Source organism: Silene latifolia, chromosome 7 (assembly GCF_048544455.1).
Source record: "Silene latifolia isolate original U9 population chromosome 7, ASM4854445v1, whole genome shotgun sequence".
Classification (NCBI taxonomy): Eukaryota; Viridiplantae; Streptophyta; class Magnoliopsida; order Caryophyllales; family Caryophyllaceae; genus Silene; species Silene latifolia.
The window spans coordinates 65,206,602-65,278,690 of NC_133532.1; the positions used below are offsets into that span (position 1 = coordinate 65,206,602).

The 72,089-nt window shown below is 39.3% G+C and overlaps 1 protein-coding gene across 2 annotated transcripts; it reads right to left on the bottom strand.

Annotated features, from left to right (window-relative positions):
- Positions 1–25,709: 25,709 nt before the first annotated feature.
- On the bottom strand, positions 25,710–41,895 carry LOC141592280 (dolichyl-diphosphooligosaccharide--protein glycosyltransferase subunit STT3A-like). 2 transcript variants are annotated; one of them, XM_074412879.1, is made up of 23 exons: positions 41,596–41,895; positions 41,247–41,309; positions 37,220–37,275; positions 37,053–37,124; positions 36,762–36,867; positions 36,615–36,665; positions 35,573–35,668; positions 35,333–35,392; positions 35,137–35,250; positions 34,127–34,213; positions 33,851–33,954; positions 32,982–33,077; positions 30,819–30,939; positions 30,619–30,699; positions 30,375–30,506; positions 30,060–30,290; positions 29,388–29,531; positions 27,746–27,932; positions 27,573–27,670; positions 26,882–26,961; positions 26,685–26,772; positions 26,016–26,105; positions 25,710–25,917 (listed from the first exon to the last, which is right to left on the bottom strand). In XM_074412879.1, the coding sequence occupies exons 1-23, from the start codon at positions 41,716–41,718 to the stop codon at positions 25,858–25,860; spliced, it is 2,340 nt and encodes a 779-aa protein (XP_074268980.1). In that variant the 5' UTR covers positions 41,719–41,895; the 3' UTR covers positions 25,710–25,857. The 2 variants fall into 2 exon arrangements, with proteins under 2 accessions (XP_074268980.1, XP_074268981.1); XM_074412880.1 differs by lacking the exon at positions 32,982–33,077 and having other exon boundaries at positions 41,596–41,837.
- Positions 41,896–72,089: the final 30,194 nt, after the last annotated feature.

The following is a 72,089-nucleotide window of genomic DNA, read 5'->3' on the forward strand; positions in this document are numbered from 1 at the left end:
ATGTGGATTTGTACGACAAATTTTGAACACCACAAAGTGAACTGAACGAACATTATATTTTTCAGTCCTTAATTGCTCACATGAGCTGATAACTCTGGCAATTATTTTGTGACGTTGGTTGATGGTGCGTTCAACGAGCCATAAGTCAACCGGTTGACTGACCAATCACAGAGGCGATTTATACGGATATTTCGTAGGACACAATTGTGACATCGACGTGGAGTCCTAAATGTTTTATAACATTCGGTGCCCGGTCGTGGATAGGACTTCCATGGTGATCCTAAGAGTCGATTCTTTTGACTATCGACTGTCTCTTGAGACTAAAGCAGATTTTGGGTGACTTTGGTTTCTTTCTCACGGTCATCCGTAAAAGGGGCCAAGTAGATTTTTTCTGGGTCATTTCATGTTGTGCTTAGATCGGAAGGAGTCGAGTTGAAGGAAATATTCAGCCTTTATCGTTTACTCGATATTTCTCGGGGCCACTCGAGGAGTCAGAATCGAAATGCATGGCCATGCTCGGATACGGATTCGTTTTATCGGTTAAGTTACTCTCTAGTCGGGGAAACCACTCTAGATACGGATCGATTGTAAAATACGACCTTTGTGGATCCAGATCTGCAAATTGTTTTACATTGAGTGGGAGAAATTTTAAATGAATATGAGAATCGGTTATCGCACATACACTTGTACGGACAAGTGGGAGTTTGTTGGAGCTTGTGTCCTCCATTTAGTGCGGATAACGTCATTGCACATACACTTGTACGGACAAGTGGGAGCTTGTTAAGCTGGTGTCCTTAACATTAGTGCAAGGACTTATAAATCTCTAAAAGGATCAAAGGGCATACTTTTGGTATTATTATCGGTTGATCCACGTTTATCAATAACGGTTGGCTTGCTAGATAAGTTTGACGTTATTGTCATACGGATGGCGGTGATCAACTGGTCCCTAAAAGTCACACCTATAGGATACGTTTGAGAGATGTGACGGTATGAAAATACAGTCATATAGATGCAAATTTGACTAACCGGTTAGTCGAGTTATTTGACTAATAATTAGTCAAAATGTGATGTTGAGATATTTTATTTAATACGGATTAAATAATAATGGCTAAGACAAATTAAGCGGTTAATTCGTAAAATTGAATATAAGCGTTTTATATTTAATTAAATGTATATTGAATATAATTATACAATACTGTTTTTGTCGGACATGTATTAATAATCCAACTAACCCGTACTATTAGTTGATGCCTTAATTTCCGATAACCGATAACAGTTTATAATAAACACCGCGTCGTATACATTTTAGCCTCGGACCACGAGTTAAACATAAGGAGAAAATGGAAGCCCATTTCCCCCTTGATCCACTCGGCCAAACCGAGATTAGGAGAACAAAAGGAGAGTTTCTCCTCCCTTCGACCTAATCATTTTCATTGGTAAAAATTCTAGGGTTTTTGAGAAAGTGCCTCTCAGAAATTCGGATCTCTCATCCAACACAAACTCACAAAACAATCCCCTCAATATTGCAAGGCAATTAGGGGATTCACTCTAGCACAAGGGCATTTCTCGGACTATCTTGGGTGCAACAATTAGGAGGAGATCTACCTTGATCTCTCATTGCCATTTTGCACTAGGACCGAAGGTTATTTCTATTGCTTAATCGTTTCATCATGTTATTCGTTTTATGACCATAATCACATGTAAATTTTGCGTTATAATCCTATAATTAAAGGGTATTATACGGATATTACCCCACACAACAAACCTTGACCAACTGAAACGGTACTATGCCTAGAATAGGAACAAAAACGCGCCTCGCGTGACCCCACGTGTCGCTCTTGTGGCACTAAATAAACGGCCCCTGGCCAAGCTGAAATAAGCTAATGTCACTGTGCTCTTGCATTTTGACAAATTCGTCATCCTCGTATCATCAAATAAACTATATTCGCACCTCCAGAGTAAGCAAAAGCTCATGCTTATTTTCTAAAGTTCATTACAAGCTCTTGCTTAGAACAATTATTCTTTTACATTTACTCGAACTACGCGCAAGGGTTTGATTTCATTTTTCTAAGTGAATACGTAGGCAATCCTTCACGGGATTCAACCCGCCATATCTAAAATGTAAATAGAAGGACATTTGCATTGCATTTGAAATTCGACAAGAATAATAAATAGAAAATCACAACGGTTTCATAACCATTTAACCTTTTTTATTTCATTCATTTGCTAATAATAATAGTAAGCTACATAATAAAAATAGAATAGGCTAGGATTCTAAAAACCCCACCTTTTTATTACAACAATAATAATAATCATAATAATCAAATAATAAATAAAGACTCGGGCTATTCCTCCATCTTCCCCTTGCCCTTGTCATTCTTATCATATTTCTTGTCACGACCTCGAGCCGGACGCTCTTGCGCCACTTCAGACCTAATCACCAACGGTCTTTCTCGAGGCCTAGCCTTTCCATTCTTGCCAATCACCATTTCCGCGACAGGAGTAGTCTTTGGTTTCTTTGAAGGATGAACAACTTGAAACCCGGCTTCTTCTTCTCCCTCTGTCAGATGCTTCTCTTTCTCTTTCTCTCCCTCGCGCACCTTGTAGTCAACAGGCTCGCGTTTCCTCAGTCTCTCGCGCTCTTCCGGAGTAGTAGCCTTTCTCCATCTCAGATAAGAATCTGACACCCACAAGGCATTGGCGGAGAAACTCAAGAACCACATATTTCTTTGAGCCCATTTAATGGCCCACTCTCTTCGGCTCTCTATAGTAAGCGCCACAGCAGTCTGCGGGACGGTGTCAAGCCTCGAGATCGTCTGTTTCAGCCCGACTTGTCTCATCAGCCTTTCCGGAAAGATGCACACCATAAACTCCAATCCAGGAATGCGCACGGACCTAGTGGGATCCAAAGAAGACACTCCAGTGACGGACTTGAGGTGCCACCACGGTATGACCCACCTAATCAACGGGCCATCGTCGCTCTTCAGCTTGTTCTTCCAGTAATCACAGACCCGAGTGAAGTCCACCATATACAATCTCGTCCTCATCGCAATCGAGCGGGCATGATAGAAAAGCGCATGAACTGGGGGCTCGATCAATCGGAGCCGTTCCATAAGCCAAACCTACCAAAAGCGGGTATTAGAAAAAAAAAAAACGAAAAAAAAAACGAAAAAAAAAAAACAAAAAAAAAGAAAGAGAAAAGATGTCTTTTACCTGCAAAATGACGGGACTCCCCAAATACGGTAGATCGCGGTTGGATTTCCTACTATCCAAGCCCAGAATAATCTCTCCTAAGCATAAGCAAGCTGGGCTCCTGCGCAGCTCCATCTGCTCAACAAGGCCCAAAAGACGGGGATCACCTCTCAAGTCTTCATCAACATGCCCTTGGAAGACATACACGTGCAACAAGCAAAAGCCAAATGCCCTCCGCCTAGCAACATGAGAAACGGTGGGGTCGGCCCTGTTGATGAATCGATCTATGAAGTCCAACATTCTCACACCCTTCGAGGTAACTAGCCGGTCCACCTCAAGTCTAGTCAATCCAAGCAAATCTCTAAATTTGCTCTTATACCCTTGCGAAGTAGAAGGAATGGCGGGCAGGTGTTCGGGACCCCATCCACCAATAGCAGCAATTTCTTCAGGAAGTGGGCAGATATCACCTCCAGGGAACGCAAAAACATGGAAATTCGGATCCCAATAGTCAAGGCAATCATCCAAGAAAGGTTTAACAACCTTGATGAGTTTTAAACTCAACAAAGACCCAAAATTATAAGCACCCATATCATGCTTCTCCATATTCGAAAATTCGTTGGTCCATTCCTTCAAGCGGATCTCCAAAGTATTCATGATGAAAATTTCTTTTGAGAATTTTATGTAAATAGACGAAGAAGAGACGGAAGAATTATGTGAATAAAAGCTACATCCGCGCTTCTATTTATACTAATTTCTGTTTCCAAAAATCCGTCGAACAGAGACTTGGGAACAGCGCAAAGACTGGGCCGCACCTCTTCAAAGGGACGCAGCTCATGCTGCGCCTCTTCCTCAGCTTCACTTCTGTGATTTTCCGCGTTGGATCTTTCCTAATTCCATGACGAATAATTTCCTATTCCTACGGGTTATTATTTTCGTAAATACGTGAGAATTACCACGTTTCAAGTTTCCTAATTACGCGAGCACGCATTTCGAGGCGACATGGACATTTTCGCCATTTTACCACACGTGCACATTTTTCATTTTAGGAAATAAATTTCATTTTTTTTTTAGGAAATAATTCCAATTCATCATTTTAGGAAATAATTTTTAATCTCAACATGTATATATTAATTTTTAATTTCTTAATTCCATTTCTACATTTCTAACTTATAGATTTCCTTTTTTTCCTTTTTTTAGGGGGTAACCCTCCCTACCGTCCGGTCATTTCCGGCAAAAATTTTGCATTTTTGCATTCTTTTGAGTCACTCATTTTGTGCTAATTAAGGCCATATGTATATATAAATGTATGCTTTGCGTGTTTTCTATGTAAATTTCGGCAGCATGACGGCGTAAACCGTCATCTACCAAACATGTTCGAAACTAACCTGCATATACAAGCAACACAACCCAGCAGCAAAGGCACTCAGGCCGTCGTATATACACCAAACGAAGGAAATGTACAAACTAGGGGCTCGAGCCTCAAACAAAGTCCAAAAATGTTCAAAATCAATGTCCAAATGTACAAAATACGACAAAAAAAAAACACAAAACTACTGCTGGGCGCCCTCCAACTCCGCAACTCTCGCCGCAAGAACGGCGATCTCGGCGTCCCGAACCTCGAGCTTCCTCAACAAGCGAGTTGTCTCCTCTCGAGACTAGGTCAACTCTCGCTCCAGCTCGCGGTCACCCTGTAAACAATAAATTGGCTCATGTCAATCGATTCAAGCAAAATCGGAAAATCAAAAATCAAAAAGGAACTAGGCGTAAGGTTCATACCTGACGACCTCAACCGCCGACAAGTGCCTCGACGGTAGTAGCTCGCAGCTGGTTGGCCACCCTCCACAACGCCACGAACCGAGACGGCGCAACCTGCATTTCCAAAGAGAAATTCTCAACAATTGAAACAAACTCAATCAAATGTGTTCTTACACAAAAGTTATACAAGTTAGAAGGCTCATCCTCCGAATCAGATGCTGCCAGTCGTCCAGGCCACCATCCGTCACAGCTACGTCAAAGTCACGCAGCTCGGAGATCGTCGTCCTCCCGGTCGCGTCAGTGTAATCAAGGGTCTCGGGGTCCTCTAGGGGCTCGATGCCCGCCGCCTCGACCTCCTGCAAAGACAAATGGTTCTCATTAATCGATGATCTTTCATCACGAATCTCAAAATCAAATCAAGAGGAAGAATAAAAGATGCTCACCACTACCGGCCAGTACGCCAATCTCCCGTAAAGGAACGCCGAGTAGTCCTCGCCAGAAAGAAGAAGGGCGTCACCACTGGCACCAGCCAAGTCCGCCTCACTCTCAGCCTCGGAAGGCTCCCTAAACATCGTCCTGGGAGGATCGACGGGAACCGTCAACACGTCCCGAGAGCACTGACGACCCAAGCGCTCGCCCAAGTACCACACCGGACCCATCGACGCCCTCAACAGCAGTCGGCTCGGGCTCCTGGGCCGAAGGACCTCAGCCACGAAAGGAGGCGCTCCAGCGTACTCCGCCCAAGGTCGGGGCACCCACTTTGACAAGATAAAACAAGGATCATTCCTACGATCAATTAAAAGCAAATATAAGAAGCACGAGTGAATATAAGTGAGATGCTCACGCTGTCCAGCTGAAGGGCGTTCACGTCCCGCCGGTAGACGTTGTGAGAAGAACGCTTGCTCTTCGTCCGGCACATCACCCAATCCCTCACCACGGGATATGCCCTCTCCAGCGGCTCCGTCCTCTTGGGCGCGAGGCCCGGGAAGTAGGAGTACACCCACGCCTGTAAAGCAAAATAATCAATGACGATCTTTCGTGATTTGATAAAGAAAGGAATTAACTTTGGTCTAAAGGAAGGTTCATACCTCTAGCAGTAGTCCAGGCCCGACAGCACCAGGAGAAGTCCCCTTCTCCATCAACTCCGGACGAACCATGGCCCTCATGAAGCGGATGAGGACCGCAAAACCAGCAGTGACCCAGTCCCAACGCCCTAGGGAACTCAGGTCATAAAGGAAGGGAAGAAGCTTCGTCGACAGCCTCTCGCCCTTGTCTCCGAGGTAAATCGAAGACGAAACCACGAGCCACAAACGAGCCCTCGCTCGGTTGTACGGGGAGGAGGAGCCGTCTCCCTCCCGTCAATCGTCACTAGCGCCGGGTCTTCCCGCAAAGTAGTCTCGAACGTAGGAACGGGTATCAAACCCAAGATCGAACCTTCGGCGACAAGTTCCAGCCGATTAATCTCCTCGCCTCGGCCTAATCCGCCCTCATGGCAGTCTCCGACCACTCCACCTCCTCGGTCCCGCACGGCAGACCAGAAATCATGCCATAGTCCTCCAGAGTGACTCCCACCTCACCGAAAGGCATGTGAAACGTGGAAGTCGTATCCCAGAATCGGTCCAAGAAAGCGCGGACCAGGCTAAGGTTAGCCCGCAACTTCCTCTTCGCGATATCCCTCCAGACCTGCACCAAAGGACCGAACGTTCCACGCTCGATCATGGCCCTCTCCTCCGCCGACAGCCGCTCGTAGTGCTCCATTGCTGTCGTGTAACCCGAGAACGACCTGATGTTCCCGGCCTCCTATTGTGATTTGAAACAAAAAGCTATCCTTAGTTTTGAATGAAATTTGAAAGAATTTGAACAAATGAATGAAAGAGGATGGTTAATGAGTAGTGAATTCCTATTTACCAAGCTCTTCACCGTCCTGTAGGACAGGTGACCCTCTGCAGCCCACACCAGGTGCCTGCTCTCCCAAGTCTCGGCCACGCAGAGCTCCTCTCGACGGCCTCCGCCCGACGTTGGCCCGTCTCGGGGCCTCCTACTCCTCGACAGCCTCCTCCTCATGGACCCCGTCCCCAGCAGCCATCACCGCAGCGGTGAAGGCCTGCTCTAAAGCCTCCTCGACAGTAGCAGCGTCTATCTCCATGGGAGCTCTCCCAGAAGTAGAACCCTCATCACCTGCAACGTTAAAGAAAGTTTAGGCCGCGCCACGTGACGACAAGCCTTGGTTAAGGGATTTTCGAGCCTTTGGAAGCCCTGAAACCGCTCTTTTCTTGCCATTCTTGGCCATATTCCCACCTACCCGACCACTCATGTGGTAATTTGGATCAAGTCAAGCCTAATTTGGAGCCTAGTTCCGGGTTCGAGTCAAAATTTCGGCAGCATTTCGTTATAACGGTGATTATGCCCTAGAAAAGTGTCTTGAAAAAGCTGTCACAAACCAAAATTCCGAGATGGTGGAAAGTTTACCCATCATTCAAGGATCCCAAATATCAACTTTCATCGCAAATGGGCAATCCTAAGGCTATTTTCGAAGCAATTTACGGTTTAGCTGTAAAACCGTCTCAAATTTCACTCAAAGGCTCAAAACTCAACAAAAATCCAAGACAGATACATGGTTATGTTCCTAATACTACCTATTATCCATTTCTAAATTCAATTTCACAAGGCAAATGCGTTTGGGAGAAAAGCCCCAAAATTTCGATCAAATGGGTCATAAACCCTAGTTTTTTTGGCTCAAAATTGGACAAATATGGATGATTAATGAAAGATTGAGACACATACCTCGATTAGTCATGATTAATGCAAACTTTTGGATCAAACCTTGGCGGAAATGGTGAAGATTTGAAGAAAGAAATTGTGTGATTTGTGTTTCGAGCAAATGAATATAAACCTCTGATTCATCGCGTTTTTACGCAGAAAAATCACTTTGGGAATAGAGCGGCGCGCCTCTTCCAAGAGACGCAGCTCTTGCTGCGCCTCTTCCTTGTGTTCCCTCCATACGGATTTTCAAAAATTCGTTATGAATTCGTTATTTATGGGCCCATCTTTGGTGCGCCTCTTCCCCGATGCTATTTTATTCTTTTGGTCCGTTTGACGATTTTCTTTCGTTCCGGCCCGCATTTCCAAGCCAGCAGCAGACTGTCGCACGTTATTTATTCCTTCCAAGACCTTTTGCTTATCGCAACGAGCATTTATTCCTTCACAGAATTCGACACACCTTCATTATGTCTCCAGCGAGAGTAAGCGGATATACTTCCCTCTCATGACAAGAAGAATAATTCCCGACCATGTCTCCAGCGAGAGTAAGCGGACGTACTGTCCCTCTCAAGACGTGAGGATTAACATCTACCCAAGCAGATTTCCCCTCAGCAGTTCCCGCCTGTGTCCTGCTACTCGCCATTATTTCTCGAAGACTACCTAAGCAGTTTTCTCTCAGCAGCTCCCGCCTGTGTCCTGCTACTCACAATATTTCGTGTTTCCCCGCGGAGTTCGACAAGGAGTCGTTCTCCAGAAGTTCCCAAACCAATAGAGTTCCTATACCCAAACTTTAGCTATCCCTTAAAGTTGAACTTATATTTGGCCTCCTTCCCGTTGATGCTTTCCTTTAGGGCCCCACACCCTAGCACCAATCCTTATGTATCTTTTAGGTCTCACCCTTAGCTCCTACGCTTAACCTTAGCTCCTACGCACCTCCGGAAGCATCTCGAAAGAAGTCTCGGGTATGATCTCTTCTTATGGCTGGCGAGCCTCCTTACGTAGTCTAATGGACTTTAAACGACCCTCCCCGATAGTCGACAGACTCTAAAATGTTCCCGACGACAGGTCCTTGGTTCAGACCCCTTGAGCCGCCTCGCGTCGCCATAGTCATCAGGTTGTAATCTTCGATTGACCTGATGGCTATACTTTGACTTTCACCTTGTCCAAGCCTCAGTCAAAGTGGGGGCTCTGTAGATACCTCATTTCTGCACCTCCCGCAAACCACCCGGTGATGATTGGGCCGCATGTTTGGTACGCGGAACGATTTTTGACAATTCGTAAGATTATCGTCAAGTGATTGCTCAAATATTAATGTCTACCTCTTAGTTGTTATCTACGTCCCGATACGGTCGTTTTGACAGTAATTAGGGTACATTCGGAGTCCGGGCCTAAAACCGTCTCCATTTTCCGATAACCGATTAAATCCGAGTCGAATGTTCTGGAATGTTCCGGATATTTCTATTCCATATTTCATAAATTTTATCTTTTAGTAAACAATTTCCCGTAATATCCACATAAGATATTAAGGAAAGCGGAATTATTTCCGTCCTACCATAACTCAAACACGGAAATCTTTCTTCCGCAGGAGGAAACCTCTTGGGAATAGACGCAGCAGGTGCTACGCCTCTTCCAAGAGACGCAGTGGCTGCTGCGCCTCTTCCCAGGCCTTTTTCTGCGTATTTATCGTATCTTTTTCATATCTTTCCGAGATTCACTTCCAAAGAGTCTCCGAAACCCTAATTCCTCCACGTGATTAGTATAAATAGGAGCCTTCGCTCCTCATATTTCTCACGCGAGTGTCCGCCCTTCTCTTCTCCCTTTGCATTCTAGACTTTGTTCTTACTTTTTGGCGTCTACGTGCTTGAACTTTCGACCACGTAAGCTCGGATCCTTCTGAGTACCAGCCTCCCCGTTTGCATGACCGACCAATTTGACCAACTCCACATCAATCAACTTAATTAACTAATCGTTTTCCTCTTACGAGGGCACTTTCTTTGCATTCGCGTCGAGCATCACTAATCGATATCTTAGTCCTTCTCGTTTCGTCAAACATGTAAGTCTGAGGGTGTAAATCTCTCTTTTATTTATTGTTGTTTATTTTTTTTGTATCATCAATTGTAAGATTTATGTCGAAAACACCTTGTTAAAACCGATTTCTAAAACCATGCTTTAAAACCTCCTTTTACGGATTTCCAGTAGATAACCGTCGAGAATGGACGCAGCAACTGCTGCGCCTCTTCGAAGGAGCGCAGTTCCTGCTGCGCCTCTTCGTGAGGCTGCCGCAGTTCCTGCTTCCTTTCTTCTTCGTTCGTCCTCTATTGTTCGTCAAAATTCCTTTATTGGTTTCGTTTGTTCTTTAATTCTTCGCCATGATAGCATATAATTCACATGTATATTATAATCATCATCTTTAATATGTTTTAATCATCACAAATCCGACTTAAATCCCTTATAATCTCATATTTGCGGGTTTTCGTCATTAAATTCAATTCCGGGTTATAGAGATTCAATTTGTTCATATTGAGTTTCTGGAATTCGATCGTTGATATATTTTCATCTGTTATTTGTCATATTCATCATATATTCGTCATTAATCCATCGTATCTAACCTACTTAGTTGACTTAATTTGTATGGTTTGTTAATATTTTTCACTCCTGTAATTAATCCATCTTATGTTAATTCGTTTAATTCCGTCTTATTCATGTTTTGCTGTTTTCATGACCCATTCATATGTTAAATAACCTATTAATCACTTTCATCCGAGTAAATATCACCAATTGATCATTAAATTCACCAATTAACATTAACGGCTTGCGATTATGGATTCACAGCCAGAACTGAGCCAAGGAACAGACGCAGCGTCTGCTGCGCCTATTCCAAAGGACGCAGCTCTGCTGCGCCTGTTCCTGGCTGAGTTCTTTCTCTGAACTCCGTTTATGCCTTGACATAGTTTAATTAGTTTATGTAATTAACTATTATTCGTATTATCGCCTACTGACTTGTTCGTAATTTATTCTCTTATTCTTTTTCTCAAATTATCCGTTTTAAAGGTATTTTCGACATAAATCGCCTATTCCGTTGTAATTAATGTAATTTTCATTATTGTAATTTTCTTTATTGTGTTTCTTTTATTGTTTGAATGTTTTCACATTTAATTGAGCATTAAATCCCTAATTCGACCCAATTGTATGCTAATTAATTGTTCACCGACTTAGTATTAATTTTCACATGCTAGGATTAAAACTTGGATGTTGCATTGCATGCATATAGCCGACGATATATCGAGTACGAATAACTTCCCTAATCATTAGTAGAGGCCGCTATCGAGGCGGGCGGGATTAGGTGTTCGATCAAAAGAGCTTCCTAATACGTACCCTCACCCCTTACTCTAGATCTCTGTGAACACCCGTGTTCATTGGCATCCACGAGAGTCATTCTAGACATAGAATGCTAAGGGTAACGATTGCTTAGTGTTCATGTCTTTACTTTGTGTCTTGACATGGCACGAGGTATTCGAACGGTTCCAATTTCCCATAAAAATTGGTGGCGACTCCATACAAAAATGCAAACACTTGTTTCTCTTTTCCTCCCAAGCGCCCCCGTGGGCGGCCCGCTGTCCACAAGTTTAAGATTTAGCACTACTATTCTAAATTGTTTTAGTTGAAGTAACTTTCAATTTTTGATATTTTGAGTGTTAGTTTAATCAATAAATTTTCAATTGTTAATTTTTGAGTTTCAACGACTGTATCTATATATTTCAAGTAATAATTTTTGAGTTTCACATATAGTTAAGTTTTTGAATTTCACTAACGGCTATTTTTTTGTAATTCGAACAATCTTTAACGGCTATATTCTATAGCTCTTTAAATATTCTGATCTTCAAATGTCACAACTAAAATCATGTCTTCATCCTCCTCTTCAAATTCCTCCTCCTCTTCCTCTTCCTCTTCATCTTCCTCTGATTCTACCTCAAAACTAACATGGCTTGTACTCAAACTAATGTGTAATCGTTTGAAAAATAAACGAAAAGCTAAGAGAAGGTGTGGGTATAAGAGAAGGTATATTGAAAGAAACCAAGAGAAGGGTGACGAGCAACTTTACAATGATTATTTTTCTCCACAATCAACATACCATGATAATTTATTTCGCCGAAGATTTCACATTCGAAAACAGCTTTTTCTTCGATTGGTGGATGGTGCAAAGGCACATAATAACTATTTTAGCCCAGATAAAGATGCAACAGGAAGGAAGGGCGTCTCCGGTTTGCTTAAATGTACAGCCGCAATTCGTTACTTGGCATATGGAGAAGCGTTTGATAGAGTTGACGAATACTTAAGAGTCGGTGAGTCAACAGCAAGAAAGTCGATTAGAAAATTCGCCAATGCAGTCATAGACCAGTTTGGTAATGAATATTTGAGGAGCCCAACTGTTGAAGATTTACAAAGGATTTTACAAATCAATGAAGAAAGAGGGTTTCCAGGAATGATTGGTTCAATCGATTGTATGCATTGGGAATGGAAAAATTGTCCAGCAGCTTGGAGGGGTCAATATCAAGGAAGAAGTGGGAAAGCTACTGTCATTTTGGAAGCGGTTGCGTCGAAGGACCTATGGATATGGCACTCATTCATTGGCATTCCAGGTTCGTGTAACGATTTAACCGTTCTCCATCGATCTCATATATTTGATGATGTATTAAATGGACGAACTCCTCGTGTTAAGTACACTGTTAACAGTCATCTCTATGAAACCTCTTATTATCTAACTGACGGTATCTATCCGAGCTGGTCCACATTTATCAAATCCTTCCCTCTTCCGCAAACACCAAAGGAAAGGGTGTTTGCAGCAAAACAAGAGTCCACGAGAAAAGATGTAGAACGTGCCTTTGGGGTATTGCAAGCTAGATTTGCGATCCTTCGTAAACCGGCTCTATCATAGAATTTGAGTATGCTACAGAAAATAATGAAAACTTGTATCATCTTGCATAATATGATTGTCGAAGACGAACGAGATTCGTACGAAAATTATGAAGATCCGAACCAGTACAATATTAACGAAGTTGAAGAAGGTCAGACTAGTGTCCTACCTCCAACGCACTTAACTGGACATATTGTTCCAATTGAATTATATGTCGCTAATCAAGATCGTTTGGAAAATAGAGTCTCTAATCAGTGTCTTACAACAGACTTGATAGAACATAATTGGCAAATCCATCAAAATCGTGTAAATGAGGAGTGATCTCTTTAGTTTTATGTAATATTTCAATTTAATAAATGAAGTGGGGATAGGGACCCACTTAAAATTATTTGTTATTGTGGATTTGATTTTTGTTAATTAATCTTAAAGATGGAGAAGTGAGATTTATGGGTAGGGACCCACTTAAGATTAATCTTACGATTTATGGATGGGGATGCTCTAAAGATGAAGTATTTGTTACCATTTACATAAACTATTGGATTAAAGGATAATGGTAAAGTAAGATATTAAACTGAAGTGGTGACATATTAATCTGAATTGTCTACATATTCACATATTATCCAATATGTTGTGTAAAATATGTAACTAAAGTGGTGACATATTGTTGAAGTCTCTTTCCATATGTGTGTGAGGGGCATTGTCCCACATCGGTAGAATAATAGTGAAAGGACTAGCTTATAAGTAAGTGGGCTACTCCTCCTATCACTAATTGGTTTTAGGATGGAACCTCACTTGCTTGTGGGCCGGCCTCATGCACCTAACTCTATAAGCCCGCTGTGGAGAACTCAACAAGTGGTATCAGAGCCGACGGTTCGGCTTGGGACCGCATGGTACGATGTGGTGACAGTGTTCGATATGGCGCGGAGTAGCGCCGTGGTTGCGGAGTAGCACCACCGTTGGACTCTCTCCCTTGGTTGACCAGAGATGCGGAGTAGCATCGTGCGGAGTATCCTGGTCAACCCGACGCGGGGTTGTGTCGTGTGCGGAGTAGCGCCAAGTGAGGTGGAGTTTCAGCACACACACATGTGAAAGGGGGAGATTGTTGAGGTCTCTTCCCATATGTGTGTGAGGGGCATTATTCCACATCGGTAGAATAATAGTGAAGGGACTATCTTATAAGTAAGTGGGCTACTCCTCCTATCACCAATTGGTTTTAGGATGGAACCTCACTTGCTTGTGGGCCGGCCTCATGCACCTAATTCTATAAGCCCGCTGCGGAGAACTCAACACATATTATTCTGAAATGGTTATATCTTAAGCAAATAAGTTGACATATTGATTCTGGGTATATGTTTGCAGTCGATGAGTGTTGAAGAAGAGGCAGCGGCTTTAAAAAGGCAAATTCACCAAACGTTACACTCGAGCTGCGGTGAGAAAGAGTGTCACATGCGATGGTCCGGGCCGCAAAAGGTAGATGGTGAAGGCAAAAATCACATAAGAAGTCTGGGTGGGGAAATGGAATGGTAGTGGTTTGTATTGAACAATGTAGTTTCCGATTGTTATAAATGGTGTTGTAGACATTTTAGGAAGATATTTTTTTTTTTTGAAATAAACCCCAAAGCGGGATTATAAACTTTCATTCAAATCAATCTTAGCAATGTTATCAATACAAATCGGAAAGCTCGCATTGTTAAAGAACTCGCTGCAACCTATTGGGCATAGATGTGACAATTCATGTGCTACTCTATTACTATTTCTACGAACTAAAGACCAAGAGATACGAACTAAAGACCAAGAGATAGAGCTAAAATGATTACAACTCGAAAGAATCTCGCTAATCACCCTATGAAAATCACTGCGGCCGTTGTCCTTCCGGTTAAGAGCATCCACAACCTCTTGACAATCACCCTCCATGTTCACCTCTCGGACCCCCTCACGTCTTTCCAGTTGCACTCCCACCAACATTGCCTCCGCCTCCGCAAGTCTAGGTTCATACACCTCCCTTCGTCGCTCCGCCCAGCCCCACTGTAACTGTCCCGCACTATCCCTATAGACCACTCCCACTCACAGCCCCGTTCCTCCACCTTCCTTCAGCCCCGTTCCTCCACCCTACAGGCCGATATTTTGGATCATTTTATTAACAATAGTTCTTTGATGAATACCAATATCAGTGGCTTGTTGTGGATGGTGATTTTCAAATAAAATCTAGTTAATAATACTAAGGTATGGATGTTTGGTGACTATGACAATGTATATCTTTAAAATGTCACTGTGTTAAGTGTTTATGTAACTTTTTTGTAGTTAAAATAGTTGTTGATAGTAACCAGATTCTTTGAAATATTATATAATAGAAGTAGTTCAATATTAAGATGCATATTATGTTAACTATGTAATCAACCAGGGGCAATTCTAGGATTCGATAGAAGGGGGTGCATAAGAGAAATTTATAATGAAAAAACGAGTTATATATAAAAAAAAATCTTATTTAAATCGGAAAAATGTATGGTAAATGAACATTACAACAAATTTGCTCAAATGAAGGATTGAACCCATGACCTTTTAGTAAGAAAAAGTATCACCAACCACTAGACCAACATAAATTAATGTGCTCACTTCCTCATCAAATTTGTATTAATTTTTGGAAAATGGGGTGCAGATGCATCCCCTGCGCCCCCAAGAGAACCGCCTCTGTAATCAACTAATCACCATCCCGTAAAAATGGTACCAAATTGGGTTAAAAGAGTAACAAAGAATATGTTGCCTTTATCATGTAGATATGTTGCCATTGTAAGGGGCTATTTTACCATTTGATACTGTGTAGCTCAATCACTTGTACAGACACTCAATATGTTACCATGTTTTTGAAACGTTTTAACCATTTTTAAAAAAATGTAACCATTTAATATATTATGTAGCTACTTAAGTTATAAGGACGTAACCATCTTAAAATAGCTTAGTGATATTGCAAAGCTAATGTAACCATTTTCACCAATTGACTTAGAAATAGTTTGTAAGTGGTAGTGTACTGTGTTTTGCAATATGTTTACAAGACTGTCCAATATGTTACCAATTTCAGCATACATATTATTAAATCTAAACATTCAAAGGGACACCATAAAAACAAATTTACTTTAATCTCGTCTTCTTTCTTATATCTTGCTTACTTCTTTTATGAAGATGATATATTTCTGGTTTTTTATTAAGTTTTGAATGTAGTGTGTTTTTTTAGTTTGTTGGATGAAGATGAACATGCCAATGTTTACCTTAATTTCGTCCGTTTTCTCAGATCTTGCTTATGTAGATGATATGTTTATGGTTTTTTTGTTAGGGTTTGAATGTAGTGTTTTTTTTGGTGAAGATGAACATAGAAAGTTTTTTTACATAAAGATGAAATGGTGTGTGAATGTGTGATGGTAGAAAAGCATGAGGAGACTTACAATCTCACATTTAATGCTAGTAAATCACTAGAATTAAATATTAGTGTAACACCCCCACATACCAAGGTGTCTTACCAAGTACCACCCTAGCATGTGAAGCTGCTACCATCTCGGTTTCCCGAGGTTAGTATATCAAAAGTAACCATTCAGAAACATTTATTAAAGTATAATGTTTAGTGATTACAATGTCTCAAAGAATACCAAAATGAAAGTGTATAAATCTCAATACATTAAAATCCAAAACATCTAAACTTGCAACAGCGGAAGCTAGATTCAAAGTGATGACATCCCATCCTCGTCTCCGCAGCTAAAGATAACCATCACCTGTCACAATCTACTCACCGTCACCGAATGGATCACCACAGTTTTACAAAACAACGGGGTCAGTTCACTAAATAATCAAGATAAGCAATATACAAGAAACAACCACTATACAATTATCCTCTAATTCCAGATTATCTGCCGCAACAGATAACCCACACCGCCAGTGGGGGACCGCAGCATTGCCCACCTAAACCCCGCTCATCGCAACGAGTAACAACCCATGTCCATTAATGTGCACACCCCCCTTTGTGACGGGAACCAGAAGGGGCGAATCAAGGGCGTGAAGCCATTCCCGAAAATGACTCCACTCAGCCGAGGACGCACCTCACCAATATAGCCAATCCACCACAATTCCAACAATCAAGAAAGACAAGCCAATAACAATACTAATCATGCCAAAAACAATCATAATCATCTTAAATCAATTAAATAGACAACTGAGTAGGGAAACCCAACCTTAGCACTGATCCGAATACGAGTCTACAGCAGAAGTTAGAAATGCTCTTCTACAAATCCTTCACCTAACAATAACCACAACAATCCAATCACAAACATGCAATCACCCCTAGGGGTGGGCATAATCCGGTCCGGACCGGAAAAATGGACCGGTCCGGACCGGAATCTAGTGGACCGGAACCGGAATTAAAAATTCCGGTCCGGTCTCCGGTCCACCATTTTCCAAGATTCCGGTTTCCGGTCCGGACCGGTTTGGACCGGAATGCCCGGAATTATTGTTATTTGCATTTTTTCGTAAAATTGTATTTTTATTCCGGTCCAAACCGGTCTGATCCGGTCCAATGGAGTGGAATTGTTGGACCGGAATTTAAAAAAGTGGGTAATTCCGGTCCGGTCTTGGACCGGAATTTTTCCGGTCCGGTCCGGAATTTTTGTAATCCGGTCCGGTCCCGGTCCATGAATTTTGTCGATTCCGGTTCCTGTCCAAACTGGTTCCGGTCCGTTTTTGGACCGGTGCCCACCCCTAATCACCCCTTTCCCCAATTTCAACACTAGGGTAAAACCCTAAAAGACAACTCAAAACAAAAGAAATGGAACTAGTGACTTACCTACGCAACTGACGCAAGAGAGATGAACGAAAGATGTACTCACGACCGATCAATTGCCTTAAGAGTGATTAAGGAGTGTGGAATGTAATTAGGTTTTGGTAAAAATGAAAATATGTAACACCCTAGCCCAAACCAGGTCGGGAGGGGTTACTTATGATAGCTCACCAGGCTGTGTACATGGCCCACAGATCAACACGGTTCTTTTATAGCGCATTTTGTCCTCACTCATGCCCATCCCGGGAACCTTCCCTAGAGGTCACCCATCCTAAGACTACTCCCAGCCAAGCACGCTTAACTGTGGAGTTCTTTTGCATGGATGACCATAAAGGAAAGTGCACTTTGTTGATATGAGCAGTACTTCAAATCCCTTTAAGCACTAGTCATTTTAAGCCTATCACTGGACCTTTGCATTTAACGTGGGGTGTTACAAATTAAACTGTAAAACACGATTTATATAACCTTTAATCATCCTTAATCAAACAGCGGAAATAAATCCCGTCAGACTGGTTACTCGGTCGAGTACTGAGAGTACTCGGCCGAGTATTACACTACTCGGCCGAGTGTTCCTGGACAGTAGCCTGACCAGAAAACACACAACATTTTACTCGGCCGAGTTAGCCCCCTATTCGGCCGAGTAACAAGACCCAGAAAACTGTGGTATTACAATCTATGTTACTCGGACATGGGAATGAAGTATCGTATCCGATACGTATCGGAGTATTCGACACGTGATTTTAAATTTTAATAGATACGGGAATATGGTCAAAGGATTATCTTGACTATTTTATAGACACGGATACGATACGTCTTATATATTTTTTTTTATCATATTTGAGAAATAAATAAAAAATTTGCTTTGAATTGGCATCTTTTCTATTTTGTATAAGTGATAGTCCTACACTACTCCGTATATAATAATTGTATTAAAGGTGACTGAGAGAATAAAACATAATAAAATATTATAGTATATCTTTCTAGCTGTCAGCCTGTCGTCCACCCACCTTTTTACCCCCACTCATTTCTTAAAAAATACAAACCCTAACTTACTACCCTACCCGCCGCACTACCACTTTCTTTTTCTCTTTCTCTCTCTTCCTTTTTTTTCTATCTCCTGCTACAAAACCTCCTCACACCCATCACTCCATCAGGCTTCAACTCCTTGAGATCTTCTCCTTTTCCCAACACTGATAACATACTCCAATGTAACCAGATCTGGGTGAAGGTCAAGATCTTTCCTTTTCCTCTTCCATTGTAGGCTGATCGCTTCCTTCGTCTTCCATGTAAGTTTTCCTTGCCGTGTCAGTATCGTGTCTGTAATCGGCGTATCTGATACGTATTACGTATCGTATCGATACGGAATATGTCATCCAAGTGCCGTGTCCGAGTATCGTAGATTACAATTGGCCCAAAAGTACAACTGTACAATACTAGCTGTCTACTCTCTTTCATATAACACAACCCATTTGCAGAATAATCCGCCCCACTTCCTTCTCATTTGATATGTATCCGACCCGTCGTAAGCTTGCAACGGTTAATGTCGTCACAAATGAGAATTTGTGCTCGGTATGGGTCTCTTTGGATGGAAATAATAGGTTGATTCAAGACAATACATTTTCGAATCGAATAAATGAGACTCTCATAAATGAAACTAATTTATTTTGAAACTAAGTGAATAAATGCCCGGACGGAGAGCGTACATGGCATTTGTAATTGAAACTTGCAAGAACCGGAACTCCTCCATCAAGACCTCATAACCAGGTAACGCCACCAGTTGTACATTTGTACTTTACAACTAGAGTGCAACTGGTAGTGTAAAATCTGAGCTTTATGATAAAATTTACGAGTTTTGTTTTAAGGAATCTGTGTTATATCATAAAGTTTCTAAACTCACCTACCTAAACATTAAACAAAAAAAAAAAACTTTTAAGAAAACTCGGAAAAATTACACATAAGCTCATATAGATGTAGGCGAAAGGCGATTGTATGATTCTCTATTGTACTACCAGAGGTATAATGTTATTTATGCTCACAACCCGTAGGAAGTTGGGATTTCTTTTTCTTCAGGAAATCGAATATAGGCAAGAACATGTGTGAAGCTTTCTAATTGCAAATTAGATTATTTCGACTGATAAAAATCGATGGCAGATGAAGTAAAGAAAGTACAATTCTTATTAGAAAAAACTGAAAAGACAATATTTGGCATATGTAAAAGTCTCTCTTATCTACCTAGTATAAAAGCTGAGTTCTTTCTTGGATTTCTATTGGTTGCTTAAATTCAGCAGTGGTGGGCCCCAACAAAATTTTGGGGAATTAATTACTCTCTCTCCACATTTGCTGATATTTTCGTGTTTAATTTCCGTCTTGAACAATAGTTGTTATTTATTCCGTGTAAATATTCTACCGACTAAAAAAAATCTACATACAAAATCTATTTACAAAACAAAATTACAATAAATTTCTATGATAGCTTGACAAAAGATTAGAAATTACAAGTTATGTCGACCCCTACCAAAATTTCATGAATTAATCGCTCTCAGAAATAGAGAAATTCATATATTTGGTGTTAATCGGTCTAAATAACGTCTAATGATTCTGGCTGCTAATATAAAAACGATATTTAAAATCTAAAATCGAAAAATTAAATAAAATTACATTATTACGAAATAAAATATTACAAATTACATAAATAAAATCTAAAAATCATAAAGTAAATTAGAGACAGATGAATACAAATTATAATCCGTTATATCATCAAATGTTGGACGACCTTTGCTTCCATTTTGTTTTGCTTGACATCAAGACGAGAAAAAAAAATACAATAATGTAAAAAATAATTAAAAAAAACCAAATAATTTAAACAAAAATGAAAAAATATAAAATATCTCTGAGATCGGTATCATACCACTCATCATCGAGATTTAATAAAAACTCGGTAACAATAACTAAATGCCGCCATACCACTTTTTGTGGGGTGGCATTTTAGTTAGCTGCCAATAGTAATCATACCTACCTCAAGGCTAAAAAAACCGAGTTCATTCACCCCCATTCATCATCGATATCGAACCTTTATAAAATCTCAGAATGTCCACAACTGTAACACAATAAGAATCAGAATATTAATATTAATACTGTAGTTCATTGAAAATACATACACAATAATGATCGATATTAATTATTAACATTAATTATTAATTATATTTTAAGTAAATTAATTAATTAAATTAAAATTACAGATTATCAAATAACTTCCCACACATCATACCACATTACCACGACTACATCCACAATCCACAATCTGCCATTATCAATTAACTCCCCCACACTACCCAAAACCCATATTTAACTCCCTCCATATAATCATCAAACCTTTCCAGCCACTTATTTCCAAACAAACAACATATTAACAAAATACATTCAACAATGGAACAACCGACCCAAAAGACGATTGCTGAAATTCAAGAAGGAGACTTCAATGTATACATAAAAGCAAGGGTGATAAGGAAATGGAAAAAATACGATTGGAACAATCAAGGAAAATGGTATTTTCATAAAGTTGAATTCTTATTGGTTGATGAAGAGAAAAATTTTATTCAAGGATTAATCACAAAATCACTTGTTAAGAAATACGATGGAAGAATTCAAGAAGGGAAGACATACAAAATTGGTAGATTCCAAACAATTCGTAAAATAACAACTAATTAAAATTATAGTCAACATCAGCCACAACTAAATTTATTAACGTAATCGTCTCAGATTACTTAGTAAGAACATTCATACTGGTTTCAAAATAGAATTTATTAAAATAATGGTCTCAAATTAATTATGGTCTCAAATTAATTACAAGAGTAGAACTGATTCCGTAATTTAAACCCAGGAAAAATTCTAAATAATGCGCTGAAAGAATTTTTCATTAAAATTTCAAAAAAATGCGCCAAAAGAAGTCTGTTTGCAGGTGGTAAACAAAGAAACTAACTGCAAAAATTAACATGTTCCCCATTAACAACAACTTTAACCCATTATATATTCCAAAAATACAAGTTCACAAACATTCATTCATTTACTAAGGCCCTTAAAAAAATTACTTCAGAGAAAAGCTTTTTTAAAGTCAGTTAATTTTCGGCTTACAAAGCATAATAAACCAGGAAACAAACAAGAACAAATAAGAAAAGAGACAAGGAATCAGCAAGTAACAGCCTTAGATGTGCTAAAGTTTCAGCAATGGAACAAGGCAACAACTCAAACTCAAAACAAAAGTGGAAAAACTACAAAGGAAAAGACACAAGTAAGCATCTCATAAGATCAAGTTTTAGATACTTATCTTTCTATGCCTCAAAAATTATGTCAGAAGTAGATCTTTTTAGAATACTTGAGTCAATATCCCATAATATCATTATCATTATATATATTTATAGGACAACCTGAAAAATCATCAATAAAAATAGTAATTAGATTGGCAAATTCCTTCAATTAAATTAGAGGGAACAAATTAAAAAAAAAGATATGAAAATTAGTGTGACTTAACTTTTGTGAAAATATCCCAAATAAATCATCATTACTCCCTTTCCTCTTTATGCTGTAGATGAGGCATTGAAATAAAAATACTTAGTATTGGTGAATCAGAATATTACATCAAATTTAAAAAAAATGAAATTCAACAATTGTTCAATGTAAATGACAGTAATTGTACTTATCTCAATAAGTGTAGGCATACTATGATTGCTTACCATTTGAAACAACCTAAGAGAAATCAAAACATAATCGTTAGAACAGAATATTTAAAAATAACTAGTTTTAAACCCGTGCAAAATTGCACGGGTATGTATTTGGGCCGATATTAATATTTTTGGATGCATTTTTTTTTTCATTTCTATTGTAATTATCTAGTTGGTCTAAATCAGTGATTAAATTGCACGGGTATGTATTTGAGCCGGTATTAATGTTTTTGGATGACATTTTTTTTTTGCATTTCTATTGTAATCATTTAGTTGGTCTAAATTAATTTCATTTATTCCGAATGTAAAATTATTTCATAGTATTTTTGCTAAGACGGAAATTGTCGCATGTTTGTATTGGCGGACGATTTGAAGAAATTAATTCTTTGCACACTAACGGGTCCCACCATAACTTGATTTTAAAAAAAAAAAAAACACTGTACAAATGACGTGGCGCGTCCTGCATTCAGCATTGTCTTCTGAATTAATAAAGATAAGATTAGACAGAATTGAGTCTGTTTTCAGATTCTTTAGGATTATGGTTTGGGTCAGTTTAAGTTTGAGTTCGCATATCTAGGTATTAAGTCGCTTGACTCGGGCATGGACTCGGGCATAGACTCGGTTGACTCGGGCATAGACTCGGTTGACTCGGGCTCAGACTCGGGTTCAGACTTGAGTTTAGACTCGGGTTTAGACTCCGGCTTCTTAGTCGGGTTGGTGATTTCAACATTTGGGGTTGAATTTCAACATTTGGGGTTGAATATCTGGGTTTCAAACCCAGAAATTAGGGTATCAAATTGAGGTGAAGACAAGAACATTAACACAAAAATTAAACAATGAACATGAAATAACAAATAAATCACATAAATTGAACATGCACAAAATTTTATTTGTTAATTCGAAAATGATAATCAAAAATCATTGATGACTTAACATCCTTGAGACAAAAACAAATCACAGAAATTCAATGTATACACAAATTTGAACAAATCGGATAAATTAACTTCCTTGAGACGAAAAAAATCAAAAATCATTATCAAACATGTCACAAAAATTAAGATCAACAAATTTGTCACAAATATAAACATCATAAGCAAACCCTTATACAATATTCAATCATAATATTGAAATTAAAACGAAATATGGACAGATCTATGAAACCTTTAACAAAATTCAATCGAAAATTTGAAAAAACTATCAAGAAACATGATAATTACAACAAAATCAACATGAAAAAAGGAATAGTTAAACAAAAATGAAATTGACATACCGAATAAAGGGCAGAGACGACGGGAAAGCAACTGAGAAAGGCAGTAGACGACAGCAAAGAAACGATGATCACATGATTTTAATCGTTCATGATAAATCAGAGAGCGGCTCCATTTGAGGAGATTTATGAGAAATCAGAGAGAAGTGGGAGATGTGAGGTGAAAAATAGGGTAAGGGGTGATTATAGAGAGTGACGGCCGAAAAATAGGGTAAAGTGTAATGAGGGGTTGAACTGAGTATATATATAAAGGGATTTTAATTAGGGTTTTATGGGATCGTGTAGATGGGCTGGTCATTATTTACACAGTTTAAGGTATTATTGGGCCGGCTCTTCTTACCAATATTGTTGTTTATTGGGCTTTGTTTGTACTTGAAAAAAAAACAATGGGTCAACAAATTATCTGAAATTGGACCCGTCATTACACCTTGCACGGGACGTAGTAACAATCGTAATAACATATACGTCGAATATTCAATTGTGGATTTTTTAAAGGGTGCTGATTTTCGTAGTACACATTTTACTCATCTCAGTACACTGTTGACTATTGTACCCCTCTCATTTTTCATTTTATTTTCTCTCTCTAACCTCTCTCTAAACTATTCTTTCTAGTTTCTAATTTCAAGCTTGTATCCTCTAATTTCTTCATGTAGTGACAGTAATGTATTCATTAATGTAATTGCTCATTCATGGACGCATTTACTCTTTCACGGACTTTTTGTCATTTGTTTTCCATACCTTACCCTCCTCCAAAAAACATAAAAATAAACACTCTCTAATTCTCTCACTCACAAAACTAATCAAATCCGTCAGATTAATCAACTATGGATGCTAATTCTCATATCGATCAATAATAATTCTAATTTATTCACTTTATTAACGATGTTATAGGTAGATTAAATTATTTAAATGAGTTATACTACCAAATTAGAGAGATTAAATTAAATTTAGGGTTTGAAAAAACTATTAAAAATTGTGATCCGGAATTGAAAGGTCAAAATGGATGAAGATGGGATGATCTAAAATCACCGCACAAAATCTACCGGAGTATATAATAATCGATGGAGATAGTGTTCCGGAAATTAAAGGCCAAAATAATCGAATAAACTTGTATTATTATCACACAATTCTTTGATTTCTTCGTTTCTCTCGCCTTCTCTCACATGTCTTGCTTCTTCTGTTTCTCATTTTTTTTACAGCAATGTCAAATTAAATTATTCACTTATTATGATGAAGAATTGATTTATCGTCTAATCTTTTCTATTAGCGTTCAAAAGAAGTCAATTAAACAAGTGGTTGAGCCGATGTCGTGGGTTACCATTCGCCGCCGGGATGGTGGCAGGGGTAGTCATGAGGAGGTCATCAGGACCTGCCGGTGGCGCAGGGAGGCGTCGATGAGGGTGGCGCATGGTGGCTGATGTGGTGGTAGTTAGAGTGAGACAATAGACATAATTGAATTGGAACAAAAAAGTAAATGAAAGAATTAAAATGAAAGGGTCTAATGGTCATTTATGCCCATAAAAGAGTAAAATCAGTACATGAATGAGCACCACCCTTCATTAAATACATTGGAATAAAAAAAAAAAAAAATCAAACCAAATCCTACGAACAATACTACGTTGAATTAAAAAAACGAAGTAAAGATTTCTATGTCGTAGTATACTACTTCTTGCCGGCAACATTGAATGAATGCATTAGTCTGCTACTTCTTGCCGGCAACATCCCACTACCCCAATGTCCCCTCCCTCTCACATCAATTAGCAATAATTAATTTGGACATAAACCCTAATTTAAAAAGATACTAAATTATAATCAATCAATTTGATTATTAGTTATTAATAATTTAGTAATGGATTATTGAGAATTAAATTCACGTTCTAATAATTCATAATTGAATAATTTGAGGATAGTTGAAAGGAGTTAAAGAAGTAATAATAGAGAGAAGTTAGAGAGAATTATGTTTGATACGGAGTATTATTTTGTCAAGGGTAGACAAATGGAAAATTTGGTGTAAATTATACTGAAATGAGTAAAATGTGTCACGAGATTGCAAATTTAATTATGCTCATTTATATGCTTCCGAAAATAAATTATGTCACGCATTTTTTGCAAATTTAATTATGCTCATTTATCAGTTATTGTTCTCCTGATATCTTTTTTCTAGATTCTAATTTAGAGCAATGGACGGTTTACAAGTAACTGGCCTATGTGCGCTCTATACTGATGAAAAGAAACAAAAATGTGTCCGTGCATTTTTGCACGGGTTTAATGGGTTTAGTAGTATCTGAAATCTCAGTTAGTCAGATTGTTCTCCCTGATATCTTTTTTCTAGATTAGAAGTCCAAAATTAGAGCAATGGACGGTTTACAAGTAACTGGCCTATGTGCGCTCTATACTGATGAAAAGAAACAAAAATGTGAAGGGTGAAGGTCTAATGCCAAGGATTCCTTCTGGTCGCGGTGCTCCGTTTTGAGATGGAAGGGTTCGTTTTCTGCCAGATACAAGAGTGCGAGTTGTAGGGAGATTAATAATAGTCATGAATGTATGTAATTTTGTGTACTAAAAAAATCAACAATTCAAGCTATTTACCGATTTCGGCTTCTTTAATTTTCCCTTGATTCTGTTCTTTTGAGGCTTCAGTTTGTATATGCGAACCAGCCAGTGATGTGATGTAAATGCCTGAATTAACAAAAAGAAAATATTGACAGCAACACATATTAGCAGTTGACTAGCTATCAGGAATATATATGAACGAAAAAAGGATCAAAAGTCTACCAAAAAAAACCATAAGAATATAAGATAAAATAGCAAAAACAAGAAACTCCATACAAAAGCATATTAAGATGAAAGAACAAAAGAGGGAAAACGAAACTCGCAAGGTAATATGGGTAAAATCGACACTCGAAATTTATGAATCTGAAACTCTTGCATATCTTTGCCATAAGACTGTTTGTCAACAAGTATAATTGGAAAGCGGTGTTTGTACAAGAATGTTCAATATTAGAATTATTCCGTACAACCAATGTTGATGTTGAAGAGTTCATTCTTTCTTCTATAGTCCTATCTGAGCATCAAGCATTTGTTTTGGTATGGGGGCTTAACGAAAGAGTTCATATTCCCATTTTTGGATACTTTTCCAGTTGATTACTTGACAACGCTAAACAATCGAAAGTGCTAAAAACTAACTAGGACGATGTAAGAGACCACTCGAATCAAATGATCATGCCACAGTATCATGTAGAAAAAAGAGTACAGTACCTCCTCAAAGTGCGTTAGCTTGAAATATTTCCTCCCGATTTCAGTTCTGCGCACTTTGTCAAATCCTTGTCCATCGGACTCCACAAATCTACATACAACAACACAAATTAGCGGTTATTTTACTCATGAATCAAGGCACAAGGGGAGGGAAGCGAAGCAATTCTCGGGTGAAGTGTTAAGATCGAAAGAAGATTAACCTGTAATATGAAAGCTTGTACATCAAAGAATTTAGCATTGTTGGTGTTGCCTCAGAGTCAATGCGGTAGTCGCCGTCTCTCTTTTCATGAAAATAGAATAATTCAGAAATACGCACTACAGATCGGGAATATTATGTCATATTAATACGTATTTACCTCCATCTCATTCTACTAGAGTTAGTGTTGACAGTACATTGGCCATTGCTCTTTCATGTGCATGATTTAACCATATACACGATTTCCCATTTTCAACATTCAGCCATTTAATTCTCTCCCATTCATTTTACTCCATTTCAACAGTTACATCAGTTAAAACCCGTTTGATTAACTAGTCAACTTGGTCAATAGGTGTCACAAATCCTTATAATTAAGGACCGAAAGTTAGGGGTATATTTATCACCTCTCGGTATCTTTCATGGGTACTAAATTTGTTGAACACAACAGCTAGCTTATCTAGTTAAGTCATTGAGGGGGTACTCATGACATGGGTTTGAATCCTGCCATGGACCTACCAAATTGCTATCTCTCCCCGTCAGTATCAAAAATTGTCCTTGTCGCTTTCCTTGCACCCAAAAAAATCAGATTTGAATGGGCAAGGGACAAGATGGAGCTTACTTTATAAAAGAACAAACAAACCAAATTATACATAAAACTTATAGAACAAAAAATCTACTTAAACCAGTCCACGTACCAGATAATCGGATTCCTTAATATGTGGGAACACACCTCCTCCTATCCGAACCATCCATAAGAACTTATTTATGTCATCACTTGGGTAGCCCACAAGACCTGTTTGAAAGAATATGTCAAATGCAATTTCAACATAGCCTTTCAAGTAAAATTACAGAAATTAAGAAATCAAACCTCCAAATACCACAAGGACATATTTAACATCCAGACCGTTAAATATTTCCCATGCTGCTTTTTCTGGAGAAGACATGGCAGTTCCAACAGTAGCAATGTGAGTGTTATTCCAGGTATTATTGTCAACAATCACAGTACAATTAGCCATTGCTGTTGTTTGGTACCCATAGTCCCACCAAGATGCCACCTGCAGAAAAGCTTACTAATGTAAATTTCTATAGTTTGTGCTATCATTAATTTAGAGTTAACATGATATTGATACAGATGTTAGAGCAAGAAAAGTAGATCCTATGTCAAAACAGAAACTTGTCAATCTTTAGTTTAGATGCACAGAAACTTGTCAGAAGTCAATCTTTAGTTTAGATGCCCTAGCTATACTATTCCAGAAGTCAATCTTTAGTTTAGATGCACAGAAACTTGTCAGAATCCACTGACCATGACAGCTCATAGAACGGACAAAATAAATTCGTCCGCTGCTGTGAGTGTATACTATACAGAGCATGCATCAGTAGCGTTGTATTAAAGCTTAATTCAGACAATATGTTCCCAAAATGTTTTTTCTTTTGATGACTGCCTGTCATTGCGCTTGCAAGAAGCTCATAACCTTCACTACTAATCGTATCACAGGACTGATAGCCAACATAGATACCTCGATAAATAGTTTCAATTTATTCTACCTAACAAAATGTGTTTGAAGAACATCACATGTTACATGTGAAGGACAGAAACAGCCTCTAGCCCTCTACTAAACCTGACAAACAGGTCGGACGGGCTGGTTACGGGTTCAGTCATTTCAGTTTAGGTAATATATGGGGGTACTCTATTTCGGGTTTGTAAAATACAGGTTTGGACAGGTCAGGTTTATAAAGGTTTCTGGTCAGAAACGGGTTAGAATAACACCTTTTTACAAATATTTATTTCTTTAATTTCAGTTATAGACATAGTTTTTATTTTTTATAATCATCTAGTACATGATATTACTAAAAATAAACATTTTTTAAACGAATTATTAGATCGATCAATAGTTACACGTACGTGACAAGCCGTGACTATATTTATATGGTAATCATTTGAGTAATTAATCATGTGGTCTAATGAGAGATTTTCCTCGTTACCAAAAAAAAAAAAAAAAAAAAAAAAATTAATCATGTAGTAAAACTAAGCTTTAAAAGAAATATAAGCATATTTCATTTCAAATTTTTTAAAATTTAGATTATTTTTATCATTTTATATTTCATATTAGCTTTATTAGCTTTAAATACAAATACAAATGCAAATTTTTAATATATTTAAGTGGTTCCGGGTCTGGTCATGGGCCGAGCGATCTTAACCCTAAATGTGCAGGTTATTGTCGAGTTGGTTCGTCTTCAGTTCGGCTTGGAAAGAGGGGTTATTTTCAGGCGGGTTTTTGGGCCGGGTCATCTTTTGACAGGGCTAAGCTCTGCAGTTCGACACGAGTTCACAACATCATGCTAATATAAAAATTGACACAAGCACACTAAATTTAATCATCAAGCAAGAATAACATGTAGCTGACTTCAAACCATTTGCTTGTAAACTAAAACATGGTTTCTTTATGGAACATAATTATGAATTCAGAAGACATAACCATCAACCATATAGAGATAGAAATTAAACTAACCTTGTCATCCATCTCCGTGTTGTGGCTTAACCAAGAATACGCCTCTCTGAAATCGTCAAATACATGCAGACCATCTTTTGTATGAGATGTTAAGACGATAGAAGGAGCTGAGTATGCTTCCGCTGCAACCCAAACACAATGTACCTACAAGGAAATTCAGTTTGCTAGCTCAGATCTCTTATAGCCAGAAAAAAGATGAGCAAAGTGTTATAGCAACTGCGGGATAGGCAGAGTGCATAATGTTCTAATACATCAGATCAAATGGGGTTAGGTCATCTTTGGTTGGAATGCATTACCACCCAATACCCCATGCATAACCCAAGACATCTGATCAGACAATATGCTAAACTCCTGAAAGGCTACACCTTCAATTCTAGAGCTAAAGGCCAAACAATCTTAGATCAGATTTCTCGTTTGGATTCAGACCCACCTAGGCGTCCACAACCCTCCACCAGCCACCTCCCCCATAACCGAAAAAATTTAAAACCTGTCACAACAATAGAGTTTTCCTTTGACAAAAAGAGGCATAACAGCAAATTAACATTAATATTAGCACCATGCCTCAAAAGATGTCCCTAACCTAGGTAAGGGCAGGGGGGAAAAGTTGGCAGAAAATACATAAAATTGAGCAGAAAGGTTTTTATACACAGGATAGATTGAAAGAGTACCAACCACATAAAATCCTCCCAGCAATAAAATAACGAGTAAAGCAATTAGAGATGCTTCAAATGGTAAAACAAGAAGCCTTCTCTTAACACGGGACCTCAAAGAACCATTCCCATCAGATTCCTTCTCCTTCTTTTTGCCCTTTTTAGAAGACCGCTCCTTTGCATTATCTTCATTTTTGCTAGTTTTTACGACATCAGTTTGTAACAAAGCACTGCCAGAGGTCGTATCTCCTGCCTTTACAGTTAATTTATTAAAACAATTAGCTAAATTCAAACATCAACATACGAGAAAACCCAACCAAGGATCCTCAATACTCACCACATTTTCCGACGTATCTAATATTGCAGGCAACTGGAATTTAACAGATCGAGTAAGAACATCAAAAGCTTCAGAAAGGGCTATCCCAGACAATATGCACGCAGCTGGGGCAAATACAAGCATAAGGCGGACCTACAAGTATATCGAAAGACAAATGTCACTCATAAATTGAGAAGGTGTCTAAAGGCTAAAGATAGAACTGTTAAATAATCACTCACAAACACAAATTCCTTGATTTTCTTACCATGACTCCTGAAAAGTAAACTGATGTCACAATGTACATGATTACAAATGAGCTTGCATCAGATAAAGGTGAGAAACATGCCTGCATGAAAAATAACCCCGAAAGAAAGGTGCATATGTCAGAGAGGTATACTAATAAAAGAACTCTATCGAGCACTCTATATTAGTTATTACAATTCGTTAAACAAGAAAATAACATACAATAATTCCAGCGGGCACCAAGAACGCCAAAACATTAATGTCCATGAAGTAATTTGTCCATGTAGGTGGTTGGTGTTCGCTGACGCTAGCAATAATTGGAATGTATTTGCTTGCATATGTCCTAGTTTATACAATCCCATAAAACACAAGGAAGAATTTCAAGAGTCAGATACTCAGATATCCAGCCATCAGACATTATGAACAACACAACTGCTTTTGGATTAATTGTTATGAAAATTGCTCCGAGTTTTGCATCAAAGGACAACTAATTCACGATATTAGAAGTTCCGCAAACATACAATAAAATGCACATTTCTGTAGGCGACACTTAGACATGGCAACAAGACAGTCGGAAAGGTTACGGGAAGGATTTGCGTCAGTTAACTTCGGATATATATAAGATGCACTTCGGGTCGGGACATGCGGTCATGTCATTCTGAGGACGAGGGATACTTTACGTATGATACTACTAGAACATGTCAGGTATGGCTGTATGGGTCAGTTCTGGTCGGGTGGCTATGGGTTGGTTCATTAGGGTTTCAAACAGGTACTTTCGAGCATGTTTATTACGGGTTTTGTCATTTGGGCTGTATAATACACATTTCAAATTCCAAATTAGTCATTTCGATTGAGGTCATCCTCAAAGTCGGGTAGTTTGATGCGGAGTACTACGAATTGGCACATAATGTCAGTCCCGGTTTTGACTCACATTGGGTTAATGATGAGATAATTCGGGTACACTATACTTTTGAGGCATAAGAATTAAGTTAAAGATGGTTCCAAAATAGAAACTGCAAGGCTCATAATATAATGTTCACTCAAGCAAAAGTACCAATCTAAACACAAGTTATGTAGAGGTTATTGGTTACTGGTTACCGGTTACCGGTTACTGGATACTGGATATTGGATACTGGATACTGGATACTGGTTACTGGTTACTGGTTACTGGTTACTGGTTACTGGTTACTGATTACTGTGAGAGTATTAAGTTTCACCAACTACTCAAAAACAACAAGGTTACTGATTACTGTGAGAGTATTAAGTTTCACCAACTACTCAAAAACAACAACAAAAAATCTATTACCTATAATAATAATAACTATATATAAAAGAGGGTTTTAAGAAAGGTTTTATTACTAGGGTTTGATACTTTGATGTGTGGATTATTGGACCTCTTTGCTTCTGTCTGTTGGGATATCTTGTCCTTTTTCTGTATTCGTTCTCTTTGTTTCTTCTTCGGATATTATTTTAACATATCAAAATTCTGTATAAAATCTCTACATTCCAAAGTAAGTCGTGCTCCTGTGATCTCAGTTACATCTGTCCATTCCTCTTAAATTATTCTTCTTTTTCATCTCTCATTAACTATCTCCTACATTCCCTTTTCTCTTATGATTAGTCAGTCGATTTCAGGGTAAGTCATAACCAATCCTATGATAGCAATTCCTAGACAGAATATAGACGTCAATTAAGACAACCACCCAGGAATGAGTATATACTATATAGGGAAGCCAAGATACATTACCAAACAGGTCGAAACTCGAAAGTCTCTTTTGAAGACTCATTTAACTTCTCTATATAGCCTACCTCTTAAAAGTGTCACGTACGTACTGACATCACTTAAACTGAACATAATCAGACTTTATTTACCAAAAGCACCTCCCTCACCTACTTCATTTTGCAAAAACACAAGCTGAAACTTTGATTTAAAAACCAATGACTCACTCTCTAATTACTCAGCAGGCTCAACCATCAGTATACAATTGATGATGCCAATTGAACATGGGTCATTGATTTGAGTTGTTAACGTGCCTATGTGAAACCAATGCCTTGCATCAAGCATCCTTCTGTGTGTATCAATAAGTGATACGGATACCCAAGTGATCTATAATGCCGGCTTGCATGTCCACATAATTTTACATTTCATCTATCTACAAAAGTTAACGATTTATAATTTTCTCCACTAGTACCCTCATCTATTCAAAATTTCCCACATATACTCCTTTTTGACTACTGACTCATTTCCCCCAATCAAAAAATGATGAATGATAGAGCATGTGCATGCACATGCGTGTTCTGCGCGCCGAAGCCCGCACATCCGTACAGAAGTAACAGAACTACACATATACAGACATCAAAATATAATACATAAAAAATACGTACGGATCAAGAAGGCTAAGACTTCGTCCACTCCATCCCATTGTTGGGCTTGAAGCAACCAGTGCCACAAGTATTGCTGCTACAGCAATACAAACTGCCCTGAAGATAACCAACATATTGCAATCAGGCAAATAATTACTAACTCAAAATCAAGTCAAAAGGTATAACAATCGCCAATTTGTAAGCTGCAAATGTTAGGATGAAAAGCCATAGAATAGGTAATCAATGTCTTCTTCTTTCTAAACGGCTGGAGGAAGGACGGACTTCTTATTAATTTAAACTGTACCAAAGTTCAAAAGAAAAGTCCAGAGTTTCAGCTACGACTGTCTACAAGCACATTGATGTCGTGTCAAATGTAACTACCTCTATCTTGGGAATGATAAATTCAATAGCGGCTTTAGTTGTGCGAAGCACTCATAGCAGTCTTGAAATATAGTTGGCCAGTGATGTAGATGGTGGACCACTAAATAGATCTAATCTCACGACCAGTAAGCTCTATGATCCTCCACATGCTTGAAACTTTAACGCACCACAAACAAATTCATATTCCCCTACTTGTGGGTACATTTTACATGAGCCTCGTTAAAGAATTATCTAACTATGATTTTTCTGTAAACGATAAATGATGCAACCAAATAACCTTTTGCTCCATACATCGGAGTCATTGGACAGCGAGATTTTAAGATAAGAGGGTGGGGTTTCAGAGTGATGTTTCACTTTTTTATTACAACTAGCTTTTTTAAAAGGTATCGCCATTTCAATCTAAAAATTGACACTTACAGCACAAAGATCCAGATATGTCCTCCTCGCTACCAGATGTTTAAAAGGCTAATAGTTTCCTTGATACACTCAACATCAGAAGGATTACTTACAGGCCAATGGATACGACAAGAGTTACAGCTACTTTGAGCATCTCCGGTGTAAGAATTCCCTTGATGTAATATACAAGGGCAACTACATGGAGAATAATGAACACCTGCGGCCATTTTGATAAATTAGAAGTATGAAACCTCATCAGGAAAAGAAACACCAGTGACCAGTGTACAGAAAGTAGAGTAACTAATATCATGTTAAAAGCAAAGTCAAAACCCATTAATATCAACTATTTAAATTGGCAGTATAAATACAGCTTTACTAAAACGGCTTACCAAGAATGATGCAAAATGTTCCGAAGTCATAACTGCATTAAAACCAACAACGGGTACCAAAGCAGCTAAAAGTGTGCCCAAGACTACCTGCACTCATGAGGACAAACATCGGATAACCAATTTTGCTCAGATGTGATTCAAATCAGCAATAAAAAGGAAAACAAAAAATATAAACTAAATTGGTTTGCGGCAACTGTTAAGTATTTAATATTTACATTAGCAAACAGAATTATCCAAGAAAAACAGATACATAAGAAAAGAACTCCAAAGGTATCTTAAGTTGTTATCTTAAGCTAAAGAACATAAAGAGTATTATTCATAATTAGTCAGAGAAAAAAAAAAAAAAAAAAAAAAAGAATCGTATTTGACTGAGCTTTCACTAGACAAGTTTGCTAAAAGGAAAATTATGTTTCATTCAAATGTATATCTACATCTCAAAAGTATCTAAAGACCAGGTTAATAGTAAAAAGGTCGCATTGGTTTAAGGATAGAAGGTAGTTGCAACTTTTTCAGGCTCGCAAATTAAATGATATTTCAGTAGTTAGTTTTTGTAAATATTCTGGTGTGTATCACCATTCACCAGAATATGAGTACTTCAGGCTTATACAGCAGATATAAGAACTCCTCATTCAACATACAAAGTAACACATAAGAACCCTTCACTGCATCACAAGAGAAAAAATGCATGACAGAACAACATTGTGAGTTAAACGATGCTTTCCTATTCTTCGGTATATAGGGTTAGAGGGGGAAAACAGAAAGTAAGCACGATGAATCTTCAATAGAATTTTCGTTCGGTCAATCTCAGGATGAACGTAGCTTACATGAATTATTTATGACAAACTATCCTGTGCTAAGATTTCGTAGTGTTATAAAAACTTAGTAATTTCAGATTTTAGATTTTAGAGGTGTTGAGATCAGTTTCTTCATCTGATTCCTTCCTTTTTCTTCCAGGAAGAAACTTTCATTGACAAACAAAAGAGAAGCTAGAGTCATAAGGATAAACTTACAAGAGGAGCATATGCAATATACAGCCTGTGGGAATACCGACCAGTTACTATGCACAGCATAACATGCATAGGAATAAGGTTAATGATGAAGGTGTATCCTCCCCAGGAGCAAACCTATTGGGAAACATAAATGTCAAATCAATATACAATAAGAGCTTATCAAAAATGCTTCACTTCCTTCAAACATAAAGCATACCATGTAAAAGTATGCTATGGCGTTCAAAGTGGCATAGAACAGCGAACCAGTATTCAGCGTCTGCACTCAAATAATCACAATTAAACTTAGAGAAAACGGCCACAAAACATCAACATTCATAGACAAAAAAGCGAGAAACCTGTGATACGACTCTACGAGAGAAGGGAGGACAAAGTGACGAACATAAAGAAAATAACTTAATGTATGCAAAGCCTACCAAAAAGATATATTAGACCTCACCTTAATATAAAGATAGAAAGTAAATATCAAAGCAAATATAGCAACAGCTTCATTGTCATAGCTGCCTGCTACAGATCGAGAAATATAGGACGGCACCTGAAAGAAACACCAGACAATAGGTTTCAAAAACACAATGCAAAATTTAAAAAGAAAATATTAGAACCTCTACTTTTTAGTTGCACATTTCAGTGTCCCAGAATACTTTGTGTAGAGCAATCAGAACTATACTATCTTGTGTGTTGATCTGAAAATCAAACTTCCTACATTCTCCAACAATTTAAACACTTGATCTTGTGCTTTTATAGTTTTATTCCAGTATCCAGAATCTCCAAATTAAACCATAAGCTTTACCAAGAACATAAGTTTGAAAAACAAAATGAGAAACCATATTAGACATCAAAATATGATCTTCAGCTTTGACTCTGGTCTCCATGGTTATGTGGAGGCAACGATACTGACATAGCAAAGGTCAGTAGGTCAGCCAGCCTATGTGACTAATACGGAATATGTTTTTTTTTTTTTGAAAGGGCTATGTGAATATGTGATTATATTTGATTGATGGTCATAGGACAACTCTGTTGTTCCAAGTGTACGAAACTTTCTATGAAACGCCAAAACATAAGTGGAAATAGAGAAGAACTTCTTCACTTTCTAGAGAAACGTTAGGCTGTACAAGCAGAGTCAGATAATTGACTTAGTCGCACTCTTGGTCTCCAGATGATCGGCCAACATCTAGATAATAATAACACCATAACAGTGCAAAGACTAGAAAGAAGATCTAGTAGTCATAACCTAAATTTTGGTATAATAGTCGACAAACCTAGAAACAGAGGGCAAAAACAGCTTTAATAAGTTAAGGAGCTCAGCTGAAGAAAACTCTTATTAATGTTTGTGTACTCTTCCAGTGTCATTTTGAGCACCCCATTTCAACGTTTTGTGTTCAGATATTGAGTAATTAATAAACGAAAACTATATAGCCAAATAACTTCCAAGAACTCAAACGTTCAGGCAGCCAATGAGACATCAGAAAACCCGTGTTTACCATGCCTAAAAGTAAAGCGGCTGTCAGTCCTGCACCTGGTCCCTTAACTTCCTGCAATAACAGAATATGGTATCAGCCAACCAAGTAGGGTAACAATTTTCTCTTTCTTATTTCCCCGTAAGTGAAATGAGATGTGTCAAACCCAACCTTTGTGAGAAGATAGGTTGCCCATGAGGCAAACGCAGAAAATATTGGTCCAGTAAACACACAGACAGTTTCCACGGATAGAGGAATGTTCACAGAATTCAGAAACCTGACAACATAAAGTATAGTAAACCTTAACACCTATAATCAAAAGAAACCAAACTCTAGCAGTAATAACAAAAAAAAACATGTACATAACTTGAAGCAAAATCGTCACAGCTGAAGTGCTGAACCTAAACAAGGTTCATAGCATTTTCAAACCAATACATCAGTGAATAACCAAATAAAACATACCACCATAGAGTGCCTGCTGTGAGAGTTAATCCAGGATACAATGTTCCACCAATTACACGACCCAGTGGATACCTTCACCAAAAAAAAAATCACATTTAATACACTGGACAATCTGTAAACCAAAGGTTTAGCAATAGATTTTATTTCACATATGTAACAGCAATTACCAGGTTCTGTCGTCAAACCAGTTCCAAAAGTCATATATGCCGTTCTTTGTGAGAAACTGAATTTGCCCTCAAACAAAGAGTCCCACCATCAGACATCATTAGCAATATATGCATATATTACCTCGAGTTGGCAAAAAAAGTCATATATATTACAACACAACTATAAATCACTGAGTAAGATAACCAAACAAACAAGTGAATAATGAGTAACAAGTTATACATGTCTGAGTCTCTGAGAATATACATGCTGGTCTATCAGTTATCATAGAGTCCTGTTCTATGTCTATGTATCCACAAACTAATTAAGAGAAATCACAGTGGTTACAATACTAGGTATCAAAGGTACGAATCAGAAATTCAAGTTAAGGTCAGTATTACAACACTTGATAGAGAGACAAGCACTTCACATGGATGGCGTACAGTTTCCATGATTTCACATGTACTGCTTAACAGAATCAGCATAAATTAGGCAACAGCAAGTGAGATGGTTGCTACCCTCTTAAGGTACCATAATATCATAGACCCTACTTGTATCCCAGACAAACCTGCTCCAAACATATACTTCCTTTATACATATGAGCATGCACCCACATATGCACTACACTAGCTACAGAACAATTTCAGCATATGTCATCTTCTAAAACCTTTCATCAAAAAGTAAAAAAGCAGTTTGTTCTTTAGATAACGGTCTCATGGTTTACTTATCAAGTTCCGCTTTGTCAATCCCCTTTCAAGGCACTACAATTCCATTCACATGGTAAGCTTCTGCTGATAAGTAATACTCCCTCCCATTCACCGGATTCATATCACTTTTAATTTTTGTTCCATTCACTGGATTCATACCATTTCTAAAAATTACAAAAATAAACATCATAGATAACCAAAATGCTCTTACATACTCATAGTACTCTGGTGGAGTGAGTAACATGGTAATAAAGCAAAGAAAGTTTTGAGAAACTATCTACATGTAACCCATTTTTCTTAATAGAACATCAGAGCCTTAATCCTCAAATGATTTGGGGTGGTGACATGAATCGTCTTTTAGAACCATCCATGAGTGATCCCACACCTCAAAATGTGGAATGTAGAAAAAGAAGATTGTAAAGCAAAATGGGGGTTGAAACATAATACAAAAGTCAAGTTAAACTTATAGGTTAGAAAATAAAAGCTCGGATTTCTTTTATAAAAGCTTAGAATTTAAATCTACGATGAAAAATTAAAACGATGTTTGAAAAATCGAAATAAAAATTAATGTTACGGAACACCTTCAAATTAAAACAAGTATTATTATATAAGAAAGTTATTTTTGTAAAACGTGCAATAAATCCGAAAAGAAGAAATGATTTTTTTTTTTAAAAATGAAATAAAAACACTAAATATTTCAAATAAGACCATATACTAAAAATCCACACGTAGCATTTCCCTTCATTCTGCCCTCTCTGTCACCATACCACCCTCTTCGAGCCCAAGAAATCTCATGTCATGTTCTATCACTCTCAACCAAGTCTGTTTTGGTCTCCCTCTACTCCTAGCAACCTTTTATGTTCCCCTAAGTCCTGAGCCTCCTAACCAAAAGGCGTCCATAGGTCTCCTTCTCACATGGCCAATTCATCATTTCATCTTAGTCGATTTTCCATCATCTTGTCCTCTATTAGCGCCACTTGCACCTTTTCCCCTAATCGCCCCATTTCTTAGTCGATCTTTCCTTGTATGGCAAATGATATTGATGTAAAAAGAAAATTATATGATTCCATTAAATACGAGGGAGTAATAACCATTGATTATATGAGTGCAACTACAAAAGTAAGGATCGGATATCCATATTAGAAATTCTCGAAATCAGATATTTATATTCAAACCAAATGTTTCGGCTATCAAATGTTCGGATATCCAAAATAATCAGATCAGATGTAGATATCTATTGGATATCCATATTTTGGAATTTACTTTAAAATTAAGTATGAAAAACGATCATATTCATCGTCTTACATGATTATTTATTTTCTTTAGTATTCTTACTCCAATGCTCTCGACATAAAATTTAACTACCACTTACATATTTCTCTAATATTTTAAACTTTAGTTAAGTTGTATAGATAAAATTGTATTTTCTCGAAATTATACTAGAAAACTATAGTTTCGGATCGGATCGGATATCCAGATGTTTTAATTCTAATAATCATATCCAAACCAAACTAAACTTTCGGATCGGATATCCAAAAATTTGGATTGGATACGGATCGGATATCGGATCGGTTTGGATAATCGGAATTTTTGCTCAGCCCTACCTACCGGGATGGAGAGAGTATATCAAAAACATATTTCATTGTGGCCAAACTTTATCTCAGGTGTTCTTTTCATAACTATCTCTTCATGTTGTGAACTTGATAGATCATTCCAACGCGTCGAAAAGGACGGAGCATTTCAGATCTGTAATTATGTCCTACTATTAGTTCATGATCTTGTTTGGAAGTATAAATAGCTGAATTTTTCAATTAACAATAGGTAATCATCCTTGACTCTTGTCATTGTTTTCATATGTTTATCAGCCTTTCTGCACATACTCTCGCTGGGAAAACAAAGAAGCTGCACTCCACGCAATAACAGATAGCATTCAATGATGCAATTGCCATAGAGCCAAATGTTCGACTGTCTTAGTTACAAGGTCAAGGTTTTAGAAGAACTCATAGTAGAGTGTCTCATACTCTGCTAACCGTGCTTTATGCACAAGGTGTACCTAAGCGACCTGGGTATTTATTTAGGGTATAACTTGATGATGCATTGTTCGACACTAAGAATTCATGGTGGCAAAAAGTATGCATATCCTCTACTTCAATGACAATTGAAAGCCATGATCAAACGATTCGATCACATAAATTGTCAGTCCAACACCAGCAGGGCCGTCTCAAGATAAGTGGAGGCCCGGTGCTTAAAAATATATGAGGCCTCAAATTTACAAAATTGAAGAAAATTATACAAAAATCGACTTACGCTTGTAGGGAAACCATATTAATACTCAAATTCACACTCTCAAAATCGAGGACGGACGCTATCTTGAGACAAATATGAAAACAATATTAATACACAATCTCTCATTGAAGACGGACACTATCCATCACAATCTAAAGACGGATAATGTCTCTCCCACAATATACAAGTGGCAAATCAAATAGAAGTAAATTAAGCACCCCACTTACCCTCTCATAATAAGTCAATAATATGAAAGAAAAATAAAGACAAGATAGACAGACCATCATCACCCAAAACAGAAAATTAACCAACTTAACTATGTACATGTACAAATATGCTCTGGAGTTTTTATAAGGTATACTAACGACGAATCCCGCAAAGTTGGGATACAAATTTTACAAACTATCAAATTCGAAGTTAATGCTTGGACTAAACATTACACTAAAAATCCAACACAATATTGCAACAAGAAGTAATCACTAACACAAGCATCCACGGGATCACAGTTGGGTTTTAAAGTTTTTTCAATAATCATGAATATAGTATTGAAAATATGAAATTTATTAAAATCGAGAAGAAATATTACCTATTTCGATCTCTTTGAAATTCAAGTATAACTTTAGGATTTTTATTTTTGATAGACATGAAACTAATTGTATTGCAAATTTTTGATTCCAATTTCTCTAATTGTAAATTTGGAATGATTAGCAATTGATTTGGGATAATCATATTTATAAATTATAATAGAAATTGTTCAATAAGTTTATGGGAATTTAAAGAGTAAATTTAATTATTTTTGGAAAAGAAGACAATTATTTGGGGAAGGAGATTGTTGATAAATGAGGATTGGAATATCTATGCACCGTGCTTTTCTCTAACTTCATTGCTATAACCTTTTTTTTTTTTTGGATGATAATGCTAAGTTTGGGCCCCCTAAATTTTGAGGCCCAGTGCTAGTGCACATAGAGCACCATGCTTTGGACGGGCCTGAACACCAGCTAAACACCTCATTCAATCTTGAAATCACATAATATACGAAAGTAAAAGATGAATCAACCTGAGTAACTCGATAATTGAAATAAGGATCAAACTCATGAATTACACTCTCATACTTAATAACCTGCAAAAATCAAATAATTCAATATGTTAGAACATGCAAACGGGTCGGGAGACATCCAAACGGAGGAGAGACGCAGCACTCGACAACACAAGGGAGGTTCCGTCCTTAAAACTAATTGGCAATAAGAGGAGTAGCCCCTTGGTTATAAAGCAGTAGAATCTCTGTTTCTCCAACAATGTTGGACACTCACATGTGGGTTTTATATTCCAACATAATCAAAATTACAGAAAACGTAATTGAATTGAATGAATAACTGGAAGAGGAGAGATAAAGCGGGAAGAGTTACAGAGAAGAGACGAATGGAGAAAGCGAGAACGCCAGTTAATATGAGAATGAAGAGAGCGAGAACATTTCCGAAGGCGAATCGAAGTGAGGATCCGGTGTTAATGGCGGGGTCAGAGACCGCCATTGATGAACAAGGTAGTCTGGAGCTTCAATTTGAATTGAGTTTGGAGGAAGACTGTTGGGTTTATGTGTTTTTATAGTTAAAGCAGTTGTTGGTGATGACGACGTCTCCCAAGAGTGACTAAGGAATTCGAAACGAAAACTAACCAAATTTAAGAATCATGTGGCTTTACCCAATGACAACCAAGTAACTAGCCATGTCATCAAATATGAGAATATTCTATTTAAAATACACTTGTTCTTACATGTACCAAGATTACTCTTGTAATACTACTCATTTCTGAGGATACTCGGTTGAGTAGGATGTATTCGATCGAGTGCGTCGTCCGGTATTTTGAATCAAGCTTCTAACTTGGTGGCACTCGGTCAAGTAGAGTGTACTCGGTCGAGTGTCGTTGGTACTCGACCGAAGCCCGGTCTAATAGGAATTAATCGCGCGGTTTGATTAAAATGATTAGAGGAATATAAATTTCGTGTTAATCGGTTTCTAAAGCATTTTTACAAAACCTAACGACGTTCTAAACTCCTCTAATTATCTTCATCATTTCCCAAGCCAAGATCGATCTATTGTGAGCTTTTGGATCTCGTTTTCCGGGTCAATTGCGTCATTAAGTCTCTAGTATTTCTTAAGCAGTTATTGTTGTTATTTGAAATTTATGCAAACCCTAATTTGGGTTAGATTGGGGGTAGAGATTGATTAGTGATGGATTGTGATTAGTATTGTTTGATTATCATTGTTTAGGTAACGATTTCGTAGAGGAGCATTGCTTGTGATTCGTGGATTTGCTAGTCAGGTAGGGTTTCCCTACTCAGTTCTTGTATATGGTTAATTGTGAGTGGTGAAAAGATTTTGGTGATTATCATTGATATAGTATTGTGGTGATGTTATTGGTCTCGTACTATTGTTGATATTGCTAGTATTAATTGTGAAGCCATTGGCGGGAGATGGTCTTCAGCCCCATGTTCGCCCCTTGTGGCTCCCGTCACAAGGGGGATGTTGTAACCCCCTCTCCCCCTCATTTAAACAGGAGCCTTTAATAATACATTCCCGATCAAATAGAGGTGTTACCATCTCGGTAACCCGAGGCAATGATAATCAAATTGAAACAATGAAAAGGTACTTTATTAAAATTACATCAAAACTTATACGGTCTCAAATGAGTAAAATACAATCTCAAAACCCACTGTCAAAACCGAAAGTTAACAACTGAAATGATAAAGAGGGTGATGTCCGACTACTAAGAAAGACTCGTGAAAGTAAGACCCCATAAGCTCTGTGTCACTCGTCCCACATATCCCAGCATCGCATCACAACAGCTACTAACCTGAACCTGCTTTATTAACTGCTCCCCATTCAATCGGAAATTATTGAATGGATCAACACAAGCCACCCTAGAAATAGATGACAATTTGACACAAGACATAAACACGTCAACTAGACCTGTCAAACGGGTCGGGCGGGTCGGGTCCCGGGTCGGGTCATACGGGTCGGGTCAGAATACGGGTCGGGTCAGATACGGGTCGGGTCGTACGGGTCACGGGTCGGGTTAGGGTCAAAATACGGGTCAAGAAATAATTTTTAACATCTTTTTTAAACGATTTTTTTAATTTAAAAAATATTTTTTTAAAAAGTAAAATATATTTAAAATTATTATTTTAATCATATTCATCATCTACAATAATTATATTGATATAATTATTAAAATAAAGTTTTTTTAATAATTATTTTATTATTAAATATTATAAAAGTTATATAAAATTGACTTTTTAGTTGAATTTTTAATTTTAAGTAATAAAAAAATAATTTTTTAACTATATTTTCAAATATAATCTATAAATATCAATATTTTTAATAAAATTCATGATTTTCCCTTGACCCAACGGGTCGACCCGTTCGGGTCGGGTCTCGACCCTAAAATAACGGGTAATTTCGGGTTCGGGTCAAACGGTCACGGGTCGAAAAAACCGGGTTTGTAACCCTAAAAAAACGGGCCGGGTTTTCGGGTCGGGTCGAGTTTTGACAGGTCTAACGTCAACCACTGGTTTAGTAGGGAAATAATGATGACAATGTGAATAACCAACGATAATAGAAGTGTAAAGAATAACTGTAATAAAAGAATAAATAGCATTGCAATGGAAACGAGTGTCCAGTCTCCCGTCTTATACAGGCCAACCGCTACTGTAACACTACGGATCTTCTTTGGAGCCTACTCGACCGAGTAGAGCCTACTCGGCCGAGTAGTGCTCTTAGTGCGTGTTATTTCGGATTTGTGAGGAATACTCGGCGAGTATAGCGAATACTCGACCAGTATTGGACACTCGGCCGAGTGTTGTTGCACTCGACCGAGTGTCCGGTTTGGCGAAGTTATATTTCGACGGTTTGATTAAGGAGTGATTAGGGTATTTTATATTTCCGCGTCAGTTTCTAATATCACTTTTCACAGCGTTATCATTTCTACGTTACCCTAATCATACCCAAATCATTCCCTAATCATTCCTTTGAGCTTTTCGTAGCATCTTTGTGTGGATAATTGCGGTGATTCTTGCGTATAAGTTCTTGTTGCACTGTTGGTAAGTACATCTTTGTAATTATTGCATCGTTTCGGGTTGCTATACATTTATATGGAAGGGGATGTTGGGAATTGGACAAAGTGTAATTGTGTTGTATGATCTTTGTATAGGAGAAGACTTCGTAGATGAGCCTTTTTGATTGTCCGTGTTGCTTACTGCTGTGATTGCTAAGGTAGGGTTTCCCTACTCGGTTCTTGTGCTTTACATGACATGTTGTTGTAATTATCGTTGTCTGTTGATCATCGTAATATGGAGATTGTTGTGACAGTGTTGGTGTGAGGGGATTGAGATGACAGTAATGTTATGTGATTGTGATTATGGTGGAGTCACTTGCGGGAGTGGCTTCACACCCTAGTTCGCCCTCCGTGGAACCCGCCACGGGAGGGGATGTGCACATTAAGGGACGGGGATCGTTGTCGCTCGTTGAGGAGCTGGACTAGGTGGGATCGGTGCGGTCACCCATGCTGGCGGCGAGGATTACTGTTGCGATGGGTAATCTGGCGGGGCTACACACTTTAGTGTGTAGTCGGTTACTATGTGAGACAGGGTGATTGGGAGTTGATGATGATGGACGAGTCTGCATTTGTTTATCTGTTTGTTGCATAATCGACCCCGTTGTTGTTTGTGGAATGCGGTGATCCATTCGGGGGATGGTGAGCGGGCTTGACGAGTTTTGCTAGTGAGAGCTTGGGGATTATCTTGGGAGAATTGCCACCACGAGTCATAGCATCACCATACGAGTTCTTAGCGAGTTTTCTTTTATTATTAAGACTTTGAAGTTGTAATTCATTAGACAGTATTTGGTTTCGGATATTGTAAACTTCGCTTTTTTACATTACTTTAATAAATGTGCTCAGTTCGGACGCTTTTGATATGTACTAACCTCGGGCAACCGAGATGGTAATGCACTCTCATGGTAGGGTGGTCCTGGTAAGGCACCTTGGTATGAGGGGGTGTTACAAAGTGGTATCAGAGCCGAAGATTCCGGCACCTAAACAAATGAATTTAATGAACCTAGGGAGTCTAACTAAAATGAACCCGGGGAGAGTTGTTTGGAGCTACCGCAAAGACTCGGGAGACGTCCCGGAGTCGCACCTTGGCCCTTACTAACTCGAGCCGGTAACTTGGGGGAAAGTGTGATGAGGACTAGGCCTTGTATGTGCACGTATGTGAAGATACATGTTGGTAAAAGTCGATAGTTGTATATATGTGTGATGACACTCTTAACTGTTGTGATGGGAGAAGTAATTGATGAAACGGGTTGTGATTTCAACGTTGGATCTAGCGTATGTGCAAATTGGATGTTGATATGGTTACAATATGGTGTTAAAGTTTTAATATATGCATTATGGTGCTAAAGTTTTAATATAAGCATTACATCGACGTGATTATAACATGGTTTTAAAATCCTTAAGTATTTCTTTGCGGAATAGTGAGCATGATAGGGAAATCGTAATCAGTAAATCTTTTTATAGCGTAACTCGGCGAGAAGGGTAGACACTCGGCCGAGTATGGTCTACTCGGCCGAGTGGACAAAACTCGACCGAGTGTTGTTTGATAAGAAGTAGCGATTGCTCTTGTTTGTGATTACTCGACCAGTAGTATGAGAGTGTACTCGACCGAGTATAGGCCACTCGGCCGAGTGTTGTTACACTCGACCGAGTGTTCTTTTTGGTGTTTTGGCATTTGTCTCTGGAGTCGATACTCGACCGAGTATCTGCAAAGGTACTAGACCGAGTTATCAATACTCGACCGAGTATGATGTACACTCGGCCGAGTGTTCTTATGGCGGAGGGATGTTAAATTTTGAGCATGTGTTTACGTTTCTTTCTTTCTTATCAGCTCAAAATGCCGCCCAAAAGAACTCCCGCACAGATCCAAGCTTCGGAGATGTACGTTGATGAGGTTGCTCGCATGATTGAGCAACAAGAGGCTCTCCTTGAAGCTCTCAAAAATGTGGGAAAAGGAAACGAGAAGACGATGGATGCAACCCAGCTTAGCATCAACATTGCTCGTTTCCACCCTCCCACATATGACGGGGTAGGCGAACCAAAGCTGCTCGAGAAGTGGCACCGTGAGATTGAAGCTCTCATGGAAATGGTTAAGTGCCCCGAGGATATGATTGTTGAACAGGTTGTATACTACCTAAGAGGAGAAGCTGCAGTTTGGTGGCAGAACGTCAAGGATGATGCTAGAGCTTACTACCAGGAGGAAGGGGCTATTCCGTGGTCTGGGTTGAAGAGTGCTATGAGAGAAGCGTTTGTCGGAGCATATCCGACACAAGATGAGATCCGACTTTGAATCTTTCACTATGTCTGAGGAGATGACAGTCACTGATTACTATCATCGGTTTATGGAGCTATCTCGTTATGTGGAAGATTTGCAACTCGGACAAAGAGGTTTGGCTCTCCGATTTGAGAGGGGTTTGTCTGCCAAGATCGTGAGCCGTATGCGGGTGGGGTTGCTACGACCTCAAGGAAGTGTATCTCGAGAGCGGGTCAAGGCGAGAGAATGGTGGATCTCTCAAGGGAGATCGAGGAGAGGATCTGAGAAAGAGGAAGGCTGATAGTGGGAACAACAATCAGCCAACCAACAAGAAAGGGAATTTCAACCATGCTAAAGCTTTCTCTAGTGGAGCTGGTTTCTCTGGAGGTTCTCGTGGCTGGGGAAAGAATGGAGGTCGGGCTGTAAGTGACAACACCAACCTTACGTGCTTCAACTGTGGTGGTATAGGCCACAAAAGGCGGGAATGCACGAGCTACAAGCCCGGCAATGGTTCAGGAGCTCGATCAGGAAATTTCTCTCAGGGGCCGACTCAGAGTTTTGCTAGTAGCCGACCGGGAGGTTCATGGGGCAACAGAGGTGGACAGGGTAACCAGGGCGGTTACAACCGCGGTGGTGGTGGATCTTACCAGCGCCAGAATAACAGTGTCACCCAGGATTCGGCAGCTAAGCCTAGTACCTCCAATGCTTGATTCGGGGTGGAGGACGGAAGAATAGTGGAAAGCTCTTCATGATGGATAAGCGGGAAGCACAGGATGATGCTCATGTAGTTCTGGGGTACCTTTCTTGTTAATAATGTACCGTCCTTTGTTTTGTTTGATTGGGGCTACACATTCTTTTGTGTCTAAAAGTCATCTTTGTGTCTATGGGTTTGGGTAAGTTTGAGGTTGTAAAAGATGATGTGTTCATACCTTCGGGGAGTCGTGTCGTGTCTCAAGTTATATAAGGGTATATCTATGGTGATTGAAGGGGTAGATTTACCAGTAAACTTGTTAGAGTTTCCTAAGGATGGGTTTGAGGTGATTGTTGGGATGGATTGGCTAGGTAGGTATGATGCCAGGATAGATTGTAGACAGAAGAGAGTGTCTTTAAAGAGTCCCAAGGGTGTTAAGGTGTCCTATAGAGGGTTTGTGGTAAAGCCTAAGTGTAGGTTTATAGCGGTTATGACTTTAAAGTCATGTTTAAGGAAAAAGTGTCCCTTAATCCTTTGTCATGTGAGAGATCACCGAGTAGAGCCGCCGACAACTTCGGAGATTTCTGTGGTGAAAGAATTTGAAGATGTATTTCCTGAGGAAATACCGAGTTTGCCTCCCAAGAGGGATGTCGATTTCAGCGTGGAGCTTAAGCAGGGAACGGGTCCTATATCTAAAGCACCTTATCGTATGGCACCTAAAGAGTTGGTTGAGTTGAAGAAGCGATTACATGAGTTGTTAGACAAGGGTTATATCGGGCCTAGCGTGTCACCGTGGGGAGCTCCAGTTCTTTTGTAAAGAAGAAAGATGGGAGTATGAGATTATGCATTGACTACAGAGAGCTCAATCGGGTTCTGATGAAGAACAAGTATCCGTTGCCGAGGATTGATGATTTGTTCGATCGGTTAAGTGGAGTGGTGTATTCTCTAAGATTGATCGAGGTCGAGGTATCATCGGTGAGGATAGCAGACGAAGATATTCCTAAAACAGCGTTCGATCTCGTTATGGTCACTACGAGTATGTAGTGATGCCTTTTGGGTTGACCAATGCGCCAGCGGCTTTTATGGATTTGATGAACCGGATCTTCACACCGTTTTTGGATAAGTTTGTGGTTGTTTTCATCGACGATATCCTAGTTTATTCCAAGACCAAAGAAGAGCACGAAGAGCACTTGAGGATAGTTTTGCGGACTTTGAGAGAAAATCAGCTCTATGCCAAATTATCCAAGTGTGAGTTACAGTTAGAGGAAGTGGCTTTTCTAGGCCATGTAATATCCAAGAAGGGGGTATCTGTGGATCCTAGTAAGATTGAGGCCGTTACCAAGTGGGAATCGCCAGAAGAATGTTCTTGAGATTCGGAGTTTCTTAGGCCTTGCCGGCTACTACCGGAGATTTGTGAAGGATTTCTCTACCATAGCACGGCCTATGACATCCTTGATGAGGAAAGAAGTCAGATTTGTTTGGGATGAGAGTTGTGAAACAACGTTTCAGACCTTAAAAGAACGCTTGACCACAGCTCCTATCCTAGCCTTGCCAGAGGGTTGTGAGAACTTTGAGGACTATACCGACGCTTCAAAGAACGGTTTGGGTTGTGTCTTGATGCAGGGAGGGAGAGTGATAGCTTATGCTTCGAGGCAGCTGAAGCAATATGAGGAGAATTACCCTACTCATGATTTGGAGCTGGGCGCAGTTGTGTTCGCACTTAAGATTTGGAGGCACTACCTTTACGGCGCAACTTTTAAGGTGTTCTCTGATCATAAGAGTCTAAAGTATATCTACACTCAGAAGGAGCTTAACATGCGACAGAGGCGGTGGATGGAGCTGATTGGAGATTATGATATGGAGATCATCTATCACGAGGGTAAAGCTAATGTTGTCGCAGTTGCTTTGAGTAGGAAGAGCGTTCATTCGCTATGTACGGCTATGTCCTTCTTTGAAGTTGAGAGATGAGATGTCCGGATTGGGGATCTTTATGATTCGAGAGGATACCATCGGGGATTTGACGATCGAGCCAGAGTTGTATGAAAACATCAAAAGTAAGCAAGAGCTTGATCCTAAGATCCAGGAGTGGAAGTCAAAGGTAGGAAGTGGAGCAGCTTCCAGGTTCTCTATACATCCCGATGGGAGTGTTCGTTTTGATGGGAGATGGTGTGTTCTGACGATGCGAGTTAAGGAGAATGATCTTGTCGAGGCTCATTGCACTCCTTATTCAGTTCACCGGGTGGTGACAAGCTTTCTGAGAGACCTTAAGAAGACTTTTGGTGGCCGAACATGAAGAGAGACGACGTTTGAGTTTGTGGCTAGATGTTTGACTGTCAAAGGGTCAAAGGTGAACAAAGGAGACCTCAAGGAAAGATTGAGTCTCGACGGTGCCGAGTGGAAGTGGGAGTCGATCTCCATGGACTTTATTGTGGGGTTACCTAGGTCACAGCAAGGTAACAACATGATTTGGGTGATTGTGGATCGGCTAACCAAATCAGCCCATTTCGTCCCCATGAAGGATACTTGGTCTAAGATGCAGCTTGCATTGGGTTACCGAAAGCATGTGGTTCGGTTACATGGTATTCCGAAAGATATTGTTTCCGATCGTGATGCGAGGTTCATATCAAAGTTTTGGCAAGAACTGCAAGAGTTGATGGGTACAACATTGAAGATGAGTACGACTTTTCATCCGCAACCGATGGTCGGACGAACGGACCATCAAGACCTTAGAAGACATGCTAAGGGCATGTGTTATGGACTTTGGAGGTAGTTGGGAAGACAGGCTTGATTTGATCGAGTTTTCATACAATAATAGTTATCATACAAGCATTGGGATGGCACCTTTTGAAGCTTTGTATGGCCGGAAATGCCGAAGTCCAGTTTGTTGGGATGATAGTTCCGAGACAGTGGTCTTAGGGCCATAATTGGTTCAAGATATGGTTGAGCAAATCCAGTTGATTCGCCAAAAGATGAGAGCAGCTCAAGATCGTCAGAAGAGCTACGCCGACTTACACCATGAGGGACATTGAGTTCGCGGTAGGTGACAAGGTGCTTTTGAAAGTGTCACCTATGCGAGGTGTTATGAGGTTTGGGAAGAAGGGTAAGTTAAGCCAAAAGTTTATAGGTCCTTATGAAATTCTGGACCGTGTTGGCGAGGTAGCCTACAGGTTAGCTTTACCACCAGCTTTGGATAGGGTGCACAATGTTTTTCATGTGTCTCAACTCCGGAAATATGTGAGTGATCCGTCGCACATCCTCGAGATGGAGAACATCGAACTTGATGAATCCTTGTCCTATGCCGAGATTCCTAAGGAGATTCTTGATCGCAAGGTTCGTAAGACCCGGAATGGTGAGACGGTCTTACTCAAGGTCCTTTGGTCTAATCATAATGTGGAGGAAGCCACATGGGAACCCGAGGAAGCTATGCGAGACCGCTTTCCTAACCTTTTTGATCAGGTATGTTTGGTTACGGGGACGTAACCGTTGTCTTTTAAGGGGGTAGGAGATGGTCGCGATAGTGTTTTGTGTTTTCTTTGCTTTGTTTGATTCGTGTCGGGAGATGCGTTTTGGGTAACTTGTTGTGATGCTCGTGTAGTTCCTTGGAGTTGTCTCATGTGATTGTTAGAGTCTTGTGTCGTGGTGTTGTGCTTGTGTGTAGTAGAGTGTGAACTTCGGGACGAAGTTCTTTTAGGGGGAAAGATTGTAACACTACGGATCTTCTTTGGAGCCTACTCGACCGAGTAGAGCCTACTCGGCCGAGTAGTGCTCTTAGTGCGTGTTATTTCGGATTGAGGAATACTCGGCGAGTATAGCGAATACTCGACCGAGTATTGGACACTCGGCCGAGTGTTGTTGCACTCGACCGAGTGTCCGGTTTGGCGAAGTTATATTTCGACGGTTTGATTAAGGAGTGATTAGGGTATTTTATATTTCGCGTCGAGTTTCTAATATCACTTTTCACGGCGTTATCATTTCTACGTTACCTAATCATACCCAAATCATTCCCTAATCATTCCTTTGAGCTTTTCGTAGCATCTTTGTGTGGATAATTGCGGTGATTCTTGCGTATAAGTTCTTGTTGCCTTTGTTGGTAAGTACATCTTTGTAATTATTGCATCGTTTCGGGTTGCTATACATTTATATGGAAGGGGATGTTGGGAATTGTACAAAGTGTAATTGTGTTGTATGATCTTTGTATAGGAGAAGACTTCGTAGAGGAGCCTTTTTGATTGTCCGTGTTGCTTTCTTTCTTTGTGATTGCTAAGGTAGGGTTTCCCTACTTAGTTTCTTGTGCTTTACATGACATGTTGTTGTAATTATCGTTGTCTGTTGATCATCGTAATATGGAGATTGTTGTGAGGGTGTTGGTGTGAGGGGATTGAGATGACAGTAATGTCATGTGATTGTGATTATGGTGGAGTCACTTGCGGGAGTGGCTTCACACCCTAGTTCGCCCTCCGTGGAACCCGCCACGGGAGGGGATGTGCACATTAAGGGACAGGGATCGTTGTCGCTCGTGAGGAGCTGGACTAGGTGGGATCGGCTGCGGTCACCCATTTGGCGCGAGGATTACCTGTTGCGATGGGTAATCTGGCGGGGCTACACACTTTAGTGTGTAGTCGGTTACTATGTGAGACAGGGTGATTGGGAGTTGATGATGATCGGACGAGTACGCATTTGTTTGTCTGTTTGTTGCATAATCGACCCGTTGTTGTTTGTGGAATCTGCGGTGATCCATTCGGGGATGGTGAGCAGGCTTGACAGGTTTTGCTAGTGAGAGCTTGGGGATTATCTTGGGAGAATTGCCACCACGAGTCATAGCATCACTGTCTGAGTTCTTAGCGAGTTTTCTTTTATTATTAAGACTTTGAAGTTGTAATTCATTAGACAGTATTTGGTTTCGGATATTGTAAACTTCGCTTTTTACATTACTTTAATAAATGTGCTCAGTTCGGACGCTTTTGATATGTACTAACCTCGGGCAACCGAGATGGTAATGCACTCTCATGGTAGGGTGGTCCTGGTAAGGCACCTTGGTATGAGGGGGTGTTACAGCTACTCCTAGTCAACAAGTATGGCATAACTCCCTTAACACTGTGCACATACCAAAATATAGTACAACTCCCTTAACACCGTGCTCCTCATAACAAGGTACACTCCCTTGACACCGTGTCCCCTTCTCTTTGCCCCTTCACTCGGTTCCAACGTGGAATGGGTGTGTGTGCTTGTGCTTTTGAATTGACGAAAAGTTATAACAGTGATGAGGTTTGGGAATATATAGATTTAGGGTAAAATAAATAAACATTTTGAAGCCCATGTTTTTAAAACCCACGTCTAACCCCTATGTCGATCGACTGGTTGGACATATCGATCGACATGCTTATGTCGATAGACCTCTCATACTCTCCCATCCAACATAGCAGCACAACCCAATACTCCATTCCCTTTTTGTCGATCGACAAACCAACACTTGTCGATCGACCAAGCGCACAATACCACAATTCACACCCTCTGTGTCGAGTGTCACTCCTCCGTCTCTAGACAATCTTGTCATGTCGATAGACAACCAGTACGAGTTCGTTAGACAAGGCTACAAGACTCGACACAAGCTTACTAGACCAAACATAAGACAAGGCTATAAAATGTTTCGCAAAGTTACGTGGTATTACAGATGTACAAATTAGTGATCTGGGTTCGGTCGTTGTGATGAGTGGGGCTTTAGGTGGCATGGTTGCGGTCTACCGTTAGCCGGGCTGGGTTACCTGTTGCGATGGGTAATCTGGCAGTACTACTCACTACGGGGTGTAGTCGTGTCCGGGCTGTGGTTCGGACACCAATTCTTGGAGTAAGGGATTGATGGTTTTTATAGGATTCGATTGTTTTGGATTAGTTATTTATTGTGGACTTATGATTGATTGTATAGTTGGTGACCTTGTAATGTTTTCAAAGCGTGGTGAACCATTTGATATTTCCGGCAAATGGGGAGCGGTGGATTGAGCAGTGTGATATGTTGAGCTTAGGCTGCGCTCATGGATGGGACATCGACGATTCATTTAACTAGCTTCATTTGTCATGTTTAGACTTTAGCTAATTACTTTATTTCGGAGATGTATTTCAGTTTTGGATTTGGGGTTTTAGCTTTGTATTGATTAAAATTTATTTCTTTTTCAATAAACGTTTATGGTCTATTTGATATACTTTACCTCGGGCAACCGAGATGGTAACGCTCTTATATGCTAATGTATACCTTGGTAAGGCACTTTGGTAGATGGGGATGTTACAAAGTGGTATCAGAGCGACGATTTTAGAGCCTAAAACCAATGAATCAATGAATGTAGGGTGTATAAATAAAATGAACCCGGGTAGGAGTTGTTTGGATCTACCTCAAAGGTTTGGGAGACGTCCTAAGACCGCACTATGGACCTTTAAACTTCGAGTTGGTCACTACAAGGCGTGTCAAGGGGACCGTTTTCAATATGTGTGTTCATATGCATGTATAGAGTGAATGTATGTGTAACACCCCCATACTCCAAGTGCCTTACCAGGACCACTCAGGTATGAAGACATTACCATCTCGGTTGCCCGAGGCAATGATAATCAAATAAACAATGAAGAAACAACGTTTAAATATAAATACTTAGTGAAGAGTTACAATTCTCAAAACCAAACCAAAAGTGCAATACATGTTCTCAAACTGACTGTTCTAACTGAAATGTAAATAACTAATAAGCTACAGCGGAAGACTCCTATCATCATGTCGTGGCAATCCCAGCTATCCCAGTACTCATCTCATACCTGCTCAATATCTGCTCACCATCCCCGAATGGATCACCGCAGGTTTACAAAACAACAACCGGGTCAGTACTAATCACACAATTTATACATATATATCAACAATAAGATACACGAATGACTTAACTGTCACACACACACAACCAACCAATTCCAATCATCTCAATCACCGATCGTCCCTTTGGACCGACCACCGCGATGGGGGACCGCAGCTGTACCCACCAAATCCCCGCTCCACATAGTGAGCGATAACCCTGTCCATTAATGTGCACATCCCTTTATGGCGGGTTCCACAGAAGGCGAAACTAGGGCGTGAAGCCACTCCCGCAAGTGACCCCACTCAGCCGAGGCCACGCCTCGCGAACCATCAACAACGATCACAACCACAATCACAATACAATTACTATATCAAACAACCAAACACAATACATCAACCAATATCCCATTATGGGACTAATACTGAGTAGGAAATCCTACCAGTAAGCACACAATCAGACGGTCTCTCTTCTTTGAATCAAAAAGCCTCTTCTATGAACCCTCCTCCTATCATACAACACATAAAGGCTACCAAATCACATACTACACATAAAACCCCCAAATCTCTAAATTAGGGTTTAACCAAATCAAAGGAAAGACAATAAAAAGGGTACATAGATCTTACCCTCGACGCAAGGAACTCAACGGTATAATCAACGCTAAGAACTGACCTTCCAAACTCCGGGGATTGCTAATAATGCGATTAAGAAGATGAACTTGCTTGCTTTCTCTCTTAAACAGTAATTTAGGTTTTGCAAAAGTGATTTAGAATAATGACGACAAAGCTTATATACCTTAATCGCATAATTAACAAAACCCGAGAAAACTACCCAGTAAAACCAGGCTACTCGATCGAGTACCCAAGGCTACTCGATCAGTACCCCCTTACTCTATCAGTACCTAAGGCTACTCGATAGAGTACCCCTACTCTATCGAGTACCTAAGGCTACTCGATAGAGTACCTACTACTATCGAGTACCTAAGGCTACTCGATAGAGTACCCCTACTCTATCGAGTACCTAAGGCTACTTGATAGAGTACCCTCAGTCGAAACTTTTCTAAAACGCAACTTACCCTTACTCGACGAGTAAGGCCTACTCGATAGAGTACCCCAAGACTTATAAATACGGAGTATTACGGTCTTCCCTCCTTAAAAGGAACTTCGTCCCCGAAGTTCAACCCATACTCTAAAAACAACCATACTAACTCGACCAAGACACAACAACATAACTAAGAACTCAAAAACTCGACCAAACATAAAACATGAACTCTTAACACCCACTCCACCAACTATGTTTACTTCCTTAACATGACTCACGATATCGTATCCACCACATATATATCTCTCACGACACCAACTTCATACATAACCAACCACCATCCACTAACACTGCTAGCTCCATAATATCATCCACTATCAAATCCAAAATCAAGACACTCATAGACATCAAACGGAACGTTACATTCTACCACCCTTAAAAGGAACTTCGTCCTCGAAGTTTACTCAGACTCATAACATCATCCTCCAACTGTCAACATTATATAAAATATTCTCATGCTCCGAAGCATCACACTACTACAAGCACGGCCATGGCCTTTTATAAGTATTATCCACAAAACAAATCCCTCCTTTACGCTACGCTAACACTCTACTTCCAATTAAAACATGCACCACCATGAAACTCTCTTTTATCGCCTCCTACTCCTCTTAAGATAAATGTTACGTCCTCGTAACTCACTAATACTAAATCCTAGATATATCTTTTCATAATCCTCATCACCATCGCATGTCAAAGATAACCACCTATAATCTAAACACTCGCCATGCACCTACCCAAGGCTCACTTACTTAAACAACTCTCATACTTCACTTCTCTCGTCACACCACCTAACCTAAACCACAAAATCCTTAATTTAACCCAAAACTTCACTTGTTCCCTATTACCGCAACATGACACACCTCTCTATATAAACTACATAAAACTCTTACCGCCAAAAGCATAACTCACGATCCACACTTGTTACGTACACTCACACTAGATCCTCAAGTTCCTTTCTTTTATTACCGCAAGCCTCATACATAACTTAACACGACACTAATTACTCAACACCCTACACTCACTGTCTCAACAAAGGATTATGAACCACCTGCATATATCAGATCATTACCACACATGTTCTACGAATCACTTGCCATTACCATGTCCACTAAAGCCTTATCTAGAACAAGATCAAAATTACTGTAACAACCTCTCACAACCGTGTCCCATCAACAGAATATCACTATACCATGACAACAGCGAAAACATATACCACTCTATTTCATATCATATTCTACCCTCATTCCCAACTTAACCTGGTAAGAAACATCAATAACAAAACAAGCGTCTATCTGTACAAACTGAAACTCACAGGAAGCAACATCAAACAAAACAACAATATATGTATGACTGGTATGTACTTTTGAAACTCGAATCATAATCATCCCACCTACTCCACCACAACCGGTGATGGCATCACAACACCGCCACCAACAGCCACACCGCAGTGCGAAAATACCCGCATCACAGCACTATGTACCGTGCCCGGATCACCACCCGAGGCACAACAACCACATCGATAGTCATCACAACTGCATACAACTCCCATAAATACTGACTCGAAATAATTTCTCAGACAAGAAAAACTTACTCAAATCCGCTTTACTAAATCATAACACAACATATTTTATGAATTAAACAGATAATTACCTCGTGAATATCATCCCCTTACCATATCACAGATTGACATGTACCATGAATACAGACAAGCATAACTAGTCATGCCAAAACAGTCAAATTATTACCTTTTTAAACATCATTCCATTACGTTCTCGTATCCAACATGTATTACAGAAAATTCAGATAACAACTTTATAATTATCACACCATACCATTTTTTTTGTGAGGTCAGAACCTCACACAAACATTTATATATGACATAGACCCATAATCACATCCAACCAGTCAATCCTGATCACGTAAGTTACCACTCAACAAAGGTTACCTGTCGCCCGAGTTTAACTCGCATGCCCCTCATCACATTCTTCCATTCGCATAACCCTCACCTTCTGCCACACTTAACTATACAGCTAACACTCACTAGGAGAAACCGCCTCCTAAGACTATGTCTTATACTTCCTCAGAACCATACCTATCAATTCAATCTCTACAAAATCAGCCTCTTTAGAATTGCCATCTTTCCTATTTATCATTAACCTTAACCACTAGAGACAACTCCTCCACACAACTACCGTTCGTACATCAACTTCTTACACTCATCTCTAAACATCACCGTTTCTTCCCTATCTTTGGTTATCATCCCAAATAACGAGCATCAAATCCATCAACCAAAATTACCTCAACATAATTCCCAATACTATTCTTAATTGTATCATCATCTAACTCTCCACCAAAATCTCATATCCTGCAGATATTCTACCAACTTCTTACTTTCCTTAATTCCTCAAAACTCAAGACTAATCATGTTATTCCGAAACTCCTATATAACCATTAATTCAATTCCTCATGATAGTATCATGCATCTTGACGATTCCTTACTTTTATATCACACAACTCCGGTGAACGTTTTCTTAGTTTTACTCCCCTTTTTTTTTTTTTTTTTTTTTTTTTTTTTTTTTTTTACACTCGACTAAAACAATTAACCATTCAACTCCTTATTACTTCTTCCTAACTCTTTAGTGCTCCGATCATTTTCTCATTGCTCCACAATTCCAATCCCGTTATTTCTTATCGATATTATCTCACTCTTCCTTACCATAAAATGTTCTCTTATTATGCCATTAATCACCCTTGCCACTGATCCATAAAAATCAACGTTTAATGTTCAAACAATTACATCTCCCTTTTTACATCTCTAGAAATCAAAATTCTTTTATACCGTTAATTACCCAAGGAAATCACACATTAGTTTCGTCTCTCGATAACACAAATTTCCAAACTCAGTCACTATCGGCAAATCCACGTCGCGACATGTCCCATTAAGTTCGCTATAAACCACTCTTCTCAATTCCTCTAAAACGACCTTTCATTACATATATTCTTACTCAACACTATTTCTAACCATCTCCCTCCATAATTCATTATACATCTCAGGTTGCTACTATCCACATCCTTTCTTTCAATCTTTTCATTCTCACGTTCCTTAAACTTACATCATGCCTTGCCCACATTCACTTACATTTACATTACCCAACACACAATCATATCACTCATCTCGTCTCACAAAACCTGTTCTATATCTCAATTAAGCCATAATGATCTTCCTTTTTTTTTTTTTTTTTTTTTTTTTTTTTTTTTTTTCCACTATCTATCACAACCACGTATAACTCATGTCCTCCCCATCGAACTCACACTCATCATAGGTGCCACTCTTTACACCATAAGGTTAGGTAACTTACGCTTCAGGACCAACACAAACGTAAAACGATTGCATAAAGAAGTAATATAACGACTTTGAATTAAACATAATATGCAACGAATGTCAAAAGATAAGCATATGACCCAAAACGGGGGTCACTAGATCGAGTTCGAGCCACTCGATCGAGTAAAGGACTTACTCGATCGAGTAGGTGAAGATCAGAAGCACGTAAAACAAATTACCAGGGACACTCGATCGAGTAAGCGCGTACTCGATCGAGTACCCCCCTACTCGATCGAGTACCAAGGCTACTCGATCGAGTACCTACGCATTTCTCAGCACTGTCCAGTTTTCGTAAAACAGTCATAACTCACTCATTTCTTGGTCGTTTTGGGCGTGTGACCTATCGTTAGAATCGTAAAAGAGCAAGCTATCACCTCCAATTGGAATCACATTAAAATCATTTACGCATCTCAAGTTATAACAGTTTAAAGACAACTTTGCTGTAATCAGATGACATAACTATTTGATTTTTACTTCCAAACAACATAAACAACAACCAAGTTAAACGAAAACAACCCAATACTCATGAAACCAGTAGCCCCAATCACATATTATTATTTTCGAAAACAAAGCAACAACATTCATCATGCACTACCCACATGCTTTTATTCTATAGCCTTTCGTAAGACAAATCATACTCATCCATTACAAATCCTATTCCATGTTACTAATACATCAATATTACAAATACACTTCATCACCTAAACATATTCATAATCACAAAATTCGTATTCTCATGCTATTGCCACTCCATCTTTTCCAATCAATTCATCCATTTCAACCACATTCTTCATACAACATGTACATATGAACAATAGTAGGCATGTATATGAAATCATTATATAAAATTACACAAACAAAATTATGTATAATCATATCACATATGAACTACTCCCTTTTTCCACCACATTACTCATCATTCTCATGCACTTTTCTAATAATTCCAACCAACATTGTAAACCAACTATCATGCAACATGCTTTCAATCAACAACAGTTCTATATACTTCACCAACCTTTCATTCACAAACTCGATCTTCTACTCCAAACATCCAACAATTACAACATACATCATCACATTCACATACAAGCTAACAAGCAACACATACGACCTTGACATACTACCCCCATGTGTCCGGTTCAAAATTGTAGGGCGAGTTTGCGACTTCAGGACGTCTCCCAAGCCTTTGCATTAGCTCCTACAACCTTTACCCCGGGTTCATTTTAATTGACTCCCTATGTTCATTAGGTTCATTGGTTACAGGTTTCGGGATCGTCGCTCTGATACCATTTTGTAACACCCCCATACTCCAAGTGCCTTACCGGGACCACTCAGGTATGAAGACATTACCATCTCGGTTACCGAGGCAATGATAATCAAATAAACAATGAAGAAACAACGTTTAAATATAAATACTTAGTGAAGAGTTACAATTCTCAAAACCAAACCAAAAGTGCAATACATGTTCTCAAAATCATTGTTCTAATCGAAATGTAAATAACTAATAAGCTACAGCGGAAGACTCCTATCATCATGTCGTGGCAATCCCAGCTATCCCAGTAGTCATCTCATACCTGCTCAATATCTGCTCACCATCCCCGAATGGATCACCGCAGGTTTACAAAACAACAACCGGGGTCCGTACTAATCACACAATTTATACATATATATCAACAATAAGATAAACAGACAGCTTAACTGTCACACACACACAACCAACCAATTCCAATCGTCTCAATCACCGATCCCTTTGGACTACCGCCGAGTGGGGGACCGCAGCCGTACCCACCAAATCCCCGCTCCACATAGTGAGCGATAACCCTGTCCATTAATGCGCACATCCCTTTATGGCGGGTTCCACAGAAGGCGAAACTAGGGCGTGAAGCCACTCCCGCAAGTGACCCCACTCAGCCGAGGCCACGCCTCGCGAACCGTCAACAACGATCACAACCACAATCACAATACAATTACTATATCAAACAACCAAACACAATACATCAACCAATATCCCATTATGGGACTAATACTGAGTAGGAAATCCTACCTGGTAAGCACACAATCGACGGTCTCTCTTTCTTTGAATCAAAAGCCTCTTCTATGAACCCTCCTCCTATAATACAACACATAAAGGCTACCAAATCACATACTACACATAAAACCCCCAAATCTCTAAATTAGGGTTTAACCAAATCAAAGGAAAGATAATAAAAAGGGTACATAGATCTTACCCTCGACGCAAGGAACTCAACGGTATAATCAACGCTAAGAGCTGACCTTCCAAACTCCGGGGATTGCTAATAATGCGATTAAGAAGATGAACTTGCTTGCTTTCTCTCTTAAACAGTAATTTAGGTTTTGCAAAAGTGATTTAGAATAATGACGACAAAGCTTATATACCTTAATCGCATAATTAACAAAACCCGAGAAAACTCCCTCAAAGGCTACTCGATCGAGTACCCAAGGCTACTCGATCGAGTACCCCTTACTCTATCAGTACCTAAGGCTACTCGATAGAGTACCCCTTACTCTATCGAGTACCTAAGGCTACTTGATAGAGTACCCCCTTACTCTATCGAGTACCTAAGGCTACTTGATAGAGTACCCCTCTGTCGAAACTTTTCTAAAACGCAACTTACCCTTACTCGACAGAGTAAGGCCTACTCGATAGAGTACCCCAAGACTTATAAATACGGAGTATTACAGTATGTATGCTTATAGAAGGTGAAGTATCATGATATGGACTATGTAGAAATGAAGTGAAGTATATAATGTGATGTGGTTTGGCATGTTACATATTTTAGTGTTTATAATTTGGTACTTTTCCGCATATAGGAACATGTGAAGTAGGTGATATGGTTGACTATATGTTATCGGGAATAAGGTGGGAAGTCGTTTTGCATGACTCAACCTAGTGTGGCGGGGTACTCGACCGAGTAGAGGGTACTCAACCGAGTATCCCTGACATTCAACCGAGTGAGGGTGTGTGTGATTTTGTAGTAGCTACTAGAGTGTGGCAACTCGGCCGAGTATAGTGGGTACTCAACAGAATGGCGCATACTCGATCGAGTACCGCAGGATACTCGAATTGGGCGGATGATGTTTTATTTTGAGCCGTATGCTATGTGCTTACGTTTCTTTTGGTTACTGAAGCTCAAAATGCCACCAAAGAGATATGTCGCTTATGCTAAAGCTGCTGAGATGAACATTGATGAGATAACTTGCCTTAATGAGCAAAATGATGCGCTAACTGAGGCCCTAAAGAACGTAGGGAAAAAGAAGGAAGTAGTTGTTGATGCATCCAAACTTAGCACCACTATTTCTCGGTTTAACCCTACCACCTATAAGGGCACATGTGCGCCAAACTTGCTCGATAACCGGCATCGAGAGATGGAGAGCGTCATGGAGGTTGTTAACTGTACGGGCGACTTGAAAGTGAAGCAGGCCGCATTCTATCTGAGAGACCAAGCTGGAGTATAGTGGCACCGTGAGAGGGCCACTGCGCGTGATTACTACAAGAGTAGGGGTGAGCCCGCGATTCCCTGGGAAGAGTTTAAGAACGCTATGAGACTTAAGTTTTTTTCCCGAGCATGTCCGAAGCAAGTTGAGGGCTGAGATTGACTCCTTTGTCATGACTAATGGCATGACGGTATCTGAGTATTATCACAAGTTCAATGAGTTATCACGCTATGCGGAGGATATGAAATTGAGTCAACTAAGTCTGGCTCTCCGTTTTGATAGAGGGTTGACGTTGAAGATCCTGGAGAAACTACCTGCTGAGGTGCTTTCCGACCTGAATGAAGTTTATGAGTGGCGTGACATGCTGAGAGACTGGTCGATATGGCCAAGGAGGTCAAGGAGAAAGTGACTGAGAAACGTAAGGCGGATAATGATAGTGGTAACCAATTAGGTTTCAAGCGTGGTAACTATAACCAGGCTAAATCTTATTCGAGTGAATCTGGCTTTATTTGGTGGAGGATATCGCTATGGGGGCAGAGTTGATCGGAGTGCTAGTGACAAGTTAGATGTACATTGTTTCAACTGTGGCGGGACAAGCCACAAGAGATTTGAGTGTAAGAGCTATGAAGGAGGAGGCTTCCAGCGATCATACCATGGGAACTATTCTCAGGCTCTAAGCCATAGTATGGCGAGTAACATGCTAGCTGGGTCATGGAACAGTTAGGGTGGTCAGAGAAACAACAACGACAATGGAAGTTATAACCGCAATTATGGTGGATCTTATTAGCGCCCGAACAACAATGTAAACCAGAATTCAGCCAAACCACATCAGCTAGTATGGTACAGGGGGCCAGAAGAGTAGCGGTAAACTATTTAGATGGATAAATAGGCAGCAGAGGATGATATGCAAGTCATTACTGGTATATTTCTGATTAATCATAAGCCCGCTTTTGTGTTATTTGATTCAGGTGCTACCTATTCCTTTGTATCTAAGAGTCACGCTTTGACAATGGGTTTGTGGAAGTTTGAGTTGTAAAAGATAACGTTTTTATACCATCGGGAGAGTCGGTGTCATGTTGTAAGTTGTATAAAGCGGTACCTGTGGTGGTTAGGTAAGTAGATTCACCAGTTGACTTACTTGGGTTTCCTAGAGATGGGTTTGAGGTCATTATGGGGATGGATTGGTTAGGTAGGTAGTATAAGGCTAATATCGACTGTCATTAAAAAAAGGTGTCTTTGAAAGGTCCTAAGGGGATTAGATTGTCTTACGGGGGTTTTTCGTGAAGCCCAATGATGCGTGTCCTAAATATGTTGTTTTACGCCCTATTTTACACGCATTTCAGAGCTCATTTATATAGTTTATGCTACTATTTGCCCCATTTTGTCTACTTTCGTATTTTTATGTAATATTGCAGATTTATGCGGAAATGAGTAGAAATCGAGCCAAATCCGTCCCTAACTACTTAGCATTGCATTTGACATGGAGTAGTGACTCGAGGAATGAGCTTGGTGCGCGTTTCAAGGCCTAAAGATAGCAAAAGCATGGGTGCGTACGAGTTTAACAAGCAAAGAAGCACTTCACATTATTGCAGCCTGCTTCAGATGGCAATATCTCGAGTTCTAGAGCTGATAATCGAGTGATTCCAACTGGAGGTGAAATATTATCCTCTTAGCTTTCCAACATCGCATAGAACGCCTGATTTGACCAAGGAACGAAGAAATGGCAGCTGTTTTAAGATCGGTGCGCGCTGCAGAATTCGTCAGAATGCACTCATCAGTCAAAGACACCCTTGGTCGATCGATCGATGCTTATGGTCGATCAACCAGAGCGCGATAATCGAAGCTCTGTATAGCGCAAGTTGGTCGATCGACTGATGCTTATGGTCGATCGACTGAACAACGGGTCTGACGCAAAATAAAAGATCGAGAATTAGGAAGCCCAATGTATTCTTAGGTTTAGGAATAAGTGTGACGTTATATTCCTATATAACGTAGCTTTAGGTTTCAGTTTTAGCATCCAGTTTTATTCATCAAGTTCTATACATACAATTCAATAGATTAGTTTTAGTTTATTCTTTCATCAATAAAGTTTACTTTTGCAATCGGGTTTGATCTTTCCTCTACAATTCCTATACGCGGTATTCTTCTGTTCTGATATTTCGTTTATTGTTTCCATTCGTAGTATAGAATTGCTAAGTTAGATCTCCCGAAGCCAATTTATCGTTTTGTGTTAATCGTTCATTTAATCAGTTTAAGCATGAATTCAGTAGATTATTTAGTCAATTTAATTGTTGTTATCATCCCTAGTATGAGTAGCTAAATTAATTGTGCTAGGATGTAGGGGAATTATAGTGTAGGCGGCATTAGAATTAGGGAGCCCTAATCGCGTGTTGGTCGATCGACCACCCTACCCGGTCGATCGACTGACCTCGTGAGCTTTATTACGTTTTAATTGTTTTAATTGTCATATTTGACGAATCGAATGCATGCGACTAGTTGAATGCTTAGTATATGACTGACCCATTAGATCGAAAGATAGGGAAGGTTATTAGACTACCAATTAAAATGACTAAACTTTGCTGAGATCGAAAGATAGGTATCGTTTAGATTTTTAGTCACTTTTCAGGACGAAAGTCAGTATTAGTGATATTAGGGACTTATAGCGAGATCGAAAGATGCTACTTGTGAGAGTGGACCGAGAGGACCTCTTATTTTCCAGTCTCACGTGATTGCTTTAGACCTACCTAGTTTCTTTGCCGCTTGAAGCTATAGTGAACCGACCATCCTTGCACCCTTTTAATATCTGTTTTAATCCGTTTATTTAGTTTATTGTCTTTTATTTGCCTTTAGCTATAGATCAACTCAAGTCAAAACCCCCACATATTTGTTACCTTAGACCGAAATTAGACAACTAGAAATTACATCTGCCTCTCTGTGGTTCGACCCATTGCCGCTAGCTATAGTTGTAGTTGGAGATTATAAATTTATTTTTGACACCTCACGACGGGTATCAAATTTTGGCGCCGATTCTTGGGGAGGCAATTGTTCTAATTTTTGGTTGTCTTTATTTTAATCGCATTTTTTTTTTCGCCTCAAGGGAAGACGAGTACCTTGAGGCGTTCTTATCTTCTCCTTTAGTGTTGTTTATTTGCGTACTTCAGGAGAGTCCACTCATGTTCCATTTTTGGGAGCAAGCGGTGGAGATTTGTGGGAGATGTGGCGCTGAGGGGCATGCTTCTGTTATGTGCCGAGCAGATATGGACCAAGTCTATGCTTACTGGCATTATAAACAAGATCATTATGCGCCGCCACATCCGTGCTATCAGCAAGGCTTCCAAGAGCCTTCATATTCCTTTGCACCGCCTCAGCAAGACCCTCTTCCTTCTGAAGAGAGTGCGGAATTGAAGTCCATGGTGGAGATGTTTAAACTCCAAATGCAAGAAGTCGCTGAACAGAGAGAAACTTCTTTCAAAAGACTTGAGCTTCTCTTGGCTCAAGTAGCCGCCGAGCAAAATGATGATATGTATGACTCGGAGGATGATGATTTGGAGGAAGATGAAGCGTCAATTGAAGATTTCAATGCTGTGCCACATGAAGAATTCGATCAAGCAGATTTGTGTGGTCAAACGAATGACATTGCAGAAGGAAGAGCGGTCGATCGATCGGAACAAAGTGGTCGATCGACCGTTATCTTTGGAGGAGGAAACTACTCGATCGAGTAGTGACGCTGTTCGATCGACCCCTGCAGCCTTGGGAATTGTTAAATCGTCACCAACGCCTATTCCGTATGACGATGAGAAGGTAAATGAAGACTATTCCTATCCGATTAGAGGTAATTCCACTCCTTTAGTCGATTATGTATACCTTCTTACTCCTTCTGTTGAACCATTTGCTGCTGTAGAATTGACGCCTCCGCCCCAGTTTGGGAACAAATTGGAGGAACATCGCTTTGTTTCTCTTTCTACAGGTCTTGGCAAGTTCAAAGACCCCGGAGGTGAGTTGGGTGTTCCTAGCTTGAAGTCTGGCGCTGCCCGGATATATGATCCAGGAGGAGGTCCTGATGAGGATATGTCGTCTAACAAGAAGCTGTGCGCTGAGGTGAAAGATTGGGATCCGGATGCTGCGAGACGTTGTTGTTCTTCCGTTGCCATGTTGTGGAGGCCGGGAGTAGATTTGACAGTTGCTGAAGCCACTGCGTTCAGTCAGAAGCCTAGTAGTGGGCCAGTGATTTGTGCTTTTTGATGATCGAAAAGTGGGTCGAGCTGGGACCATCTAATCTAGCGCTACCGGGAGGCAACCCGGAGTTTGAAACATTTCGTTTAATTTGGTTTTGGAATATTTAGCTTTATTTGTTTTTGTGTGCTCTAATAATTAGCTATACTTTAGTCGGATACTTTGGGTTTTGCGCAATTTTTGGGCGCGTTATTATGTGCATTTGCAGGTTACAAGACCATATTAGCTCATCTTATTGAGCTAATTGAAGAAATCGAAAGTTACAAAGAGTTTTCCAGTCGATCGATCGCCTTCCATGGTCGATCGACCGAGTTGCGCATCTCGGGAGTTTGTTCTTGTTCACTTTGGTCGATCGATCGCGGCTATGGTCGATCGACCACCGCCGCGCTTCTTTGTCTGTTCACGACCTTTCCCCTATTTGTCTTTGGGTCATTTTATGGGATTGAAGGAGTTTTCTACTCTATTTTATTTCCGACTCATTTTCGATTTCTTCCATTTTCGTAACTTTGCACATAATTACCGCTTCAATATTGTTTTCTCGGTTTTATGCGTGGTATTGTTTGTCTTTCAGGTACTTATTGGTAGCACTGCTAGCTACAGAAACCTCCTAGCTCACGCTGGTTTGGGGAGGTTTCCTTTTGCTGCGCTTAAAGTCTTGTGAGTCTCCTTGTCTTCACTTTATGTCTTGTTTACTTATTTTCTCGCAAATTCCCGTTTCTCTTTTATTTCATTACATGATTTTGCACAATGGGGACATTGTGTGATTTGGTTTGGGGAAGGGTTTTGCGCCGCATTTGCATATGTTTTATTACATTTCTGTTTCACGTTTAATTTTGTTTTGCATTGTTTATTTCATTTCATTTCATACAAAAATATCAAAAAAATTTGAAAAATTCCAAAAAATTTCAAAAAATATGCATGTTTATTTTAGCATATAGGTCAAGTCGGAACGGTAGTATTTCAATGATGACATTGCATTTGCACCTGTTTTTGCCTAAGCCTTGCTAATTAACATGTTATTAGTAGAATCGTATATGCATATCTACGAGTTTTCGTTAATTTACTTGCTGAGCTTGAGAGTTGACTTTGAAAATTGGCAAACTACATCATATTTCTGAGATTTAGAGCTTATAACTGGTGACATCTATGACCAGTTTATTTAGGAATGTGAGTAGTACTCCTTATGAGACATGTTACATAAATTTGCATAAATATGAACTTAATCTGCTTAATACCTGTATGCATTCGGTTTGTGGTTTGTTGACACATGTGGTAGAGGTTTTCCTTTATTCATTTTGCCTATAAGCTCCACACTGCCAAAAATAGCCTTTTTGTCCCATTACTACATCCTAAATTTAGCCTGCCTTTGTCAAGCTAGTAGTTTAGTTTTCGGGATTGTTATTACATTTTTGGTGGCATATGCTCATGCTTGAGATGTTGTTGGGAAGATGAAAAGAAGGAAAGAAAGAAATAGAAAAGAAAGAAAAAAAAAGATGAAAAAATGATTCGAAAAAAAAAAGAGTTCTGTACTGTTTGAGGCAGTCGATCGACTGCCCCTTTTGGTCGATCGACTGCAGCCCGAAAAGAAAGAAATAGAAAAGAAAGAAATTAATTTGCATAATTTAAAGTCCTTATTATATGGCGATTTTTGCTCCCACGTTGCATTTATATCTTATGGGAAGTTGATTGATTAACTATTATGGAGCTTGCGAGACTAGTGCTAATCATTAGCACCGGGTTTTATTGTTGATTTTGAGCAAGAAGTGGATGTTGTCATATGGCTTTGTAAGGTACTAGCTTGATCACCTGTACCTCCACACCCCCATAATTATCTTTGCCTCTTCTTACCCATTACCTCACATATCCATATATACCTCGGCATGTGTCATGGTCATCTGATTGGTTGGAATGCATATGTACGGTTGTAGAGATTACTTTCATATTAGATTGCAGGCATGTTCTTATAGGTCGTAGTTAGGTGAGTGTCACTACAAAATGAATTCTTTCTATCTTTACATGATTCACCTGTGCTTATTTGAGTGATTTGAGCGACCCGTGAGAGTCCAATTTGATAAGTCTCTATAGTTGACGGTTCAACATGTTTTTAACGACTCCATAACTCGTTTGCATGATTCATTTGCTAATTGCATTAAATTGGTTTAGGCTATTCAATTGCATTTCGCTCTGAGTTTGAACTCGTTCCTTTAGATCGAGTCTAGTTCTTGCTTGGGGACAAGCAAGGGTTTGGTTTGGGGAAGTTTGATGCGTGTCCTAAATATGTTGTTTTACGCCCTATTTTACACGCATTTCAGAGCTCATTTATATAGTTTATGCTACTATTTGCCCCATTTTGTCTACTTTCGTATTTTTATGTAATATTGCAGATTTATGCGGAAATGAGTAGAAATCGAGCCAAATCCGTCCCTAACTACTTAGCATTGCATTTGACATGGAGTAGTGACTCGAGGAATGAGCTTGGTGCGCGTTTCAAGGCCTAAAGATAGCAAAAGCATGGGTGCGTACGAGTTTAACAAGCAAAGAAGCACTTCACATTATTGCAGCCTGCTTCAGATGGCAATATCTCGAGTTCTAGAGCTGATAATCTAGTGATTCCAATTGGAGGTGAAAGCTTATCCTCTTAGCTTTCCAACGCCGCATAGAACGCCTGATTTGACCAAGGAACGAAGAAATGACAGCTGTTTTAAGATCGGTGCGCGCTGCAGAATTCGTCAGAATGCACTCTCGTACAGCACCCTTGGTCGATCGATCGATGCTTATGGTCGATCGACAGAGCGCGATAATCGAAGCTCTGTACAGCGCAAGTTGGTCGATCGACTGATGCTTATGGTCGATCGACTGAACAACGGTCTCGACGCAAAATAAAAGATCGAGAATTAGGAAGCCCAATGTATTCTTAGGTTTAGGAATAAGTGTGACGTTATATTCCTATAACGTAGTTTAGGTTTTAGCATAAGTTTTATTCATCAAGTTCTATACATACAATTCAATAGATTAGTTTTAGTTTATTCTTTCATCAATAAAGTTTACTTTTGCAATTAGGTTTGATCTTTCCTCTACAATTCCTAGCGGTATCCGATATTTCGTTTATTGTTTCCATTCGTAGTATAGAATTGCTAAGTTAGATCTCCCGAAGCCAATTTATCGTTTTATGTTAATCGTTCATTTAATCAGTTTAAGCATGAATTGGTAGATTATTTAGTCAATTTAATTGTTGTTATCATCCCTAGTATGAGTAGCTAAATTAATTGTGCTAGGATGTAGGGGAATAATAGTGTAGGCGGCATTAGAATTAGGGAGCCCTAATCGCGTGTTGGTCGATCGACCACCCTACCAGGTCGATCGACTGACCTCGTGAGCTTTATTACGTTTTAATTGTTTTAATTGTTATATTTGACGAATCGAATGCATGCGACTAGTTGAATGCTTAGTATATGGTGACCCATTAGATCGAAAGATAGGGAAGGTTATTAGACTACCAATTAAAATGACTAAACTTTGCTGAGATCGAAAGATAGGTATCGTTTAGATTTTTAGTCACTTTTCAGGACGAAAGTCAGTATTAGTGATATTAGGGACCTGTAGCGAGATCGAAAGATGCTACTTGTGAGAGTGGACCGAGAGGACCTCTTATTTTCCTGTCTCACATGATTGTTTTAGACCTACCTAGTTTGCTGCCGCCGAAGCTATAGTGAACCGACCATCCTTGCACCCTTTTAATATCTGTTTTAATCCGTTTATTTAGTTTATTGTCTTTTATTTGCCTTTAGCTATAGATCAACTCAACTCAAAACCCCCACATATTTGTTACCTTAGACCGAAATTAGACAACTAGAAATTACATCTGCCTCTCTGTGGTTCGACCCGACTGCCGCTAGCTATAGTTTTAGTTGGAGATTATTAATTTATTTTTGACACCTCACGACGAGTATCACCCAAGTTTAAGATAATTGCAGCTATGACTTTAAAGTCATATTTCAGGAAGGGATGTCCCATGATTCTTTGCCACGTGTGAGATACTCGCGTGGAGGAGCCATTAGCAGCAGATATACCGATTGTGGGGAAATTCGAGGATGTTTTTCTGGAGGAAATACCGGGATTACCTCCTAAGAGAGACATTGACTTCGGTTTAGAGCTTAAACCAGGGTTGGGATCAATATCTAAGGCCCCTTACCGTATAGGACCGAAAGAATTGGAAGAGTTGAACGAAGAAGTAGTTGAACGAGTTGTTAGATAAGGGGTACATCATACCTAGTGTATCACCTTGGGGGGCGCGCGATTTACATTGTGAAGAAGAAAGACGGCAGCATGAGGTTGTGGCTACGGTCTACCACTGGCTGGGGTAGATTACCTGTTGTGATGGGTAACCTGGCAGGACTACTCACTGCAGGGTGTGGTCATGTCCGTGCTGTGGTTCAGACACCAGTTCTTGGAGTTGGGGATTGATGATTGTTACAATATTGGATTGTTTTGGATTAGTTATTTATTGTGGACTTATAATAGATTGTATAGTTGACTGATCTTATAGCGTTTTCAAAAATGTGGTGAACCATTTGATATTTCCGGCAAATGGGGAGCTGTGGATTGAGCATGTGTGATATGTTGAGTTTAGCTGCGGGCATGGATAGAACACCGACGATTCATTTAACTAGCTTCCACTGTCATGTTTAGACTTTAGCTAATCACTTTATTTCGGAGATGTATTTCAGTTTTTGATTTGGGGTTTTGGCTTTGTATTGATTAAACTTTATTTCTTTTTCAATAAACGTTATTTTATGGTCTATTTGATATACTTTACCTTGAGCAACCGAGATGGTAACGCTCTTATGTGCTAAGTTATACCTTGGTTAGGCACTTTGGTAGATAAGGGTGTTACAACTCTTTCATGAAATTTTTGTCATTAATTTTCCATACCTTAACCTTACCCAAAAACCAAAATAAAAAAACTTCTCTAATTCTCTCTCTAAGAAAATTAATCAAATCTATCAATTTCTCTATCATGGATGATATTTCTCATGTCGAGCAAATATCAATCATAATTTATTACCTTTATTTACTATGTTATATCAAATTAGGGAGATTAAATTAATTTAAAGTAACAATTAGGAAAGAGAGGGATGAGAGAGATTTTAGAGAGAGAAAAGCTCTAAAAATCTAATTAGGGATCTTAATTACTGCAATGGCAAAACATAAGAACCCTAAATCCAATAATCCTAAATCAAAGAATAATAATATTACTAACACAAACACGAAAAACCAAAAAAATGTCGTTGATTCATCAGTTGCAAGCACGAGTAAGGGCAAATCCATATCACCGCATGTTGCTCGGAAAATCAATCTTAGTCTCACACCACTGGAACTGGATGTGATTCTGGAGGAAAGCGAAGAGGAGGAGGAGGAAGTGTCTGGGTATGCTGATGAACGGCAGGAACCGCGTCTGAAACTGACAACTGCTGATGTTGAAGATGAGATTAATTTCTGGTCTTCGGCTGTTTACTGCTACATCCTAGGTGCAAATCCTCCGCCTAGTGTGATTACTGGATATGTCAAAAGAATTTGGCAATCGTATGGTATTGATCGAATTTCTTTCTTACCTAATGGAATTTTTCTGGTCCTATTTAAGTCCAAAGAAAAACAAATGGAAGTGGTTAATAATGGTCATCTAATTTTTGATAATAAACCAGTCATAGTTAAAGAGTGGACTCCAGATTCCAAGTTAATTAAACATGATGTGAAATTAATTCCAATTTGGATGAAACTGTATGGATTGGATATCAAATTTTGGGGAACTGAGTGTCTCAGGAAGATAAGTGGTTTAGTTGGAAAGATGT

What these genes read in the sequence shown, in the direction of transcription:
- LOC141592280 (XM_074412879.1), bottom strand. Translation starts at nt 41,718, where the DNA reads ATGGCGGTCTCTGACCCCGCCATTAACACCGGATCCTCACTTCGATTC. An exon ending in CCGCTTTACTTTTAGGCATG is followed by an intron (nt 35,669 to 36,614) that starts GTAAACACGGGT and finishes TGTTTCTTTCAG; the next exon opens with GTGCCGTCCTATATTTCTCG. An exon ending in AGCTAACGCACTTTGAGGAG is followed by an intron (nt 26,106 to 26,684) that starts GTACTGTACTCT and finishes TTGTTAATTCAG; the next exon opens with GCATTTACATCACATCACTG.